Genomic DNA, 72,089 nt, shown 5'->3' on the forward strand with positions numbered 1-72,089 from the left:
AGTTATTGTAAAATCACATTCATATAAAATCAAAACCCTAAAAATAAAATTGTTAACTAAACTCATGTGAAAGATAATATGCTTTGATCAATATGCATACAACTCCAACAGTCTCTGGAGGGGGATAGAATTCCTCATCATAAGTTTTTCAGTATTATTCCAGATCATTTCATTTCTGAGAATACCCTAGTTTTCAAAGTTGATCATCATACAATATTGCTGTTATTATGTACAATGTTCTAGCTTTGCTTATTTCATTCTTATTTAGTTCATGCAGATCATTCCAGCTTTTTTCTGAAATAATTTGCCTCATCATTTCATATAGCACAGTATTCCATCACCAACATACACCACAATTTGTTCAGCCATTTCTCAGTTGATGGACATCCCCTCAATTCCTAATTATTTGCAACCACAATAAGAGCTGCTATAAATATTTTTGTATAAGTAGGTTCTTTTCCCTTTTTAGTATCTCTTTGAGATACAGACCCAATAGTGGTATAATAAAATTAAAGGATTTGTACAGTTTTATATCCTGTTGGGCATAGTTTCAAATTACCCTTCAGAAAGGTTGGATCAATTCACAACTTCACCAACAATGTATTAGTGTCCCAATTTTGCTACATCCCCTCCAACATTTATCACTTTTCTTTACTGCCATATTGGTCAGTCTGAAAGGTGTGAGTTGGTACCTCAGCATCATTTTAATTTGCATTTCTCTAATTAAGAGTGGTTTATAACATTTTATAAGATTATTGATAGCATTGATTTCTTTCTCTGAAAATTGCTTGTTCATATCCTTTGACCATTTGTCAACCTGGCGCATGCTTTGTATTCTTATAAATTTGACTTAGTTCTCTACAGATATGAGAAATTAGACCTTTATCAGAGAAATTTGTTATAAAATGTTTTTTTCCATTTTATTGTTTCCCTTACAATCTGGATTACATTGCTTTTGTTTGTATTTAAGCTTTTTAAATTTACTATAATCAAAATTATTCATTTTACATCATATGTTCTCTATCTCTATCTTATTTCATCATAAATTTTTCTCTTCTCCAAAGATCTTCCAGGTAAAATATTCTATGTTCCCCTAATTTAGTTATTGCACTCTTTATGTGTAAATCATGTCCCCATTTTTACTTTATCTTGGTAGAAGATGCAAGTCTATCCCTAGTTTCTGCCATAATGTTTTCCATTTTCCCAGAATTTTTTGTTAAACAGTGAGCTCTTATTGAAAAAGCTGTGACCTATGGGTTTAGTAAACATAAGCTTGCTAAGGTCATTTACCCCTGTATAATGTGAATCTACTCTTTTCCATTAATCTACCATTCTATTCCTTAGCCAGTACCAGATTATGCTGATAGTTTTCCTAATATTAAATAAATGCTGCGTTCCTGGTATATAAATCCAATAAATCTGATCATTGTGAATGATCCTTGTAATGTATTTCTGTATTCACTTTGCTAGTATTTAATTTAAAATGTTGGCATCTATATTCATTAGTAAAATTGGTCTAAAATTTTCTTTATTTTTACTCTTCCTGGCTTAGGTAGTTAAATCATATATATGGTAGAAATAGAATTATGTAGAATTCTTTGTCTATTGTCTAAAATAGTTTATGTAGTATTGGGATCAATTATTCTTTAAATGTTTGATAGAATTCATTTGTGAATTCACCTGGCCCTGGGGTTTTTTTTCTTATGCAGATGATCAATGGTTTGTTAACTTTCTTTTTCTGAGATGAGATTATTTAAATATTTTATTTCCTCTTTTGTTAATACACATTTCACTTAGATTGTCAGATTTATTGTCATATAATTGGGCAAAATAGCTCCTAATGATTGTTCTAATTTCCTCTTTATTAGGGATGAGTTCATCCTTTACTTTTTTGACATTAATTATTTTATTCTTTCCTTTATTTATCATATTAACAATATTTTATTTTATTATTATTTTATTTTATATTGCATTATTTTATTATATTATAATATATAAATAATATATTGTGTTATATTATTATATTAACAAAATTGTATTTTTTTCCATAGAACCAACTCCTAATCTTATTACTTAAATGGTTTTCTTATTTTCAATTTTATTAATTTCTCCTTTGATTTTTAGGATTTCCAAATTAGACTTTAATTGGAGATTTTTATTTGTTCTTTTCTAGGTTTTTTAGTTCCATGGTCAATTCAATGATCTGTTTTCTCTATTTTATTGATATAAGTATTCAGGGATATAAATTTTCCCAAGGACTATTTTGACTGTAGTCAAACTTTAGCTGTAACAACTGGTCAGAAAGAGATTAAAGGACACCCTTTGTTGGTATTCGGTACAGTTGGTGGCTATGATGTATAGTTTGACCCAATTCTTTTTTAGCATTAGATTATTTATTTCCAATTAATTTTTATTTGTCTTTCCATTAATGTTTATTGATCATAACTTTATTGTGTTATAATCTGAAAAGGATGCAATTATTATTCCTGTTTTTTTGAATTTGGTTGTGAAGTTTTTATGCCCTAATACATGGTTAAATTTTTCATGTGGGAACCATGGACTGCTGGAAAGAATGTATATTCCTTTCTATTCCCATTCAATTTTCTTCAAAGATATATTAGTTCTTAATTTTCTAAAATTTCATTCACTTCCTTTACTTCTTTCTCATTTATTTTTTGCTTGTATGCATCCAGATCTTAAAGGGGAAAATTCAGGTCCTGCACTAGTATAATTTTACAATCTATTACATCCTGAAGCTTATTCAATTTCTCCTTTAAAAATTTGGAGGCTATATCATTTGGGGAATATATGTTTATTATTGATATTACTTCATTGTCTTTAGTAGCTTTTACCAAGATGTAATTTCCTTCCTCATCTCTTTTAATCAGATGTATTTTTGCTATACCTTTGTCACAGATCATGATTGCTACTCCTGATTTTTTACATGAGATGATGCATAATAAATTCTGTTCTGTCCCCTGTTTAGGTCTTGTTTTTCATCAGGAATGCTTGGAAAAGTTCTATTTTATTAATTGACCATTTCCCTCCTAATAAAATATACTCAATTGTATGGAAGAGGTAGTTCTGGGTTCTAAACTTAGATCTATTACCTTCCAGAATATCACATTCCAATATTTCTGATCCTTTAATGTGGACTGCTAAGTCTTATATAATCCTGACTGTTGCTCCGTGGTATTTGAAATATTTTTTGGGCTGCTTTCAGTATTTTCTACTTGACTTGGGGCCTCTTGAATTTAGCAGTAGTATTTCTGGGAGTTGTATTTTGGGGGTTTATGTCCAGAGATGACCTGTGGACCCTTTCAATTTCTATTTTATTCTCTTGTTCAAGAATATCTTGTATTATTTCTTTTCTTTTTATATTATGATGTCCAGGCTTTTCTATTATGGATTTCAAATAATCCAATAAATTTTAAGAAATTATTTTCTTTCAGGAGATTTTAAAACTCATTTTTCATTTGGCCAATTCTGCTGTTAATTTCTTCTTACATTACTTTCATTTCACTTCTCCATTTTTCCTTTGCCTCACTTGGTTGATTTTTGAAAATTTTTTGAGCTCTTCCAGATGCTGAGGCCAAGTCATATTTTTCTTTGAAATTTTGTATATGTTTGCTTTGCTTTCACTGTCCCCTTCAGCATCTATGGCTTACTCCTCTTTTCTCCATAAAAATGTTCTACTGTTGGGTTTTTAATTTTCCCAGCCATTTTTTTTAATTTTCACTTTTATTTTAAAGGTGGGCTCTATTCTCAGGGTAAAGAGAGCATTCTCTTAAAATTCAATTTTTCCTTGATGCTACCTTTAGCTCTATTTCTGAGTTTCTGCAAGTTTCAGTTCCTCCAAGTTGGTATGATGATCTTTGAGCTGGTAGCTTTGAAAATCACCTCCCACTGCTGATTCATTCACTACCTGAAACTGCTGATGGCTTGCAGAGCTCCCATCACTCTGAGCTACCCTGTGCAGAGGTTCAAAGTCTAGCCTCAGGATTAAGCAGGGGCTTTTGGTATCACTCTGTGCTTAATCAGGTCAGGCACACTGTAGATTTCTTTGTTCTAGGAATTGTAACTTCTTCTTGAGTTTTGGTAGGGAATAATCTCTGGGCCCTGCTCTGGGCTTATACAGGCCAGATGGCTGCCTAGTGCCTTGCCTTGGGGCTTGGGACTTCACAGGGGGCTTACTCCTCTAGCACAGACTGCCTGGCCCTGAGATTCCAAACCTTACTGGAGTCTTGGGCTGGGGCTTCAAACATTCTGAGGTGTGTGGAGTGGTCCCACTGTTGACTAAGGTAGGGTCTCAGGATCTGGACATTGGCTTGGGCCCAGATTCAGAACTTGGAAGAATAGTGGGGAGTGAGGATTGCTTTTGGCTTGCTCTCAGTGATCCTTTCAAGTTGTTCTCTGCTGGAATGTTGCTTCACTCAGTCTCCTTGTTGGTTCTTTCATTCCACTGTTCATTTTGAGGTGTTATTTTAGGGTTGGTTGGAGAGTATTCTCACAGTGGTTTAAGCTTTCTCTGTTTCTACTCCACCACCTTGGCTCTGCCCCCAGCTCTTGATGACTAGAATTTATTTTTAAAAAAGGCTAAAAATCATTTATTTGGATAATAACTGCTTTAAAGTATGGTCATTCAACCAATTCCAAATCCACATCACTGTACTATCATTGAGACCATATCTGTCCATTTTCTCCCATAAGAATATTGAGATTTTTAAATAAATATGCTGACATCTTAACATACAATGTCTACATTCCCCTGGTAGATTAGCATAGATACCTAGTCAAAAAAATAAAATAAAATTAGTGTATCATGACTGGTTCTTGATGAAGTAACTCATTTTGGCTCTAGGTGCTATAATGGGATGTCTTTCTTGGCTTACTACACAGGTTACCATTGATTCTCTTTCTAACTGAACACAAAACATTCCAAAACTATCAACAACTAAAAATGTTGCCCATACCCTGACAAAGAAGCAATGGACTAAACTTGCAGAATGTGATTTATTTTTGGACATTGTCAGTATGGGAGATTCATTTTTCCTTACTATGCATGTCTCTTAGAATCTCTTTGGTTTTCATTTTCTCCCCAGCAGAGTTAGTCAGAAAAAAAAGGAAAAAAAATATGTTAGACAAAATATTAAATTTTAAAAGTAAATTCTAAAATTTTGCCAGGAATAAAACTCAAATTACAATACATATTTTTTTCAAAAATCTATCAAATTTACTTTTAAAAATATAGAAAATTTTGCTCCTTTCTATCTCCTGTCTTTCATTTATTCCTTCAGGTGCCAGGTAAAATCCCTCTTCTTTCTGCAAGGAACTTTCCCTATAGCCTACTGGACTATATTCCCATCTCACCTCAGTGAACCAGACCCTCTCTACCTACATTTCAAGTTGTTCTCTGTCCAAAGATTATCTCTTGTTTATCCTTTCCCTTATTGAGTCCATGTTGTCTCTCCCATTAGATTACAATCTTCTTAAGAGCAGGAACCATTTTTTAGTTTTCTTTGTATCCTCAGTGTTTACTTAACACACAGACTGATAAATAGTAGGTGCTTAATAAATCCTTGTTCACTTGACTTTACTATTGACTATAACACCACTCCCTTGTTAATTCTTTTAAAAGTCATTAGTAGTAGTTAAGTAATCATGTCTTCAGTTGAAAATAAAATAAATTCTATTTTTTTAATATTTCAATAATTCTGGCCCATTCTCTCCATATTGAACTTTTCCTTTTGTCAGAAAGAAGCAATGAAACCTAAAGTTTCCAATTCATTGATCACATCTGATAATTTGTAAAATACTACATCCTGATTCTCTTCCCACCCATCTACTGTAAAGTATTTTTATTTCATTACCTGACTTCAGGAATTTTCATTGATATTTTAGTTACTAAAAATTCAACTATACTTTTTTAAATCATCCCATGTATATTCTTATAGTTTTTATCTAAAATTTCTCCTAATTTCTGCTTATTTCACTTTATAACACTTCATACAAATCCTCACAAATTTTCTACATTCTCTATATTCATCATTTCTTACTGCACAATAATAAAATATTTATATGCCAGAGTTTCCTTAACTGTCCCTCAATTTGTGAGTAATGACATTATTTTTAATTTTGTTACTACAAAGAGTGCTTCTTGATTTCAGTGTAATTTAGACCTTAATTTCTGAGCAGCTTTCTTAAGAGGTGAATCACTGTGTACAAGAGTATGCATTGTTAATCCATTTTCTTGAATAAATCCAAAATGGAATAAAGAAAGGTGAGATGACTTCACAGTTCCACCAATTGCATAGCAGCATCCTTCCCACAGTGACTCTCACATTGATTATTCCCGATTTTTTGTCAATTTTCATACTGGAAGGTGAAATAGCACAGATGAAATGTTAAATGAAAAATTTATTTGAATTTCTGTTACAAGAAATGATTTAACACATTTTTGTGTAATCATATGTAATAAAAGAAATACCATTAAATTAATTAGAAATGTATAACTTACCCAGAAATAAACAATATTTAGTTAAATATAACTGAAACATTCAACAGAAAAAGGAGATGGATTATTTGAAAAATATTCATTGCTCATGATTAGGACATGCCAATATGCCAAAATGACTACATGTGAAAAGTTACTTTATATGTTTTATACTATATCAATTAAATCATTCAAGTTATATTTTCTTAAAATTAGACAAAATGATAAATATAATTTATTTAGAACACCAAAGATCTAAAATCATAAGACTGATGAAGAGAAGAGTATAAAGTATAAATAAAATGATAGAATTATCAGATATTTTAGTTACATGTGGTTAAAATTACCCATTTCCTTTTTTATTCTACTCTATTCCATAATTAATTAATTATCCTTGACCTTTTCTTATGAAAAGCACATAATTTTTTTATCTTTTTAACTATATTGTAGATTGACTTTTCATAATAATGTCATTTTCCTTCTGGTCATACTGTATTATATGCCTAAAATCATAAAACAAATTTCTGATGAACTATACCAACAGTTATTATCTTCACACAGGAATTTATTTTCTTGAGATTATTAAACACATAACTTTGGGGGGTTTTAATATTTTTTTATTTTCCTTTCTACTATGTTGTATTGATTTACTTTTCTCTTTTAATTTGTACAAAATGGTTTTCATTTTACTCTTTTACAACATAATTTGAAGTCTGCTATTGTAATGAATCCATTAATAATCTTCCTCATTTCCATTGATATTCTAAAATTTTTGTGGCTCAGCATGAATTTTCATCCAACTTTCTCCAGTTTTTAAAAGTAACTTAATTAGAATAATACAAAATCTTTAAATTGATTTTGATAGTATGATTTTTGGGTTTTTGTTATAGACTAATGATGAACTTTAATCTTTCACTTTTCCTTATTTCAGCAAAGAAAAAAATTGCTGTATTTCTATAAATTTCACACAATTCAACGGAGGTAAAAGAAAAAAAAGTAGCAATCATGATCTCAGACAAAACTGAAGTAAAAAGTCAATCCAATCAAAATAGATAAGGAAAGAAATTACATCATGATAAAAGGCACCACAAACTATGAAACAATATTAATACTAAGCATATATGCAGCAAATGCCATAGCATACACATTCCTAACATAGTTATATGATTACAAGAGGAAATATAAAGTAAAACATTACTAGTGGATGACTTCAACTTTCCTTGCTGAGAAGTACATAATTTTTTCAAGTAGGTTAAAGAGATAAATAGAGCTTTAGAAAAGTTTGATATGGTAGACCTCTGGAGAAAACCTAATGGAACTAGAAAGGAATACACCTTTTTCTCAGGAATACCTGGAATCTTCAAAAAATGATTATTATATTATTAGTATTATTATTTTGAAAGGATATGTTGATTATATGTTCCTCTCTACATTTGTTTATGATTCTTTTTTTCCAAAAGCACATTTTAATATTTATATTAAATTATGGAACGGTAAGAATATGTGTATTCCGTAATATTCTCATTCAGAAGTCTCCATATGTTGGTTAAATTCAAATTTTCTTCATCAATTTGTTTAGTACTATAAGTTATTTCTTATTTTTCTATGGGATAAATGGAATTATGATTTTCAACTATTAATGTATTACACTCAGTGTCTTTTTTGACATTTTCCTAGCTTTTCTTTTAAAGAACTAGCTGTTATGTCACTTGGCACATTAACATTTAGTGCTGGCATATTTTCACTTTCTATATTGTCTATATATAATGTAGTTTCCATGTTTGTCTTATTTTACTTTATCCATTTTTAATCTTGCCTGATCTAAATCATGTTTGTGACTCCTGCCTTCATAGAGCATTGCCCTAAAGCATGATATATTTTGTCTTATTCTCATTTTCATAATGTATATATATATGTGTATGTGTTTTAATGTCCTTCTTGAATGCATTAAATTGTTATGTTGCATCTTTATATATGTCTTAATATTTTCATTTTAATTTGATGAATTTTTACCTTCATATTTAGAATTCTAATGGTTAAATTGTTCCTCAGCATACAAATATATTTATTTGCACTTTTGAATCAGTATTTAATCTTTGCAATTAGTTTTGATGATGCCAAATTCAATCTGTTCTCTTTCCCTCCCAAATTTTTCTCCTTCCTATTTTCTTGGGAAATTGCAACCCTTGAGTTTCCTTTTATTATCATTCTCTGTCTTTTATTTGTTTTATATTTACCTTTATTAACTTAAACAAGAATTTACTACCTAATAATTCCTGAACCACTATGCTGACCTCACTAATTTTTCTATTCCAGTGACTTTACTTCATGACACTCCTTTCCAAGAAATATTATATTCACATTTCCTTTTCTGAATCCTTATCCCTTCAAGCATTCTCTAGAATCTATTTCTAGTATTGCTAATTCTCCAAGGTGATGGCAGTGTTGTGGGAAGATTTCTCTTAACCTGAACTAAGATAGAAACATCTCATTTGTTTTGTTTTTTGTTTTTCCTGGAATAAAATGGAATAATTTTATTTTACCACGCGTCACAACATAAGGCATGAGAAGAAAGGTCAAGTCTCTGAAAAGGGACAGTATTCCTGAATTTGATCCTTTAACATTTATAATTTGGGGGAAGTATCTAAGAAAACTTTTTGATATAGTTTTCATTAGTGTAAGGTGGATGATGAAATGGCCAGCAGAGTGAAACAAGAGATGTTAAGTATTGTATATCAAAAAAAAAAAAGTGGCAGGTAGTGTTAGAAACTAGGTGCTACTAATATTCTTAAACAATAGCTACAGGGAGATTTTTACAAGAATTATGCTGCAAGAGCTGGCAAGGATAGTAGAAAGGAAGGTTGATAGAGTATAGCAGCATGCCATAAAATGGATTTTATAAAAATAGCTGCCCAGATAAGAAATTTAAGAGAAATGAGATAATATGCCAAAAGTGGGAAAGAAGAAAGAAAGGCATTAATGTCCATGTTGATGAACCTTATGACATCCCAGATTCATAGTTACTTAACCCCTTCAACTAATCATTACCAATTCTATATGCATAGCTTAGACATCTTTAACACATAATACCTTTATACCTTCAAGATCTTGAATTAAAAAATTCTCTTCTGACTAAAACCTTTGAATCTCCTAATACTTTCATTTCTATTGACATTGATCTTTATTTATTCCACTTTCAAAATATACCAGGTATCAAAACTCCCTGTTTCATAGAAAAATAAATCCAACCAACCAACAAAATGGCCACATATAACAACATATGCAACTTTCTCCTTGCAGGGTATCTCACCTCTCTACTGAGAGTAAGGAAATAGATTTCAACTCTACTAGTCTAATAAGGTGAAATTAAAGAGGAATATATATGAAATCTTATACATGTGTTCAAAAAATCAATAAGATAGGTTAAACACTATCATTAAAGTAGTCTGTATGTAAAAAGATATAGTGGCCTTAGTGAACTACAAGCTAAATCTGAGTCAATATTATGACCGTGAAGTCAAAAATGCTAATGTAATCTTAGGTTGCAAAGCTTCCAGACAAAAGATGATTTTCCCACTGAACTTTGTCTTGTTCAGACTTCATCTGACGTATCCAGGTCTGGATCCCACAGTTTCAAAAATATATTGATAAATTAAAATACTCCTAGAAGAGGATAGCAGGGTTGGGGAAAGATCTTTCATATAAGGATTTCTTAAAAGAACCTAGGGAAGCTTGGTTTGAAGAAGATAAGACACGAGGAAATTATGACAGATGTATTCAATACTGAAAGGTGTCATGTGGAAGAAGAATCAGTCTTACTCTGTTTGGACTCCCAGGAAAGAACCAGGAGCAAGGGAAAGAGTTTGAAAAGAGCAAACTGAGGAAAAACTTAATAACATTAGAGCAACCCCCAAAGAAGAATACCTTGAAAGAGACCGGGTTTCCCCATTTGAAAGTTTTCAGTCAGATACTGGAAAAATACTTCTTGGGAATGAAGTAATGTTGATTCCTTTTCACAAGTAAATTTTTCAATATGCAGCCAAAGTGCCTTCCATTTTTACATTTCTGTGACTGATTCTCTGGGGTTGATATCAGTCTGTTATTAATCTACCTTTGATCATTTTTATTTTTAGAGACATTGTAAATTTTTTGTTTCTGTTTACTTTTTTCTGTGCCAGTTCATATTTCTTCACTTGCTTCTCCAATTTCTCATATCCCTCATTCATGTTCACATATTAGTTTTCTGAATTGTGACTCTTCATTTTCTTCATGAGTAACTAAAGCTCTCCCTATTGTATCAATCCATGATCTCCCTTCTGGTCTCACTTGCTATCTTCTCCAGCCTAGATGTACTAGATAATCATTTCAATTATATGCCACCATAGCCCTGGGATCCCAAATCCATTACTCTTCTCCTTTTTCTATATTGCTAATTCCCAACCCTAATGACCTCTGTCATTCATTGTCTCTGGTCCTAGTCTGTATAGTATTGTTGGAAAAAATTACAAAACCCTATTGATCAATTTCACTCAAAATTACCATGAATATTCACTGTTACTCATTACTTCTTCTTGACTTAATATTACATTTACTATGCACACACAGCTACAGATTATCACAAGAGAAGTTGAAATATGTTAAGGCATTATGTTCAGATATTGATAATATTACTATAAGAAATGAAGAAAAAGAAATCAAAATTGGCAAATAGTAATTTTTTCATGTAAAATTCTTACTGTAGTTGATGTTTATTATGTGGACTCTCATATATTATATTTTAGAGAGCTGGAAGGAAATATAGACATGATCTAGGCCAGATGTGTCAAAATTTGAGCCTAGCTACTTTAAGCACTCCCAAGTGAATACTGAACCACATTAAAATACAATCAGGTAATATTTAACAAAATGAATAAAAATCAAATAGAACATAGATAATGCTAATATGTAGTTTTCTAAGTCAATGTGTGGTCAGCAGAGATCATTATGTAAAGTTTAGTGTCCTCTGTTGCTATTTGAGTTTGACACCATTGTTTACTCATTTATAAATAAGGAAACTAAAGTCCAGAAAGAGATTAAATAATTTAAGAAAAGCAATACATTTAGTAAGTGACAGGGTGATTGCCTGGTATCTAATCTAGCATTCTTTCTAAAAACACATGGCTTAAAAATCCATTAATCTAATAATTAAATTAATCCAAAAATCTATTAAAAATCCACTATATTCATAATACTGTGCTGGCTCCAAACAGTTTTTGTTGAATTGGTATCATTCACTGGTATAAGAAGAGTGCTGATGAGTAGAAGTCCTTTATCAATGGAGAAAAGCAACTTCTCTACAACTTAGAATCTTATGGAGTTTTTATTTGGAAACATAAAATCAAAAATGGACAAAGTCCTTATCTCTGAGAATCTTGAAAAGCAGGGGAAAATATGAATATGCTAAATAATGGGGTTTTTTTTGGCATTTGACTTCTCTGATGAGGAAATGACCTTAACTCTGGAAATGCCAAAACACAAATGAGTAACAAGCAATTAATAGTTAGATAATTAAGGAGATAATAAGAAGGCATGATGAACTAGATCACCAGATTCAGAAAGTATGGGCAAATGTGATGATGGAGCCACTGTCAGTGATATGTGAAAGACAAGGGGAAACTGGTAGTGTTGCCAGAAAATGGGGGAGGGGAGAATGTCATCCTAATTATCAAAAATGGGATGAGAATAGTTGGCAAAGTGTAAGTCTAAGGGCTTGACTTCAGTTCCTGGGAAAATTCTGGTGTGGTTCATTAAAGAAATGGCTGAGAAACATCTTTAATGGGAAATGGTTCATATAAAGAAGAAACATGGCTTCCCCCAGGAAAGATCATGCCAAACTAACCTTGTTGCCCTTGTTGACAGACTCTTTCTACTGGCAGATGAGGGAAATGTTAAGGATGTAGTTTGCCTTGATTTTAACAAATTTTGGTAAGCATCTTATGCTATTCTTGTAGAAATAGAGGGATAATGATTAGATGACAAACCAATTAGGTAGATTCAGAACTGAGTCAAAAAGTAGTTATTATTAGTTAATTGTCAACATGTCAAGAAGGTCTCTAGTGGTGTTCTCCAGGCACCCTTACATGATCCTATGCATTGAATGCAATGCATATATAATAAGAATATTCAATATAACATACCTAAAATGATCATTCATTTTGATCAGTAATATAGATTATTTTAACATTTTGACCAATTGTAAGGAAAACTGGACTGATGAAGTGACTATCAAGTATGCTCATTACATAATAGCTAAGCAGAATTGCTAACACTTTTAGATGAGGAGGTCGAGATTTGAAAAGGATTTTGACAGACAAGAGAACTGGATTTATTTAAATAAGAAGAAATTCAGTAGGAATAAATGTAATGTCTTCAAATAGATAAAGATCAAATTCACAAGTACAAGATCAAGGAATCAACTCTGGTTCTAAGAATAAACTGAGGGTCATAGTGGGTTAAAAGCTCACTGAATCAACAATATGACATAGAAGTAAAAAAAAAGCTAATATGATACAGGATTGCATTAAGACAGACATAGTGTCATTATGATAATCCCACATAATACAATCTTTTGCTAACTGATCTGGTGTATTATGTTCATTTATGCCTGCCACATATTAAAGGATAATTGATAAGCTAGAGAGTTTCACAATAGGATGGTTCATCAGATGAGGATGGGTTGAAAGACCTGGGTACATGCAAACTGGAGAAGAGACTCTGTCAATTGAAGGGACATGATAAGTTTGTTTTTGTATTTCAAAGACTTTCATTTGGAAGAGAAAATGCTTCTGTAATATTTGATGCCAGAGTGTGAATTAGAAGCAGGGAATTGAAATTACAAAGCGACTGATCTAACCTTCATGTCAAAAGAAGCATCCTAAAATTTAGAACTTCTAAAAATGGATTTTTGTTGTTGTTCAGTTATTTTCAGTTGTGTCCAACTCTTTGTGATCCCAATAGGAACTTTTTTTTGGCAAATATACTAAGGTGGTTTGGCATTTCCTTCTCTAGCTCATTTTACAGATAAGGAAACTGAAGCAAGCAGGGTTAAGTGATCCACCCAGGATCACACTGCTAGTAAGTGTCTGAGGTCAGATTTGAAACCAGGAAGATGATTCTTCCTGATTTCAGGCCCATCCTTATATTCACTTCACCATTATACTGCCTAAAAATGGAATAGATTGTCTCAAGTAGTAGCAACTTCCCTATTCTTGGAGGCATCTATTAGGTATGTGTGGTAAAGATTCCTTTCACACATAAATTAGACTCAATGGCTTCTAGGATTCTTTATAATTCAAGTTCTGTAACTAGTACAATATGACAATAAGTATGGGCTGATACAGTAGACATTGAATTTACACATTTTGATTATATAATGCTGAGTGGATGTTCTTAATTTTTCCTGTCTCATGGACCCTTTTAGCAATGAAATAAAACCTACATACTTCTATGAATGTCTCTAAATGCATAAAATAAAATATATAGGAGAATAAAAGAAACCAAAAATTGGTAAAAACAAATTATTTTTCCCATTCAAGTTCATGGATTCCTGAAATCTATTCATGGTCTCCTTCTCATTCATAGACTCTAGATGTAGAACCTCTAATGTTAAAAAAAATGATGCTAAAAAAAGCTATAAATTAACAGTGTTGAAAGAGACCTTTGAAATCATTCAGTTCAGCCCCTTCAGAAAAGTGAAGTGACTAGTCCATAGTCCATAGAGGATTCTCAGCAGATCCAGGATTAAACAAAGAAAATATGTTCTCTTTGGAAGCAAGAATGAATGGGCCATCAGGATTATAATCAAACTCTGATATATCCCCGGACAAGATCAGTTAAAAGTCAATGACACTTTAAATATGAAGATGTTTGAGTGCAGCCATTCTCTAAAGAAAGGAAGATTCAAAGCTTCTGATCCTCCACCCTTTGTATCTTCTGTGGAACTGAATGACCACTGATTTCCCTAGTGACAGTTTCAGGGCACAGTCATGAAAATCTAATCCTATAATTATTTTTATCATGAGCATGAGAGCATTAGAGGAAGAGAATCATATAAATATTAAAAGATATCAAAGAAAGAAGAGCAAGTGAGATCATTTTCTATTTGGTTCTTACCTTCATCTTTACTTCCTTGAGTCTCCTTTAATTTCAACTCTTGTCTACTTGGATTGGATTATTGGTGGTATCTGAATCTATTCCATTCTAGATTAAGAAGAAAAATGGGGGGAAATCATTTTTTCTAGTTAAACCTGAGAAGACCAACATCTAAAAGACAGGGGAGCACAGTTAATATATAGTTCAAAGCTACTTCTGTACCTCAGTGTCAGTATGTCTTGGTTATATGTCAAAGATGTAAGAACATGAAACTTTCAAGGTCCTTGAGTTTACACTGAAATTATAAATGCAAACATTCAACTATGTCCATGAGTATGTATGCACTTTTAAGATACTTGCAATTTTGTTTCTTTACTACATAGCATAATAGATGGTACATAGTAGGCACTTGACAAATACTTGTCAGTTTATTAATTGATGCAACTTATTGCATTGTGAAGTGTCATATCACACTGTTCTATGCATTTTGAATTATATCTCCCTGAGAACAAAAATTGTCAACAGCCTCTATAATGTGTATAATTTGATTTTTTTAAGAAAGGCCACAAACTTTGTTAGAATAAAATGCAAGTGAATTAAGAATAGCAATGAGGATCCAAATCCCCATTCAGATTTTACCTAACTATATCTTGGGTTCAGTCCTAGGTAATTAAATCATAATTTTGTCTTTATCAAAATAAAAAATCTATTTTCAAACTTAGTGATTCATAGATCAATTTGTTTTGTTGTTATTGTTTTCTGGTGGCTCTTTCTATGCTTCAGTTTTTGTTTAGGTTCAGAGTCTGTGTAGATTGGTGGAAAACCATAAAGAATTACATTTTCTTCAACATTACTGATATCTTGATCAAACTTATAAAAGAAAACTATAAATCAAGAGTGCTGAAAGAGACCTTTGAGATCATTCAGTTCAGCCCTTCAGAAAAGTGAAGTGACTTGTCCATAGTGGCATAGAGGATTCTCAGCAGATCCAGGATTAAAGCCCAAGCCTCCAGCTTTTTCGTTCAATCCTCTTCTTACTATCCCATGCTGCCCCTTTAATCTTTCACTTGAGAATTGTGTATCTCTACTGTAAACCTCGTGCTATCACTTCATTACATTTGTAAACTCTATTGCAACTTGATTTTCATCTCACAGTAATGCTTCTATCTAATACAATTGTTGGGTAAACCTAATTGATTTTTTTTCTGTTTGAAGAGAGGGCTATTTCATGTCCAAGAAATTCACTATACTTAGAAATATCTAACTGAAACAAGGATATTTTCTCCCAAATCTTAAAATACTTTCAATTAAAAAACATTTCATTTCCAGAGAGAGGAAAATTGGAAATACAGAGATTTATTTGGTAATTTTATCCACTTTAAAATGTGATAGATATTAGGTATCATGGCAGGCTGTGAGATAATATTTTTCTCTTGTAAAGCAGGCATTCCCATGAGGTATATATAAAACATTAAATGCTAGAATAAGACTATAAGAAACAAACAACACTTTATTAAGTGCCTACTGTGTATAGAATACTATTCTTGGTGCTGAAAGAGATAGAAAGTTGAGATAAGGTTTGGCTCCAGGCTTCATTGAGCTTTCAATCAAGGAGGTAGAAATAAGACCAACATAGACAGTGTGTCCCAAAAGTCTTGATGCAATTTTAAGCTTTAATAGCTTATAAATGTACAAAGACCTTGGGTATCCTGTTTATAATATGCAACATTACATTCCAAGTGTATTTATTTTTAAAGTTATTCTTAGTGTCAGAGGTCTATGGGAAAGATCATTATGGGATGTGGGAATTAAGGGAAGTTTTACCAGAAGTGGTGACACTTGAATAGTAACTTGAAGGGAATACACCTGCTTAGAGATGGTGTAATAATGAAGACAAAAAAGATCTGGTTAGAAGTAACAGAATCAAGAGAATGCTGTGTCTCTGAAATATAGAGGAGAAAGTGAGTGTCAAAAGCAGCAAAAATATATTTAAAGGGTAAGGACTAAAAGAACATGGGATGTGGAGATTAGGTAGACATTGGAAACCTTAACAAATGATGTGAACATTAGCCTGATTGCAATCATTGAGGTAAGAGCCACATAAGATGGAGACAAGTTTTTTGAGCAGTTTAACTGTAAAAGAATCTAAGAAGGAAAGAAAAGAATTGAATAGGAGAGGAGATTGATGAATACAGTAGGAAAGTAAAGAGAATGTTTGCATTTTCAGATTTACATGGGAAGGACTCAGTGGCAAGAGAGATTAAAGATACACAAAATATAATGGAGATATTAGAGGAAGCTTTGGGAAGAAGTATGAACCCAGAGTGCTAAATTTGGAGTCATGAAATGTAAGTTCAAATCCTTCTGTGTTCTGCTACTGAATGACTTTGGGCAAACTGCCTCTTTAGACCTCTATTTCCTCAAATCTAAAATAAGATTGGACTGAATGGCTTCTAAGGTCCCTACCAGCTATAGAAGTATTTTATGATCCTATGTTTCTATGGTGCCAAAGTGTCAAGTAGAGCTATTTGCCTTCACAAATATTAGGAGTAATGGGCGGAGGAAATCTTCTGGGTCCAAAAAGAAAGAAGACAAAGAATGCTGATTCTAAGAAGTTTTGAAGGATGGAGGCAGCTACTTGAAGTATCCATCACGTTGGATAGCTTCAGGCTTCTCATTGATGTATGAGGTTAGGTTATCTTCTATAAGCATTAAGGATTAGGTGCAGAATGTTGAAACATTCATGAAAAAGGAAGAGAAGTTTTAAGAAGGTAGCTAAGGGAGATTTAACAAATAATTGATGAAGAGAGTAGAATCATCTTATCCACTTAATAGCCTTCGGGACCACTCCATCTAGGTAGTACCAGCCATGCCTCAATTTACTCTTCACTATCTTCTCAATGGCCTTCTAGCTGCTACATGTGTACCTTCCCCCTCCCCACCTCTCCCCTGCTCCTTTTTCCTTCCCCCCTTAAACAGAATGTGTCAAATTGTTCCCTATGGCACCACTTAGTACCTTCCTGATTTTTTGAGTCAGAGTAAATTTCCTGAATCTTGCTCACATGCATAAATATTTCCCCCTTAGAGTATAAGATCCTTGAGGGAAGGGACCATTTCTACTTTTGTACTGAAGTCTCCAGTACTTAGGCAATGTTTAGTATATACTATGTAACTTAATAAATTCTTTTTTTTCATTCATTGACAGCAGCAATGGTTTTCATTGAAATGAAATACCAAACAATTTTAGCATATGAAATCAGTTCAAGTCCATGATTTTCTCCTTTGTCTTTCAGAAGTCCCAGAAAAAAAAAAAAGAATAGATGGTGGAGTTACACAGGTATGATTATTTCAGGTCAGGATAGTCTTAAAATCAGAGTCAAAAGAGCTTCTGGGGGAGTGGTGGGGGGCAGCTGGATAGCTCAGTGGATTGAGAGTCAGACCTAGAGATGGGAGGTCCTAGGTTCAAATCTGGCCTCAGACACTTCCCAGCTGTGTGACCCTGGGCAAGTCACTTAACCCCCATTTCCTAGCCCTTACCACTCTTCTACCTTGGAGTCAATTGACTCCAAGACAGACGGTAAGGGTTTAAAGAAAGAGAGATCTTCTGGGAGAGTAGCTAATAAAATGGAATAAAAGTTATACTGCATTATTCGTGGAATATTCTGATGAATGCTTTAGAGGAGGGAGGACTTGAAAAATAAGTATGTATTTCCTTTTTTCTAAACTTCTCTTTTGATATGAATCTCACATTTGATGACTCTGTGCAACTCAGACTATTTTATATCCCCAACATAGTCTGGGAAAATTACCATGACATCCAGCCCCGTGACAGAATTTCTATGGGTAGCAGACTTTTAGAGAAGCTGTTAACTTGTTCTCCTAAAAATAGTGGGGGTAGGGAATGCAAGAATATCCTATTTGTCCTCTGTTTGCAATGGGGAGCATTTATCTTGCCATTATGTAAATCAATTAACTTTCTAGGAAGAGAGATAAACCTCTTATTTTATCCTCAGACATCTATTTACCTTGTCTAAATACACAGATGTCTAAATCCCCAAAGCTTCCCAGTTCAACAGCTCCTATGATTTGCACCTGCACTCCACCTAAGGCACATACAATAGTCATAGCCTTGATCTCATCCTCACCCACATATGTTCCGCCTCCACAACCCAGAATTCTGAAATTTCTCCTATCTGACCATATCTCTCTGTCCTTCCAAGTGCTCCCGCCCCCCTCAAACTCTTTATGCCCTCCTCACTACAACCTCCAGGCTTTCTACATCTTCCTACCCTCAGTTTCCCATCTCTTCACTCCTACTCTAACATCACTATTCTCCTTTCAAAATCTTAAACCCTTAGTTAACTATTCAACTACTGAATCTCTTTCCATATAAACCTTTTTCTGGTCACCCTTCTCTAGTCCCTAATCCTAAAATATTTCAACCATCTGCCTTTGAAGCAATTGTGACTATGCTGCTGAACTATGGGGGAGGAAGTGAAAAATCTATGTTGATTTTATCTATTACAAATTTGTGATATCCAAACTTAGTTGCCCCTTCATTACTGCTAATCCTTTTACTCTTCTCTAGTCAATTTTCTCTCACTGTCCCCGTAGAGGCAGCTGTTAAAATCTATTCTCTTCTGAGGCCACTTTACCACCAATTTTCTATTCCTCTCAACAGAGGATATCATCTCATACCTCACTTAAAAACTCAAGTCCATTCATTACAATCTCGTTTTTGATCTCCCAGTTCCAAACATCAAATCACCACCCATAGTACAGTCCCTATAATTGCCTCCAATCATATTCTGAGCCAGATCTGCTCAGCCCTGTTACTCTGCTCTCTACAATGCCTGTTCCATGAAAAGCAAAACTCCTTTCATATTAAACAATTTTCTTTTCCATTTCCTCCCCCTCTGGGACTCACTGTGACTTGGTTTCCCTCTGTTAACAATGAATTGTTAGCCACTCTTTCTAGTCCTATCTGTTCTCATACAACACATTTCATTAGTCATAGCTCCTCAATACAACTTCCAATTCTCTTACCACTGTTTTTAAGCAACCTCTCCTCCACTATGTTCCATTCTATACAAATTAATCACCCAATGACCATTATCTATCAATTCTCAGGGTATTTTGGCTTCCATTTTCAATGAATTCAAACCTTAGAATAGATTTTTTTAAATTTTATTTGCCCTAACTTCTTGCTTCATAATAAGGGATGTCAATATACTTTTTGATGACCCTTATATTCCTCCATTTCAGCTACACAGACATGGACATAACTTTGATCCTCCCATTATCCACATTATCCATAGATATTCCATATCCATGTTTATAAATTCTGAAATTCCTTTGAAAAAGGAAATTATCTTATCTAATCATAATATTTTTATTTCTATATCCCTACCTATGCTCCAAAATTGTTAATCTTCTTCATTCTTATGATGAATTCCATTCCTTCCATTAATTCTTTCTTTAGCCGTCGCCCCTGCATTCTCGATGCCTTGGTGAATCAGTTCAACTCTACAACATCCTCTACATATATATCCTGTATTCCTTTTGCATTATTGCCAGTTGTGCCTTGCCAAAACCCAACCCTGAATTACTCCCACCATCTGCTTCCTTCACTTTTATTCATATGCTGCTGAATAGAGCTGTAGATAATCACAAAATCGTGATTATTGCATTCACCACAAATTTATCTTGCATAATCTTAACTGGGCCTTCAATGAAGTTATGTCTGTTCTTCAACACTTTTCTACTCTTCTCATTATCACCATTAGAATGTTGACTCCTGGAGGGCAAGAAGTCACTATTTTTGCCTTTCTTGTATCCCAAGTGCTTAACATATTGCCTAGCACATAAAATGTATTTAATAAATGCTTGTTGACTTGACACATTCATCACAGTAACAATTCTAAAGTTTTTCAACCTTCCCTGAGTCATCCATGGTACTCCCTCTCCTGCCTTCATGTCCTCAACCTTGTTCTATTTATTTATTTTTTTATTTAGACCATAGAACTAGTTCTTCTCCTCTTCTCATTTTACATCACTCAAAGAATTTCCACCCCCTTTATTCCTATTTACTTGTCTTGAATGAAGAGGTGGTCCTTCTCATGACAAATTATTCTTCAATTCCATCCTTGTCTATATTATCTAGCACATCTTTCCTTCTAATATCACTATTCCCTCTCTAATCTTCAGTTTCTTCCTATCTATTGATTCTTCCTTGCTTCGTATAAATATGCTCACACTTGATCCAATCATCTCCACTGTCTATCATTCTATATCTCCTTTCCCCTTCTAAACTAAACTGCTTAAGAAAATCAATTATACCAGAGTAACAACTTAATCTTTTCTCACTTTTCTAAGCCTTTCAATATGTGTCTTTTTTACCTCTTTATGAAACTGAAACTATCTCTTCAGAGTTGCCAGTGATATACCAATTGCCATCTTATTGTCTTTTCTCAATTCTTATTCTTTTTTCAATCCTCTGCAGCCTTTAATACTGTCAATTATTATACTCCTCCATACTCTAGCCTCTTGAAATTTTCATGAAAATGTCATCTCTTGGTTCTTCCCCTATCTGTCTAATGACTTCTTAGTCTTCTTTGCAATATCTTCATCTAGGTGATGCCCTTTTGCTTTGGATGTTCCTGAAGTACCTCTGTTCCAGGATCTCTTGTCTCATCTTTATTCTATCTACTTTGGTGATGTCACCAACTCATAAGCATTCAACTATCCTCTCTCTGCAGACGATTTGCAAATGTATATATTCTCTCCTACCCTCTTTCGTGAACTCTAGTTTCCCATCACAAGCTATCTTTTGTAATCATGACATGGATGTAGGTATCTCAAACTCAACAAGCCCAGTACTCTATCCACTGTCCCATGAAACTTCCCTTCTCTCACTAGACCCCACATAATGTATGTATAACATAATATTTTGCTCACTGAATTTCTTTTCTGTGTTTGTGTCTCATCTCCTAATTAAACTTCAATTTCCCTATATCTTATCAACATTTTATCATTTCCATACTTTGCATAGTACACAAGACACACAAGGCACTTAAATTGCGATTGAGTGAGCCTCTCCGTGTTTCATTTCTATGATTTTATACTAGCAGTTTTTATTCTTGGAATTCCCCCTCATTTCCATCTACAGAAAGTCCTTATTTCCTTCAAATTTTAGTTCAAGAAGTAGCCACCTAGGGACTTCCAGGCTAAGATGGCCACAGAGTAGAAGCAAGGGTATTCTTCTCCTCACTACCAACCAATATAAAATGCCCCAAAAACACAAAAACCAAAATCAGATGAGCAAAGGGGCTCAAATGGGGTAAAATTACTCATACCAAAGCACAAGCTGATCACCTCTCTCCCACTCCATCTATAGTGCCAGATTCAGAGCAAGTATAGGACAAACTCTAGGTTCTCAAAGGCTGACTTAGGGAACCACAGACTTATCCCTGAGAGCAGTAGGACTTGGGAGCCCAGAAGGCTGAGGAATGTGGAGCATGAGCTGAGATAGAGCAGAGAGGGTCTACTCACAGCAGTTACAGCAGAGACTGAAAAAAATAGCCTTAAGGCAAAAACTGCTCTATAGCTCCATACACAGAGACCTACCTACCCTCCTCACTCATATTTCTAACTGGGAAGGGAAGAAAAAACTAACATAGAAATGATTAGCAACTCCTAAGAACTACAATATACATCCACAAAAAAAGAAGAAAATCATTGACCCCGGATAAATTCTACAGAGAAAACCAACAATCTACAGAGGAGACAGCAGAGGGTGACAAACAAAAAAAAACACATCCAAACATTCCTCCCAAAACAAAAATTGGTCAAAAGCCCTCCAGGAAATCTGAATGGAGGTAGAGAACCAGGTAAGAAAGATAGAACAAACTTGGCAAGAAAAGTGGGAAATAGTTCAAAAAGAAAATAGCCATTTAAAAGGCAGAATCTCCCACTTGGAAAAAGAAGCCGAGAAATCAAATGAAATGATGAACAAATTGGAGAACTGAATTGACCTGCTGGAAGCCATGAAATGCAGGATAGAATAAACCAAAAAGGAAAATCCAAAGATCATAGCTGAAAAACAGTCTTTAAAGACTATAATTGGGCAAGTAGAAGCTAATTATCTCAGAAGAGAGCAAGAACTAATAAAGTAAAGTCAAAAGAATGATAAATTAGAAGGAAACATAAAATATCTCATTGAGAAGATAATTGACTTGAAAAACAGGTCCAGGATAGACAATTTGAGAATCATGGGCCTACCTGAAAATATAGAAATAAACAAAAACCTTGACATCCTACTACAAGATATTATCCACGAAAACTGCTCTCATATTCTTAAACAAGGGCAAAGTGGACATTGAAAGAGTCCATAGATCACTCTCAACATTAAATCTTCAAAAGACAATCTCCAGGATTGTAATTGCCAAATTCAAGAGTTTCCAAGCTAAGAAGAAAACTGCAAGAAGCCAGAAAGAGACAATTCACATATCAAAGAACACCAATCAGGATTACATAGGATCTTACAAACCACACAAGGACCACAAGTTTTGGAATATGATATTCAGAAAGGCAAGAGAATTGGGTCTACAACCAAGGATCACCTATCCATCAAAACTGACTATATACTTCCAAATGAAAGTATGGACACTTAACAAATTAAAAGATTTGCAAGTATTTGTAAAGAAAAGGCCAGAACTAAACAGGAAATTTAATGTCCAAATGAAAAACTCAAAAAACATGAAAAGGTAAACAAGAAAGAGATGGAAAAGAAAAATTTCTTTTAAGGTTTTCAGTAAGGTTAAATTATTTATATTCCTATATGGAAAATGATATTTGTAACTCTCAAAAACTGTATTCACTATCATAGTAGTTAGAGTAATTATTCAAAAGTAGTAGTGGGGCTACTAAATAGTTTAAGATGGTATGTTAACAAAGAAAGGGTGGGAATACAAAATGGCACCAAAAGAAACTCAAAGGAATAAGAAAAATAGTATAAATTATACCAAATAAAGAGACTCATGGTAGGGGGAAGGGAAGAATAATATTATAAGAAGGAGAGGAAGAGAGTGCTAATAGGTAATACTTAAACCTTTTTCTCAGGGGAATCAATTCTCAGAGGAAAGAGCATCTAGATCCACTGGGTTATTGAATTCTATCTTACGCTAAATGGAGGTTGAGAGGAAAAAACCAAGGAGGGGAATGGGGGCAGGGAGTACCAAAGGGAGGGAAATAGAGAGGTGAGGGAATTTAATAAACCCTAAAGAAAATTAAGAGAGGAATAAGGAGAGAGGTGATGAGAAGTGAAATAATATAATGATGGATATTAGGGGGACTGAATAAAAGCAAAACACTGGTATAGAAGGAAATAGAGAAAGAAGAAAGAGGAAAGGAAATCAAAATGATGGGGAATACACAGGTGATAATCATAACTCTGAATGTGAATGGGATGAAATCACCCATAAAATGATAGCAAATAGCAAAATGGATCAGAACCCAAAATGTTAAAATATGTTGTCTACAAGAAACACATATGAGGCAGGTAGACACACACAGGGTAAAGGTAAAAGACTGGAGCAAAATCCATTAGGCATCAAACAAGAAAAAGAAGGCAGGAGTCTCAATCATGATATCTGACAAAGCCAAAGTAAAACTAGATCTAATTAAAAGAGATACAGAAGGTAATTATATCCTGATAAAAGGCAATGAGGAAATATCAGTACTCAACATGTATGCTCCAAATAGTATAGCATCCAAATTTTTAAACAAGAAACTATTGGAGCTTAAGGAAGAAGTAAATAGTAAAACTACAATAGTGGGAGATCTGAACCTTCCTCTATCAGATCTAGATAAATCAAATAAAAAAATAATAAAGAGGAAAGAGATGTGAATAAATCCTAGAATTGGAGTTAATAGATATATGGAGAAAAATAAATAGGGACAGAAAGGTATACACCTTCTTTTCAGCAGCACATGGTACATTTACAAAGACTGACCATATACTAATATATAAAAACATGGCAAACATGCAAAAGAGCAAAAATAATAAATGCAACATTTTCAGATCACAATGCAATAAAAATAATCATTAGTAAGGGTACATGGAGAGGCAAATAAAAATTAATTGGAAATTAAATAATAAGATTCTACAAAATTGGTTAAAGAACAAATCATAGAAACAATTAACAATTTCATTGAAGAAAATGACAGTGAGGAGACATCCTTTCAAAATCTATGGGATGAAGCCAAAGAAGTACTCAAGGGGATATTTATATCCCTGAGTGCTTATATTAACAAATCAGAAAGGGAAGAGGTCAATGAATTGGACATACATATTAAAAAAAACTAGAAAGAGAAGAAATTTAAAATTCCTATATAAAAAGTAAATTAGAAATCATAAAAATCAAAGGAGAAGTTAATAAAATTGAAAGCAAAGAATTATTGAACTAATAAATAAAACTAGGAGCTGTTACTTTGAAAAAAACACAATAGATAAAATACTGGTTAATCTAATTTAAAAAAAAAAAGAAAAAAGAAAACCAAATGAACAGTATCAAAGATGAAAAGGGAGAGGTCACCTCTGATTAAGAAGAAATTAAGACAATCATTAAAAACTATTTTTGCCCAATTATATTGCAATCTGTGATATGGATGAATATTTACAAAAAATTAATTACCTAGATTATCAGAAGAAGAAATAGAATGCTTAAATGATCCCATATCATAAAAAGAAATTGAAGAAGCCATCAGAGAATTCCCTAACAAAGAATCCCCAAGACCAGATGGATTAACAAGTGAATCCTATCAAAGATTTAAAGAACAACCAATCCCAATACTATACAAACTATTTGACAATATAAGCGAAGAAGGAGTTCTACCAAATTCCTTTTGTGACACAAATATGGTTCTGATTACAAAGCCAGGCAAACCAAAAACAGAGAAAGAAAACTACAGACCAATTTCCTTAATGAATGCAAAAATCTTAAATAGAATACTATAAAGGCCTCCAGCAAGTGATCATGAGGATTATTCACTATGATCAGGTGGGATTTATACCAGGAATGCAAGGATGGTTTAATATTAGGAAAATCATCCACATAATTGATCATATCAACAACCAAACCAACAGAAATCACATGATTATCTCAATAGTTTGAGAAAAAGCCTTTGACAAAATATAACACCCATACCTATTTAAAACACTAGAAAGTATAGGAATAGAACAGCCTTTCTTAAAAAATAATAAACAGAATATGATTTAAAACCATCAGCCACCATCAACTGCAATGGGGATTAATTAGAAGCCTTCCCAATAAGATCAGGAGTGAAGCAAAGATGCCCATTATCACCTCTCTTATTTAATATTGTACTAGAAACATTAGAGCTAGCAATAAGAAAAAAAAAGAAATTGAGGATATTAAAATAAGCAATGAGGAGACTAAACTTTCACTCTTTGCAGATGATATGATGGTCTACTTAAAGAATTATAGAGAATCAACTAAAAAGCTATTGGAAATGATCAACAACTTTAGCAAAGTTGCAGGATACAAAATAAGCAACGTAAATCATCAGCATTTCTATATATTTCTAATACATTTCAGCAGCAAGATTTAGAAAGAGAAATTCCTTTTAAAATAACCCTACATAATATAAAACATTTAGGAATCCATTTACCAAGAAAAACACAGAAATTATATGAACACAAGTGCAAAACATTTCCCATACAATTAAAACTAGATCTAAACAATTGGGAAAACCATTAATTGTCATGAATAAGATGAGCTAATATAATAAAAATGACAATCCTACCAAAATTAATATACTTATTCAGTGCTATACCTACCAAACTACTAAGTCATTTTTACTGAATTAGAAAAAAAATTATAATAAATTTCATTTGGAAGAACAAAAGATCAAAAATATCATGGGAACTAATGAAAAAAATGTGAAGGATGGGGGCCTATGACTACCAGATCTTAAACTGTACTATAAAATAGTGGTAATCAAAACAATATGGTACTGGCTAAGAGACAGAAGGTAGGATCACTGAAATAGACTTGGACAAATGACCTCAGTAAGACTCTATGATAAACCCAAAGATCCCAGATTTGGGTACAAAAACCCACTATTTGACAAAAACTGCTGGGGAAAATGGAAAACAGTATGGGAGAGATTAAGTTTAGATCAATATCTCACTCTACACTAAGACAAATTCAGAATAGGTGAACAACTTAAATATGAAGAAGGAAACTATGAGTAAATTAGGTGACCATAGAATAGTTTACCTGTCAAATCTATGGAAAAGGAAAGATTTTAAGGCCAAGCAAGACATAGATAATATTACAAAATATAAAATAAATAATTTTGATTACATTAAATTAAAAAGGTTTTGTACAAACCAAACCAATGCAAACAAAATTAGAAGGGAAGCAACAAATTGGGGGAAAATCATCATAACAAAAACCTCTGACAAGGGTCTAATTTCTCAAATTTATTAGTAGTTCTAATTGTACAAAAAAATCAAGCCATTCTCAAATTGACAAATGGACAAGAGACCTGAATAGGCAGTTTTCAGATAAAGAAATCAAAACTATCAATAAGCACATGAAATAGTGTCCTAAATCTCTTATAATTGGAGAAATGCAAATCAAAACAACTCTGAGGTGTAAATCTTGAAATCTCTCAGACTTGTGAATGTTAAAAATTTCCCCATTGGGGAATTCTTAATTGGAACAAATTCCCTACTGAGAAACATTCCCCATTTTGATGTGAGAACTCGCCAGGATCAGAAATGGGAGGACCTCTACTCCAACCGTACTTAAAACTGCTTTAGGGGAGAAAACTCCTTGCTATGGGAGGACCCCTACTCTACCCGTACTTAAGACTGCTTTAGGAGAGAAAACTCCTTGCTAAACAATGAAAATACTTGGACCCATACTTATAATAAGGCAAGGAGTTCTTTGAGCCAGGCCTGTTTTTAGAATTGATACAATGGGATGCTAGGTACCTAAAAGGGTCGGGCAAGTTTTCTCTTGATGAGATTAGCTGACTCAGCTGTGTTTTCTCTCGTTCAGACTTACTGAGGAGATTGGTCGACACAGTAGCATTTTTTTCTGATTCAGACTTACTGAGGAGATTGGTCGACTTAGCAGGAATTTAGATGGGCAGTCCTTTGGAAAGAGTCTACAGTGATTGGTAGATGTAGGGACTTAGGGGAGGTGACATGGGAGAAAAACCCCTATATAAGAAAAAGCAGAATCTCTTGAGGATATATCCTTTCGGATATATCCTTTAGGAGGAATTCCTTTTGGAGGATCTCTGATGAGGACCACTTGGGAAGAATCTCTTGAGAGAGGCTCTGGAGAAGGGAAGCTCTTGGAGAACAATCTCTAAGGAGGTCTCTCTGGAGCTCCTCTAAGGGGACTCTGTCCCTCTGGAGGCTCTGGAGAGAGGCCTTTTGGAACAGTCTCTGGCTGGAAGGCTCTCTGGTGAAGTCAGCTGAGATGGAGCTGGCCTGGTGTCACTAGAATCCTTGTTTAGGCAGACCTTGTGGTGAGTGTTAAAAGACTGACTGACTGATTCTCTCTCTTAAGACTCAGGTCTAGGCCATATTGGCTTGAGGCCCTTCATAATTATTCCTTTCCTACTCTTTCTCTCTTTCTCTAATTCCTCATTATATTATTAATTAAAAATCTCTATAAAACCCAGTTGACTTGGGTATTTGAATAATTGGGAATATTTCCCTGGCGACCACCTTATATTTGATTTAAAAACCAAGACACTGTAGTGAAACATATTTTCTGCGGTCAAATTTACTCCCCCTCTCTTATATCTATCACAATTTATAACCTCAACCATTTTAACTCACTACAGTTTATGGGCTTCACTATTTTAAATCTCACAGAGGTAACATGTCATACCTTGCAGATTGACTAATATGACAGCACAGGAAAATAATAAGTTTTGGAAGAGATGTGGCAAAATTGGGACATTCATTAATGCATTGCTGATGGAGTTGTAAATTGATCCAACCATTCTGGAAGAAAATTTGGAACTATACCCAAAGGGCACTAAAAGCCTACCAACCCTTTAATCCAGCCATACCACTGCTGGGTTTATACCCCAGAGATCATATACCCAGAGATCAGAAGGAAAAAGACATGTACAAAAATATTTATAATTGCGCTCTCTGTGGTAGCAAAAAATTGGAAAATGAAGGGATACCTTTTGGTTGGGGAATGGCTGAACAAATTATGATATCCATTGGTGATGGAATACTATTGTGCTAAAAGGAATAATGAACTGGAAGAATTCCATGTTAACTGGAACAAACTCCAGGAACTGGTGTAGAGTGGAAGGAGCAGAACCAGGAGAATGTTGTTCACAGAGAAGGATACATTGTGGCACAATTGAATATAATGGACTTCTTTACTAGCAGCAATGCAATGATCCAGGACAATTCTGAGGGACTTATAAGAAAGAACACTATCCATATCCCAGAGAAAGAACTATGGGAGTAGAAACACAGAATGGTTTTCACATGGTTCAGTGGGTATTTGATTGGGGATATAGACTCTAAATGATCACCCTAGTGCAAATAATAATATGGAAATAGGTTTTGATCAATGACACATGTAAAACCCAGTGGAACTGGTCATTGGCTACAGGAGCGGGGTGGGTGGAGGCCAAGGGAAGTACATGAATCATGTAACCATGAAAAAAAATCATTCTTAATTAATTAAATACATAAACTTCAAGAAAAAAAGAGCCACCTTTATATGATGATTTTCTTTATCCCTTGAAATTCTAGTTGGTCTCTTCATCCCCATAATTTAATTTGTACTGATGGTATATGTAATTATATGTGTGTGTATTATCACTCTTGAGAGAATGAGAAAATCCTCTTCCTGAGGATGGAGAATATTTTATTTTTATGTATTTATTTCTGGTACCTAGCAGATATCTTGGCATATTTTAAAAAATAATAATTCTTGTTGTTAATTGATTGATTGGATAAAAATTATTGAATTGAATTTGAAATGGCTGTCTCTAACTTAAATGGGAAGAGGAAAAGTCAGGGGTAACATTTTTTATTTGGGAGTTTTGCTATAATCTTATTCTGGACTCATAGTTCATCCTATACCTATCAGTATGTCCTCTTCACCTACGCAGTCATAAATCCCACATGGCTCTTTAAATAAAAATATGTCACTGGAAGGCAATTTGGAATTAAGTCCAAAGGGCTTTAAAAGAATGCATACCCTTTGATCCAGTAATACCACTACCAGGTTTGGATCCCAAGGAGATAATAATAAAAAATACTTGTACAAAAATATTCATAGCTGTGCTCTTTGTGGTGGCAAAAATTGGAAAATGAAGGTGTGTGCATCAATTGGGGAATGGCTGAACAAATTGTGGCATATGATGGTAATGGAATACTACTATGCAATAAAGAATGATGAACTCCTGGATTTCCATACAAACTAGAAAGACTTCTATGAACTGATGCAGAGTAAAATGAGCAGAACCAGGAAAACATTGTACACAGAGACTGAAGCATCTGGGGATGATTGTATGTATTTGACTTTGCTGCTGATAACAATGCAATGATTCAAGACAATCCCAAGAGACTTATAAGAAAGAATGCTATCCACATTCAGAGAAAGACCTGTGGGAGCAGAATTGTCCATTAAAGGAAAATGTACACAGAAGGAAAAGATTTGATTTTTCACTTTATATGGGAATTGGATGTGGGGTTTTGTTTTTTAAAAGATTATTACAAAAATGATTAATATGGAAATAGGAATTGAGTGATAATACATGTATAATCCAGTGGAATTACTTGTCACTACTGGGAGGTGGAAGGGGAAATGGAGAGGGAAAGAACATGAATCATCTAATCATGGAAAAATACTTAAATAATATTTTTTAAAATGTGAGATCATTTTGGTCAAACTCAACAAATGCTACTACACTGCAGTGTTGATTCATCTCTTTAATGGACAATTGCTTTCTACTATAAACTGAGCTTTCTACTATTTAGGCAGACTATTCACTTTTCACAGGCGACAATCAAATTTAAGGTTAGACATCCATTCTCCAACATCTCCTGCCTTCCTCAAATTCTCTCCAACTGTGTTAAATAAAAACTGATTAGGCTTATGCAAGACTATGGCATTAGATTAGAAACAATATAAAAAATAAATCACTGGCTTTGTGAGTAATAATGTCAGTCTAATCATTATTACTTGATCTTTCTATTGTATTACATTATACACTCCTGAACAAGAAGGATCTGTATACATTAGAAGGATCTGTCATTTTATCAGTTTAGGAAATTCCCAGATTGAAAATTCCCTGCTTCAGTCTGATTTAATGACTTAATACACAGGTTATAAAGAAATGTGTTTTGTTTTTTTGGTTTTTTTTGCCCATGGTCAGGAAGCTAGTAGGTGTCAGAGGTTGTGTTTAAATCCACTCCCTCCTGATCCTAAACCAAGGGCTCTGTTTTCTCTGGCAAACTCCCTTCTAACTTATATATATTGAATAACATACCAATAATAATAACCCAATTAAAATGGACTAATACATGAAAGGATGAATAAAAAATTGCAGGATATGCAAAATGGATGCAAAAGTTGCATTATAAAACTATTATCAAAAATGAATTGGATTTTCTCCCTTAAAAAGCTACTGACCTGTAATCTAGTTCATAGGTGTTATGTCATATCATGACAGCTGCCAGACCATGTGCCAATCCTAAACGAATTATTAGCATCTCTAAAGTAGTTAGAGGCTAGAGTACTATGACAACTGCTTAGCTCAGCTGTGAAAATAGTATCCCATGATATGGGATGTTGCATTTAATTCCTTTCTACTATTCAGGCAGACTATTTACTTTTTATAGAGAAAAAAAAAAACTAAGATGAGGCATCCAATTCCACAACTCCTTTCCTCAAGATGTCTTAATGTATTAAAAAGAAAATGATTCTATTATACAAGATTATGAGGTTAGATCAGAAATTTGAAGGAACTGAACATAACCACACCTCCTTTAAGGTGTTAGTCTGAATAAAGGGATTATTAATTTCAAAATGATGTGGATGTAAACACTCCTATTAAAATGGGTAGAAAATCTGTAGACCACCACCTCACTGCCAACCTGAGTCCCTGCTTTGTCTTGATGACAGAAAGGAAAAGTATAGGAAAGATTAGCTGAATTTTAGGAACAGGCTCAATTGAGTCCACCAAACAATTCTGGTTGACCCAATGATCTTGGAAGCTCTGGAATTTTATTCCAATGTAAACAATTACTTACTATCATGTAGGGTATAATTTAGCTGCTTTCAAACCATGCAAAGGTCAACTAAGCCAAAAACGGAGTTCAAAATAATTTTTTTGAAGTCGAGGTATATTTCTCTATACTCATCAATCTCTATGTCTCTATTTGCATATCTCTCCCTTCTCCTAAAAGAGAAGAGGTCTATCTAGCCAACTTGCATAAATCACTAAAGCCAGCTGAGAGAAATGCCTAGGTTTTCAGAAAATAGAAAGACAACTACTCTCCATAGCTTACTTTCAGGTTATGTATATAATCACAAATTTCTATGACTTATGTGAGGACCTTGACTGCTAAAAGCTAACATTCACCATTTTCCTGACTTGACTACTCTTGTAATGGCTTGATCCATGCATATTACATAGATGTAATTATTTTTTTTTATTTAATTTATTTTTTTTTATTTTATTTAATTTAGAACATTATTCCTTGGTTACAAGAATCATATTCTTTCCCTCCCCTCCCCTCCCCCTTCCCATAGCCAACATGCTATTCCAATGGGTTTTACATGTGTCCTTGATCAAAACCTATTTTAATGTTGATGTTTGCACTAGGATGATCATTTGGAGTCTCCATCCCCAATCATATCCCCATCGACCCACATAATCAAGCAGTTGTTTTTCTTCTATGTTTCTATTCCCACAGTTTTTTCTCTGGATGTGGATAGCTTTCTTTCTTATAAGTCCCTCAGAATTGTCTTGGATCACTGCATTGCTGCTAGTAGAGAAGTTCATTATATTTAATTGTGCCACAGTGTATCCTTCTCTGTGTACAACATTCTCCTGGTTCTGCTCCTTCCACTCTGCATCAGTTCTTGGAGTTTGTTCCAGTTCATATGGAATTCCTCCAGTTCATTATTCCTTTGAGCACAATAGTATTCCATCACCAACATATACCACAATTTGTTCAGCCATTCCCCAATTGAAGGGCATCCCCTCATTTTCCAATTTTTTGCCACCACAAAGAGCGCAGCTAAAAATATTCTTGTACACGTCTTTTTCCTTATTATCTCTTTGGGGTACAAAACCAGCAGTGCTATGGCTGTATCAAAGGGTAGACAGTCTTTTAGCACCATTTGGCCATAGATAGAAATTGCCCTCCAGAATGGTTGGATTAATTCACAACTCTACCAGCAATATGTTAATGTCCCGACTTTGCCACATCCCCTCCAGCATTCATTATTTTCCTTTGCTGTCATGTTAGCCAATCTGCTAGGTTTGAGGTTATACCTCAGAGTTTTTTTGATTTGCATCTCTCTGATTATAAGAGATTTAGAACACTTTTTCATGTGCTAATTAATAGTTTTGATTTCTTTATCTGAAAATTGCCTATCAATGTCCCTTGCCCATTTATCAATTGGGGAATGGCCTGATTTTTTGTACAATTGATTTAGCTCTTCATAAATTTGAGTAATTAGAGCTTTGTCAAAGATTTTCCCTTTTTGTTGCTTCCCTTCTTATTTTGGTTGCATTGGTTTTGTTTGTATGAAAACTTTTTAATATAATGTAATCAAAATTATTTATTTTACATTTTGTGATTTTTTCTAACTCTTCCTTGGTCTTAAAATCTTTCCTTTCCCAAAGATCTGGCATGTATACTATTCTGTGTTCACCTAATTTATTTATGGCTTCCTTCTTTATATTCAAGTCATTCACCTATTCTTAGTTTATCATGGTGTAGGGTGTGAGATGTTGATCCAAACCCAATCTCTCCCATACTATCTTCCAATTTTCCCAGCAGTTTTTATAAAATAGTGGAGTTTTATTCCCAAAGCTGGGATCTTTGGGCTTAACATAGACTGTTGTGCTGAGGTCATTTACCCCAAGTCTATTCCACTGATCCACCTTTCTGTCTCTTAGCCAGTACCATATTGTTTTGATAACTACTGCTTTATAGTATATTTTGAGATCTGGTACTGCAAGTCCTCCTTCCTTTGCATTTTTTTCATTATTTCCCTGGATATCCTTGATCTTTTGTTCTTCCAAATAAATTTTGTTATGATTTTTTTTCCTAATTCAGTAAAAAAGCGTTTTGGCAGTTCAATGGGTATGGCACTAAATAAGTAAATTAGTTTGGGTAGGATTGTCATTTTTATTATGTTAGCTCATCCTACCCATGAGCAATCAATGTTTTTCCAATTATTTACAACTAGTTTTAATTGTGTGGAAAGTGTTTTGTAGTTGTATTCAAATAATTCCTGTGTTTGTCTTGGCAGATAGATTCCTAAGTATTTTATATTGTCTAGGGTGATTGTAAATGGAATTTCTCTTTCTAATTCTTACTGCTGAGATGTGTTGTAGATATATAGAAATGCTGATGACTTATGTGGGCTTATTTTGTATTCTGCAACTTTGCTAAAGTTGTTGATTATTTCCACTAGCTTTTTGGTTGATCCTATAGGATTCTTTAAGTAGACCATCATATCATCTGCAAAGAGTGGTAGTTTGGTCTCCTCATTGCCTATTTTAATCCCTCTAATTTCTTTTTCTTTTCTAATTACAGATTCATTTGGACAACCTCATTATCTATAGGGAATACTGGGGGAAGGTGGATGTTATCTCCCATAATGCTGGCAAGTATCTTTGACAAAAATATATCTTTTACTTAATCCTTCCATTGAAATTCATATTCAAGACATTGTTCAGTAATGTAGGCCATTGCTAATAGCCTTTTATGATTTAAATATGTATTTGGGTGATACCTTTGTCTAAAGAGAATCTTTAAAGCTGAATTTTATCCCACCAAATCAAACGTTTGCTCAAAATCAATACAGAATAAACACAAAGGGATTTATTTTTTTCTACATCTTTCAGTGAACTGGATGAATATAAAGATGTTGTTGTCTTGAGAAATCTGCCTGTTTCTCTGTTATGTTTTCATCAAAGATAGTCTTGATATAGGCATATACCAATCTATGAAGAATTTAGAGAAGTGAGACTTGTGAATAACTAATGTTTTCTCTACTTGCTTTAGTTTTGTTGGGGTGGGGGGGTGAAATTTAAACAGATTTTTAATGCTGTGCCCAATTCTTTGCAATTAGTCAGAATCTCCCCTTTTAACTACCTTAAGAATAAATCACTGAGTGCCTTTGAAAGGAGAAATATATAGAGTGAAATATATACATTTTTAAAAATTATTCATCCTATGTTAATACTAAATATTTGCCCAGAGGCATTGAATTCCTCGAATTAAAGGTACTGTGTAAGTAAAGAGTCCTACCATTATAAATGAATAGAGGTAGAAATTTGTCATTTTCCTACAGAGAGTGAAAACTTTACCAAGAAAAAGAGAAAACTGCTCCTGATTGGGCCACAATAGCAGACTAACCTGGATGGAAAATGGAAGATGTGATTAGGGAAAACAACTAATTCCACAACTATAAAGAAAGTCTCAAAGCTAAAATATTCATGGTCAGTATTTCTTCCAGGCTATTCCTGAAAGAGAAAAGGAAAGTCTCTGCTTCTCCCATTCTAAACTTATAAGGTCAACATTTCATATGCAAAAGCACCTCAGAAATCATGTAATCTAACCATGAAGAAAGTGGGAACAATAGAGGTTAAGTGACATGTTCAAGGTCACACTACCTGTAAGTATTTGAGACAAGATTTCAGCCTTGGACTCCTGACTATAAATGCCTGTGCTCGTTCCATTACACCAGAGTGAGTGGCTGAATGCCTTGTTAAAAGGCCTTGGGTACCTTTTAAGCCCATCAATCATGTTCTGTCACTGGGATCATCATTTGGAATGAGGTCAAAGAAGATAGATGCTGTAGGGGAATGGCTGCCTAAACTTTGATTTGGGTCACCTTCACTGGAAAAAATAGACACTGGTGCCAGACCACACATTGTGCTCCTCACTCTAAGGAAAGATGAGAAAAAAATCAAGGATGTAATTACCGTCTATCCATCCATTCATTCATTCAATCAGCTTTTTATTCAATAAACATTGATTAAGAACCTATTATGACCAAGGCCCTAGTAATATAATGCCAAAAACAGAACAGTCCCTGACCTTAAGTAGTCTGAATTCTCTTGCAGCAATACAAGTCAATAGAAAGATACTTATTTTGAGGTGGGTTGTTTTTTAATTCATTTGGTTTGAGCATGGTGAATTCCTAACAACTGAAAGTGGGGGGGGGGTATGCTGGTAAAGGAGGTAGCTTCAGGGATTGAGGAACAGTGATAAGGAAGGCACAGGGTACAAAGGGTACAGGGTACAAAGGACAACCTGTGCAAATCCAAGAAGGTACACTATTGAATGCAATATACATTTTTTTTACCACCTAATACTCTCAATAAGAATATTGTTCTAAAAGATTGATTTTTGTAGCAGCAAACAGTTTGAGATCATTGGAAGCTTTATTTTCTTCTGTGAAAACCCATTTTTTTTTCAAAATAGTATCAAATGGCTTTTTTTAGCAAAGAAAGCAATTTATCCAAGTCAATAGCAAAAAAAACAGAAACCAGAGAAAGTATACAGAGGTGAATAGATCTCGGACACTACAGTGTGAAGATGTTCTACAATTGGGAATATGGTAACCCAACCCAACCAAGACAGAGTCCCAGCTCTTATGCAAGGGTAAATTCCCCAACTCTCTAGTGTAACTAGTTGGGGACAGGGACATGATAGAAACTGACAGCACCTCTCATATGGACTTCTTCCTAAAGACTTATTCTCCCTTCAGCAACCTAAAGTAGAATTGGCCTCATTCATCTTCTCTCCTGCAGCTGAAGCCAATTCTCTCCCTCAATTTTCTCAAAGAAAATTGTCTGAAACTGAAACCAAGGTGACTACTTTCTCTTCTGCCTAAAATCTTTATTAACGGTTTATGTAAATGTAAAAAGTATTCTTGATATGAAACAAAAGAACAGGAACACTTTCCCATACAATCTCTCGGAGAAAACCATATGTTCCAGTTATACCAATGACTGAGATACATGGAGAACATAAAAACATAATACTGATTTAACCAATCATGTCAATTTCTTTTAAAAAAAAAAGGATATGTCTTGGTATAAAAAAGACTTAGAGGATTACCACAGCAATACTCCCTCTTTCAAGTAATGAAAGAGCATATGAAAAATGGAATCATGGAGATAACTGTTCTGTCATTTGAATATCAACATCAAGTGAGACAGAATAGGATGATACAGGCCTAACTAGTGTAATTCCCAGTGTTTTTGAAGATTTCCTGGGAAGACCTGAAGTAAATAAGAAAGGATTTATTATGGACAGTAAGGATCATCAAATACTCCTTTTCACAGACATGATGACAAATGCACCAAACTCCAAAATTCTTTGAGGTTTCTCAATGAAGTTCATAGTCACTCAAGTGAGATCAGTCTAATCAATCACACTTTTAAAAAAATAGGTGAAAAATACATATTGATCAAATGACAAGAAGCAGTTAGATAGATAACTTAATTAATTAATTCTTCAGAATGTGTACTTTATCCATCTACTAGAGTGCTATGCTTCAAATATGGAATAATATATAATACATATAACACACTACTATATACTTGCCTACATATAAGCATGCACATGCTATTAATTAAGTTACATGATCTAGTGACTACAAACATACATATATATGTTTTATGTATGTTGTGAGCATATATGTACATATTTGCATACCTCTTTTGCCTTTATGTTTATTCAGAACATCCTCCATGACAAAAGAGAATACCTTAGTAGGCATATATTATTTTTATTTTATGCATCACTTTATGCTGAAATTCATATTACTGAACAGTTATCTGCATAATCCCATCAGTCATAGACTCGTGTATGACTTTGAAGGGAAAGACTTGCTAGAATAGAGACTCTAATAGTTATTCTGTACCAATTTACATACACACAAACATACATGTATATATGAATACACAAATATGCATTTATGCCCAGGATGACCATTACTGTAGATGAACAATAAGTTCAGTTTTAGAATTTAACAGAAGGAGGGAGGGCATTGGGCTAGATCTCATTTTGAAAAATTCATAGCAGTTTCAAAAATTCCATGCTAATCACCAGCATAAAAACTCCCCCAATAGTCTCACTTTAGTGAATAGCAATGGGACATGAGTGAATGGACACAAAAACCAACAGAGGCCCAAAAGACAAGAAAAAGCTCAATAGTGGGCTTGAGTAGACTGCACAATATTACTAACAGTAACTCACAAGGGAAAAGCATAATAAAACACTTGACAGGAACAAGGGTTGGGACAATAATGAAGCAAGAGTCAAGGATAATACCAATGTACAGTCCATGTTCTACACTGGTACCCAGAAAATATTAAGAGACCATAAGGAATGTCTCCATTGCAATAAGAAGATCCTCTAAAGAAGCTTTCTGAAAGATAAAGTCTCCTCAGGTGGGAAACTATCTTATAGTGGACAAGTCTAGGAAAACATGCCCGGTCTATGTGAAGAAAATTAATCATGTCATGGAGCATCAATAGTTCTGCTCCTTTGGAAGACTTAAATTACCTTCAAACACAAAAATTATATATCTTTAAGGATATAATTTAAATTCATCATAGTTTGCCGCATCTAGGCTAACCATCAGTTTAGGTCTACATTTATTTTTAAATTAAGACCAATAATGAGTACTTCAATAATAGTTTCATATTGAGCAAACTGAAAAATTATTCTATTCAGCTTATATATAGCATGATATATATAAACACATCAGTTTTTCCTTAGTTTTAATGTAGTAGAGGAAAGGTTAACCCATCTATTAAATTACAAAGAGACATCACTTCCACCCAGTTTCAAAATAGGAAAACTATCAGAACTTCTATAACTAAATAATATACAAAATGATGCTCACTGTCTGTTAAAAAGAAAAAAAAAATCTTTCCCCATAAGGGATACTTCGAATTCTCCATAAATCTATACCATCTTTTACACTTCAAATTTCAAACCTCCAAAAATAAAATTGTCTCTTTGATCTGAGATTCATACATAGGGATCAGGAATGACAAGGTAATATCACTGAAATAAGCTCAGTGTATCCATTACCATCACATATGTGTCTAGGTCATTTTATCTCTAATTCACTCAGTATATTGGCACCAGCTACATCATACGAGCCCAATGTACTACAGGTTCTGGTCATATTTTCTGCAACCTGGCACATGGGAATAGTATCAAGCCCATGAATGGGAGGACACTGAATCATAGATAAATTTTTCTCATAGAAACTATTACTGGTTTAGACTTGAAGCATGAGACCCTCCGAGTAGAAATATTTTGACCAAAATAAATAAAAAAGAAAAAGTGGAAAGGAGTCAAACAGGCAATTATTTGTAATAGAAAAAACTATTGATTTTCCTTTTTGATACATAGTCTAAATTATCCCTCAAGAAAAGTAGTAATGCATCTTTAAACAGATTTATTGGTACTGGGGAGGGGGGGGAATGTGTTATTTAACTCCAATGCTATTGGATTTTTTCTTTTGTGTTAGCTATAGAGATAGAACACATAGACATATAGAAAGGGGGGTTCATTCAAGGATCAAAACTATTTTCGGTTTTGAAGTATAGTACTATAGTATTTTTCCAAAAGCAGTCAGAGTTTATGAATAAAAGATGGGTTTTTTCTGACTAAATAAATTATATCACAGATTTACAATAAATACATTTTTCACAAGATTTAATGTTCCAGTGGGGGAAATGAATGTAGCACATTGACTCTCCCAGTGTTACTTTTACCTTTAACTTCTTTGTAATAAAGTATTTTTTGCTGTCTCTAGAGTTCCACAGTTTCTCTGAATCTGGGAATCATAATCTCCCTCCCTTCAGTCTAAATTTCTTCTCTTCATTTTCTTTAATTTTTTCCCATTTCTTCTATGTCTAGGCATATATACATATATGCAGTGTTCAGGGAGAACTACTACTCGACCATCTTTGGTGTCTACCTTTTACCCAACTCTTAGCTGTGACTCCCAAAAGCTACAACATGCTTAGCAGCCACATCCCAGTAAAACTGTCTCAGCAGGCAGGCTAAACCAAATTGAGAGGAACTGACATTGGTGGATGAGAACATTTTTGTTTCAATGACCCTGAAGGCAGCTGAATCCAGTGTCGTGGAGCACTTAGAACTTGGTCAGGCATCAAAGATGCCAGGGTTGCCCATTGCATCCCAGGATATCACCATTATCCAGGCTTTTGTCTCACCACTGGTCTTAGATGACTCTGGAAGAGAAAGTGAGGCTAACAGCTTTGTGCAGCTCTGCCTTATTTAAAACTTAATTCATTTGCAAGCCAAGGCATCACCCCATGATGTCATTGATCCTCTTCAAAATGAAGGATGAACTATAATGCACATATACATATATATATATATATATACACATACATATCCCTATAATTGAATAATGAGGAAAGGAAAGAATAAGCACTTCCTGAGCATCTACCAGAGGTCAGGTCCTATTTAAGCACTTTACAAATATTTCATCTGATCCTCATGACAATACCATGGTATAGTTGTTATCTACCTATACATATGTATGTCAACATGCACAAATGTATAAACATATGGACATGTATAAACATATGTATATATTTGTGTTTCATGTACACATCTGTATATACCTATGTGTATATACATATAATGTTCATACATATGAATATATGCCTACACTATATGCATTTTGCTGTTGTCCTGTTATTCAGGCTAGCCATCTTTTTCATGATCTTATGGACCAGAGCATGCTAGGTCCTTCTGTCTTCCATTGTCTCCTAAAGTCCATCCAAACTCATGTTCATTGCTTCCAAAAACACTATCTATTCATCTCACCTTCCTCTTTCCTTTTACCTTCAATCTCTCAACATCAGGGTTTTTTCCAATGAGTCCTATTTTCTCATTATAAGGCCAAAGCATTTGAGCTCCAGTACTTGACCTTCCAGCAAATAGAATGAATTAATTTCTTTAAAGACTGACTGATTCGATCTCTTTGCTTTCCAATGTGCTTCCAAAAGTCTTTCTCTAGCACTACAGTTTGAAAGAGTCAATTCTATGGCATTCAGCTTTCCCAATAGTCAAAATCTCATAGTCATGCCTTGCTACCAGAAAAAAACCTCTAGCTTTAAATAGATGAATCTTTGTTGGCAAAATGACGTTTCTGACTTTTTGTATACTGTATAGATTTACCATAGCTTTCCTTGCATAGAGCAATCATCTTTGAATTTCATGACTGCAATTACTGTCTACAGTGATCTTTGATCCCAAAAATATAAAATCTGGTGCTGCTCACATTTCTTCTCTCTCTATTTGATGAAAAGTGATTGAACCATTTGCCAAAATTTGGGGAGGTATTTTTGTGTTAAGTTTCAATTCAGCTTTCATTGCCATCAGGAGGCTTTTTAATTTTAATTTTCTTCCATCAAAGTGAGTATTGTCTACAAATCTAAGATTATTGATATTTCTCTTGGCAGCCTTAATTCTGGCTTTTGATTCTCCCAGTTTGATATTTTGCATGATATACTCTGCATATAAGTTAAATGAATAAGATTACCATATGCAGCCTTGTCCTGCTCTTTTCCCAATCTTAAATGAATCAATAGTTCCATATTTCATTCTAACTGTTATTTCTTGGTCCATATAGGTTTCTCAGGAGTGAAATAAGATGATCTGGTACTCCTATCTTTTTGAAGACTTGTCACATTTTGTTGTGATACATACAGTCAAATGATCTGGTGTAGTCACTAAAGCAGAAGTAGTTTGTTTTTTTTTTTTTCAGAAATTCCCTTGATTTCTCCAAAATCCAAGAATATTGACAATTTGGTCTCTAGTTCCTCTGCCTCTTCAAAATCCAGCCTGTTCTTCTGGTAATACTTGGTTTCATATTGCTCAAACCTGACTTGCTGAATCTTCAGCATTGTCTTGCTGGTGTTTGTAGTGACTTCAATTTTTCTAGTGATTTAAATATTCTTTAGCATTATTTTTCTTTAAAATTGGGAGGTAAGCTGACCTTTTTCTAATCTAGTGGCCACTAATGAATTTTCCAAATTTGCTGCCATACTAAGAACAGTTTAACAACACTGTCTTTCAGATTTTAAAATTGTTCAGTTTGGATTCCATCATTTCCACTAACCTTATTATTAGCAATGATTCTTTAAAAAAAAAAAACCCTTACCTTTCATCTTGGAGTCAGTACTGTGTATTGGCTCCAAGGCAGAAGAGTGGTAAGGGCTAGGCAATGGGGGCCAAGTGACTTGCCCAGGGTCACACAGCTTGGAAGTGTCTGAGTCCGGAATTGAACCTAGAACCTCCCGTCTCTAGGCTTGGCTCTCAATACACTGAGCTACCCAGCTGCCCATATTAGCAAAGATTCTGAAGGCCAATTTGACTTCATTCTGCAGAATGTCTGGCTCTAGATCAGTAACCACATCATCATGGTTATCAGCAAGGTTAAGGTATTCTCATATAGTACTTCCATGTATTCTTGCCACCTCTTCTTAATCTCATTTGCTCCTGCTGAGTCCCCGCCATATATATATATATATATATATATGTATATATGTATATATGTATATATATGTATATATAGATAGATAGATTAAGATGACATAGTCATCTTAATATATATTTAGATGACTAGATAACACAGTAGATAGGGTTCTGGACCTGGAAACAAAAAGATTCATATTCCAGAGTTCAAATCTGGCTCAGATACTTATTATCTGTGGGTCCCTTAACTTTGGCTCAGTTTATTCATCTGTAAAATAACATAGAGGAGGAAATTGAAAAACACTGCAGTAGCTTTGCCAAGAAAACCCCAAATGGGGTCACACAGAGCCAATGACTAAACAACTCGCTCACAGAGAGCCAATCCAAAAGGGCATATTTTGTGTCTATCAAATGCTCATCTTCCACATAACCTGAAGAGGGTCAGCAGAACCACACACACACACACACACACACTAAAGCAAACTGCATATTAGGGCTCAAGAGATAGATTCTAGACATAGATTTAGATAATGCTTAGTGACCTTGGCTATGTCATCTCCTCCAGGTTTCATCATCTCTCAGTCAGAAGTAATCCCAGACATCCTTGCTAGATTGTCATAATGAAAAAATACTCAAAATTATTAGGCAGTATTTTTCAAGTAAAGTATTCTAAAATAAAATAAATAAAACTTAGCTACTATCCACTATCAGCAATAAGGTTTTTGTTTTTTTAGTAAGCACCATACTACAATTAACTAAGAATTCTCTCACCATAATTCAGGAACAATTAATCTAGTCTTAATTCTGAAGAAGAAAATGTTAAGATGGTTTTCATTCCCCTCTTTACCTCATTTTCTTTGACATTAAATGACTATCCTGAGGGAGAAGGCTTATGACCCCATTCAATGATTCAGGCTGTCCCTTTTCTCAGTGCTACTAATTCTATTGCTTCTTGATTGGATTATTCTGTTTATTTTTTAAATGCTCTGATTTTGAAATTTAGTATATTGTAGCCTGGGAATCATCATTAACAAATCCAACTGTGCAGTGGGCAAACATCTGTCTCAGTGATACACTCTGGCTTAGTGTCTATAGAATTAAAAAGTCACCTACCCTGCCAGAAAATTAAGATAAGAATTACTTTGGCTACACTATCCCAAAAAAACTGAAATCATAGGAGATTTATTAGAAAAAGTAATGGACATGGAATCAGAGGATCTGGTTTATAGTGTTGGCTGTTATTACCATGAATAAGTGACTTAATTCATCTGGGCTTCTCTTTCTTATTTTATAAATGAAAATGACAAAAAATAGTAATAATAAATAATATTGATATGGTCCAACTACCAGTGTTTTGATGAGCAAAATATTTCTTTAATCTAAATAACTATGTAAATGTGAGCTTATTATTATTATCATATTTTTCTTTCATTTTCCCCAGGAAGTTAAAATAGAAGTAATTTTCAGATAAGTCACTTTGTTACTAAGATCCTCTCATATTGATTGTCTATGAACTATTGGACAGGTAGAAAAAAATAATTTCTTATAGCTGAATTGAGGCATTAGCATATAAGCTCATCTAGAAAATCACTAAAAGCATCCTCAGTACAACTCCCAATATAGGCAGGATGATGATGATGATGATGATGATGAATCATGCTATTCCCATTGGATTTTTATTTCTTCCAGGAGGTCTTTGCTTTGAAAACTTTTCTATTCCACAGAACTTATGGTTTATGGATATTTGGAACAGTGACATCTATCTTAAGATCTTATGTGTCAATGCTATGTCCTGGCAATTATGGGCTACAATTCGATCAGCTGTAATGTTACGGTTTTAATATACCTTAATGGTTTAGTTTTCCAGGACATTTTGAGGCCTGTATTTGTAGTGTTATGATTTGTTGTCTATCAACCCATAAAAGATACTAAGCTTCTGATGTATAGCTCTTATCATCTGTGTCTACTTTGATAAATATTCACAAATAAGAAAATCAGAGAATCAGAGAAATTGAGAGTTTGAATAAAATTCAACTAGCACCTATTCAGCCTATCCACAAATTAAGTCCTGCCTGTCAAGTAACTGTCCAAAGGAAAGCCAAGTGGCACATGGTATAGACCCAGAATCAGGAACTCAGGAGTTCAAATCCAGCCTCAGCTACTTACTAGCTATGTAACTTTGAGTAATCACTTATTCTCAATCTTCTTCACCTTTATTAAATGAAAAATGGAGATAATAAAATAGTACTTCCTCCCAAGGCTGTTTTAAAGATTGGAAGATAATATTTGTATTAAAAGGCAACTCTTTTGTGATGGAAAAGAATTTGACTTTGAAGAGATGTCCGTCAACTGGGGAAAGGCTAAATAAGTTGTGCAATGTCATTGTGATTGAATATTATTGTACTATAAGGAAGGATCAAAGAGGTAGTTTCAGAAAAACCCGGGAAGACTTATATGAACTGATGTGTAGTGAGCAGAACCAAAACACTGTACATATTAATAGCAATATTGACATAATAATCAACTGTGAAATACTTGACTACTATGATCAATACAATGATCCATGACAATTGAAAAGACATGATGAAAAATGCTACTAATACCCAGAGAAAGAGAACTGATGACTTGAAGGGCAGATTGAAGCATATTTTGTTTCACTTTTTTCATTTTTCTTCCTTTTTTTGCAAGATGGATAATATGTAAATATGTTTTCTTTCACATTTTTATAATAGCCTCATATTGCTTGCCTTCCCAATGGGTAGGGGAGGAACTAGGAGAGGGGGAGAAAATGGAACTCAAATTTTTAAGTGAATATGAAAAATAAACATTTTTAATTTATATTTATGAAAAACTTAAAACATATTTGATGCTTAATAAATGTTTATTTTTTTCCTTTGCCTGAAAACATTTAAGAAAAGGAAAACCATTACTATTATATGGTATATTATCTAAATTAGATAGAAAGATAGATAGATAGATAGATAGATAGATAGATAGATAGATAGATAGATATCAATAGAGATATGGGAAGAACATAGTATATAGAGGGCTATTACTTTTTTTTCAACTTTTAGTGATATATTTCATCTTGTGGTCACTTTACCATTTCTTTATATAATCTACATTGATTACAAATGCTAAGGTCTTTAAGGTTAACCCTTTTGCTATTTTATCAATCCATTCTAATGCTACCCATAAAAGGTCTTTTGATTATCTTTTTGGACCTTAACTGTTTCATGATTTCTATCTAGAGATAAGCCATTTTTTATTGTATTAAAAACATACAATAGAGTATATATGTTATCAGCCTTTACAACTGTTTACTGAAGTCATGCCTATATGCCTGTTTGTTTCAAAAGTATTTCTGTGCATATTTTAACTTATTTATTATATACTCTGAGAATGTCTACAAATCCTCTTCCTCTTTTTTGGCAATTAAGTATTAATATTTACATTGTTTCCCTAGGATGAAAAGCTCTGTATTTCATTAACTGCTGCTTAAAATGAGTTATGATGGAACTTCTATGTCATGTCAGGAGGACTAGATATTTTCTGTGATCTCCACAACATCCCCAAAAGAGAAATTATTTGTCAAAGATAAAACAGTTTCAATAGACTCAATAGTCTAAGATATACAGAAGCCAAAAAGTTAAAAGAAAAAACCCAAACATCCATAAATTTGTGCTCATTGACCTTATGCTCTCTCAACTCTCCTCTTACCAACCATGCTACTGAAAGCAAAGTTCTGTGAACACATCCATAGACATTACACAAGTTCAGAATAAATATATCCTAATACTCCAGTCCCTCTTTCCTCTTTCCAGTGCCATGGATGCCATGACCAGTGCCAGACCCAGGATACAATATGTGAAAATTGATCAAAGTTGCAATAGACAACTAGCTCTGCCACAGTCCTTCAAAAGCAAAAGCCTGTCAGGACTACAATCTTATAATACCAGTGTTGTAAATCTTTGATCTGTCAGGGTCAGACCAAAACTTTAAAGACAAAAGTAAAAGGACATTGCATTAAACAGAACACAACAGAATGTTTTGGGGGCAGGTGAAAAATAAAAGGGGAAAACACAATCCACTCAGCCCAAGGGAAAGAGTACAGTATCCAACAGAGGTTGGTATGGACTACCCAAAAGTCACTGGGACAGAGATATAGGTTGGTGAACCATCAATTGTCCAGTGTGGGTAGAGGCTGATGTGCTTTATATGTAGCGCTAAAGGAAATCAGTATCAAAAAGGAAGTAGTGAAAAGGTGAACAATAGACAAAAAAAGGAGAGAGGGTGAACTACAATTTCTGGAAGATTTCTAGAAGAAGAAAATTCAAAGACATTTAATATGAACAGATAAATCAATGGGGTAGTAATAACAGAAGGAATTCTGGCATAGTAAATGATCTAGCAAATGAGTTCAAACATCTATCATTAAATAATAGAAAGCTCCACTAAGCCTGGGGGAAAGAACACAGCATCCATTTTGGCCCAATTCTGGCCTTGAGATAGTTGGGGTAGGGTGATGAACTGTCAATTTTCTGACGAAGGAAGTTGAGGTGCTTTGAGTTCTAGCCCCCAAGAAAATACCATCTGAGAGGAAGGTGTCAGAAAGTGTGGTAAGGGATATAAAATGAAGTTGGAGGAATCAAAGTACTAAAGATTTCAGAAAGAATAAATCTCAAGGACCTTTAACATAAATTAAGAAAGCAACAGGAAAAACTGATAACAGAAGTAAATATGGCCTCTAGAAATGTAAATAAGTTCAGACATCTATAAATAATTACCACAAAATGGAGGGAAATGATTTAAGACTTAAAGAGACAGAGGACCCCATGGAATTTGAGGAAAATATGCTCTTCCTTAGTGGTTCAAAAGAGAAATGATAATTATAAAAATAAAATTGATAGCCTACACAGAAAAAAAACTAAAGGCAGAATAGAAAAACTAGAATCTTTGATGGCAAGCCTTAACAAAGAAACAAAGGAGAGAACAATAGATTAGGAATTAAAATACTCAGAAATGACTGGCAATCTAGAAGAAGAGAAGCAAAAACAATTAAAAAAAAGTAAAATATGTAATAATAAATTGTATGAGCAAAACATATTGATCTTGAAGACAAGACTAAAATCATAGATATTTCAGAAGTAAACAGGACAAAATGATTAAAATCATGATTCCGGAAATAATACAGGTGAATTAACCAGAACTTCTGAACATAGAAAATGGAATACCAATTAAAAGAATTCAAAAATCTCCTTCAGAAAAATTAAAACCAAAAAAATTAAGGCTGCAAATTCCCAAACATATAGTGGTTAAATTAAACAATTCAATTCACAAATAATTGGCACCTCAAACAATCAAGAGAAAAATCTTCATACACACACACACACAAAAAGGAAATCTGAATGAAGCAAGACTATTCTGTACCTACTAAGAATGTAGGAGGGAATGGAATAATGTGTTCCAAAGAATAATGGAGCTCAGCAAACTCAAGAGATGTGTGATCTATTCTTTAAATCTGAATTTGATCTTAAATGAAAAAGATTGATATTTAAAATAAGGAGGCTTTTGAAATATTATTAAAATGGAAAAACTTCTAAAAAACAACCTGAATGTATCTAAGAAGTGATTGAATGGGGGAAAATCTTTGTATCAAAGCTCTCTGTTGTGTTTTGCACATAACATAAAAATATGAAATATTTAAGACTAAAAGACATTCCTCAAAGGATAGAAATTGTCACAGGATATGGAAAAAATAATTCTTAAATGAACTGAAAAGTATCCATTTAAGGAATGCTCAAAACACTAATGATAAGAGAAGTTATAATCAAAACAAGGCTCAAGTTTCAACTCACACTCTGCAATGAGAAAGATGACAAAAACTTCAACAGTCCATGTTTTGGGATTATGGAATGATAGACACATTGATCCATTGTTCATGGAATTGTGAAATGGTACCACAATTTTAGAAAGCAATTTGGAATTGATCAAATGGAGTAACTAAAATGATCATACCCTTTGAATCAGACATTCCATTTAAGGCTTATTTCCTAAGGAAGCCATCAATAACAAGGAAGTCCTCAGACACTCCAAAATTTCAATAGCTTCACTTTCTTTGATATATAAGAATTGGAAATAAAGTAGATGATCATGAATTCAGAAATGACTAAACAAGTGATGGTACATGCCTGTGATGGAAGATTACTGTGCTATATGGTGAAAACAGAAAAATATGAAAAGATTTACAAGAACCTAATGCAAAGTGAAGAAGGCAGAATCAAGAAAGTATCATATATAATAATCAAAATATATGTAAATGGGAAAAAACAGCTACACATCCCCAAAAATTCAATAGTGAATGTAACAAAATTTTAAATATTAAGCATACTTGAATAAAGTGATATAAAAATATTAAAAATTTAGTCCTTTGTGGAGGTGGGAAGTCTATAGTTTTTTACACATCACACATATTATTCAATGTATTAATCAGATGTGATGATTTTTTTCCCTCTCTAAAAATACTATTTTTATATGAAATGGCTATCTTAGTGGAAGAAAGAGAAGGATACTTGGGATAATTATGGTGATGTAAGAAAAATAAAATAGAAATAAAAAAATTAAAAAAGATATCACATAAAAAGTAAAAGAGGAATTTATCTCTCACATATAGTCTCTGAAAATAGAAAAAAAATACCACAAAGTACCAAAATCCAAAATAAACATTAACAACTATTTTTATCATGATCATTATTATACACAAACACACACACACACACACACACACACACACACACAAACACACATTAAAAACCATGTAGAAACCACAGGAAATGGAAGCCAGGTCCTGCTAAACAAGTGATCAGAATTTTAGATGAATAGGCAGGAAGCCCAGAGAAATATTCTGACCAAAGATGGCTGATCACAAAAATCTCACCTAAGGCACTGAAGCCAGACAACATTCTCAGTAAAACCACACCAAGGAAGATAAAAGCCACTGTTAGGATCTCAGAAAATAGAAGTCAAATCAAACAAGACCTAATCATGCCATCTAAGATTCAAAAAGAGTCTAGACTTATCACGAAGTCACAAATAAAGAACTAAGGCTAGAGATAAGACTAAACCTAAGACACCAAATATTATAAAGGAATAAATATCAAGAGTCATAAGATGCCAAAGAGATAATGCAAGAAGAAGAAAGTAACTCCAGGAGTACAAAAACAGTCTTGGGGTGGGGTAGAGAGATTGACAACAAGGCTACAAAAGAATTTAGAATAAAAGAGAATATGTAAAGTAAGAATTTTATTGAAATGAATTGAAAATATAAGGAATTGCTCAGGAAAGGAGAATATAACCCAAATAGCAGCCTTTCTGTATATCAGAATAGATAAAACAAAAATCATCGATATCATCAGACAGCAAGAAATCTTAAGACAAAATCAAAAGATTGAAAAGAAGAATATATTGGTACCAGTGATAAAAAACTATATACCTGGAAAACCAGTCAAAAGAGATATTTTAAGATGTCATACTCCCTCAAAACCCTGACCAAAAAAATTTAAAACCTTTATGCCACATTTCAATAAATTATTCATGAAAATCATTTAGATTTACAAGAACCAGAAGGCAAAATTAAAGTCAATAGAATCCACCAATCACTTACTGAAAGAAATCCCAAAATGAATGCTTCCACAATAATATTCAAAATTTAACCTTAAATACTTAATTTAATCTACTTGAAAAAAATGAACTTTTAATAGAATAAAAACTTTAAGCATTTCTGATGAAAACATCAGAGCTGAGTATAACTTTGAAGTGAAAAGGAAAAAAGTTAAATAAACTTGAGCAGTTAGAATGAAATGCCTATACTCCAATTGGAAGTAGAGACAAATATTCCTTCAGAAGATTAATGCCTTCAAGGGCTAGATGAGGCAATCAAATTACTAATATAAGTCACATCCAGACAACAATCATTTATTAAGTACTACTTTATATCAGATGCCTTTTCAGTAAGGTCATGAGTAAAGCAAAGATACATATTATCACTATTGCTTATTTGATATAGTACAAGAAATGCTATCATAATTGTCAAATTTAGTTGGTGATATATTACAGATTATTTTTTCTATAGATGATAATATTTATATATTTATATTTACATATATATATATATATTATTCTACTTAGATTATCCTAGAGATTAAATTCAAAACTAATTGGAACAATTAGTAATTTCAACAAAGTGGCAGAAAATAAAATAAACTCACAAATCATCATTCTTTCAGTATATTAAACAATATCTCCAACATTTTCTACCAGGTTTCATTCCTCTGGTTATCTCCATCATGCTCCAGAAATCTTTTCATTCTAGAAGATTACTTGAGCCCTGGAACTCAGACCTTGCAAGTACTTACCACCTTTGGTGTTTTCCCCTTTGATTGGAGGATTTTCACCAAAATTCCCTGTTATAGAGGTTACCCAGACTAGTTATCTATTTCCCACTAGGCTTAACTCCTCTGGACACTACCAGTCCTCCACACCCTTTTAGACAATATCTTTCCCATTAGAATTTTTATCTTTGAGGACAGGAACTTTCTTTTGCTGTGTATTTGTATTCCTAATACTCAATACAGTGCTTGGTACAGAGTAAATGAGTCCATATAATTTTTTCTTGATTGACTGACAGGGAAAGATAGACGACTGAGTCCATTTGATGTTATTACATAGTGTATAAAAATATTTTAAAGTCCCTCTACCAAGATACAATCAGCAATTATATAAATACTCCAAAAAAACTCTACAGAAAGAAATCTAAATAATTGAAAATATAATAAGGTGTATTTAATTTTACCTTGTAATGTAAGGGACAATGCTACTTTAACTAATTTACATATTCAGTGCCATATTACTCAAAGTATTAACTATAGAACTAGAAAAATAATAATTCATATAGATAAAAAAGGGAGAAAAGTGGAAACAAAAGCACCTTACAAGGATCAAATCTCAAACTAGAGGACAAAATTACAATCATCTACACTGATACAGATTTTTAAAAAGTAGAAGTTGATCTGTTGAACAATGAACACAAGATCCTGAAACAAATGAACATAGTATGACAGCTTTGACCAAACAAGAGTCATATAACTTGCATAAAGATTCTCTATTTGATTCTTTTAAATTGTTAGACAAATTATAAAATATTCTTATAGAAATTAAATTTTGTCAAACATCTGACCCCAGATACTGTACTAAACTTCAGAGAAACCAGACTTAAGGAGTTCACAACATAAACAAATTAGTGGAACATGGAAGTAGATGCCTTTTGGAACTATGGTTAGATAAAGATGTCTTCTCCAAAAATGGCTACAAAAAATCAGGTGAGATAAAGTACAAATTTTTGATTATATATAAACAAATTAAAATCTTTAATATAAATAAAATCAAAGCTAAAATTAGAAAAGTTAACTGGAAAATAAAATTTGCAGCACATTTCTCTACTGATATGATAATCTAAGACATACAAAAAATGACCAAATATATAAAAACAAAAACAATTCTCCCAATAGATAATTGGTCAAAAATATTAATAAATAATTTTCAAAGGGGAAATACATGTTAATAATCAAAATATTACATATCATTAGTAATATAAGAAATGTAAAAGAAAAGCTTAAAGTTCTCTAATACACCCATCATATTGCTAAAGATTATAAAATAAACAAGTAAACAAACAAACAAAATTATCATTGTTGGAGGGGATGGGAAAGGCCAAGCTCACAAATGCACTACTTGAGCTATGTTGATTCTGTCATTTTAGAAAGTAATTAGGAATTATTATCCCAATGTCACTAAACTGTGCATATAAGTTTTTACTCAAAAATGTCATTATTAAATATACTCTTTAAAAATATAAAAAAAAGATGGAACTAGAAATGTTCCTTCTTCTCTACTATTTCACTTGGTGTTCTCATCAGTTTCCATTAATTTTATTATTATTTCTATACTGTTGATCCTCAAATCTATTCTTTTGCCTCAACCAGTCTCTTATCCCAAATTGATTTTCAGATATTTCAAATTTGAAACTCAACATGTCTAAAACAGAACTCATCATCTCTCTCCCAAAACCCAACTCACTCTTCCAAATGTCCTTATTGTCTAGGGCACCAACATTCTCTCAGATCCTTTGGCTCACAATCCTAGTGTCATGCTTGACTTCTCACTGTCTCTCACACCCATATCCAAACTGTCACCAAGATCTGTTGATTTCACCTTTCAACATCTTTCCTCTAATACTGCCAACCTTCTGATTCAGGTTCTCATCACTTCCTGCCTGAACTATTTATTGCATGTGGAAGGGAATCGAACCAGCCATCTAATGCAATAGTTCATTAGTGATGAGAAAGCACTAGAGAGAATTTCTTGAAAACAGAGATGACAGTTAGACATTTGCTTAGGAAAATTACTGTGGCATCTGAATAGAGGACAGACAAGAACAATCACTTTCAAGATTAAATACAAAATCCTCTGGTGTTCATAATTTAATCTTTGACCTTTAACCTAATTCCACTAGTTTTCCAGTCTCCTTAAACCTTACCCCCACCACCAACCACCCAACCACATGTTCTTTGATGCCATAAAACTGGCCTCAATGGCATAGAGTCTATGATATTCCTTGAAAAAGAAACTATCTCTCAGCTACAAACATTTTCTCTTACTGTTCCTCATGCTTCTCCCTGCTCATCAATACTTCAGCTTTCCTTGGAGTCCTTCAAATTCCAATATAAATCCTATCTCCTATAGGAAGCCTTTTCAAATCCCTTATAATTCTACTGCATTACCTTTGTTAATCATGTCCTATTTATTTTATATATAGCTTGTCCATATAAAATAGTTTACTTTTTCAATCTCTCACTAGATTCTGTGCTCCTTTGAGAGCAGGGGTTGTCTTTTGCCTTTCTTTGTATTCTCAGAACTTAGCTTAATACTTGGCACATAATAGACACTTATTAAATGCTTATTGGCTGCCTGAAACTAAAGGGATTCCCATCAAATGGAGAACAGTTAAATAAATTATGATATGTGAATGAAGACTTTAATACTAGCAAGGAGATTATAACAATGTATCACAAAGATAATACACTATGCCAGATGGGATTTATACCATAAATGCAAAACTGTAAGTGCAATTGTTCATATCAATAACAAAAGCAACAAAAATTATATTATAATCTCAATATATTCAGAAAAAGTCTTTGACAAAATACAACACTAATTCCCGTTAAAACCCTGGGAAGTGTAGGAATATATGAAGCTTTCCTAAAATAAGTAATTATCTAAAACCATTAGAAGCATTATCTGAAAGGATAAACTAGAAGAATTCCCAGTAAGATCAGGGGTGAAGCAAAGATGTCCATTATCACCACTATTATTAGCATTTTAGTACAAATAGTAGCTATAACAATGAGAAGGAAAAATATTTGTAGAATTAAATTGGGCAGTAAAGAAACAAAACTAGTATAATTTTAGCTAATATGATAGTATACCTGGAGAATTCTAAAGAATAAACTAAAAAAATAGTTTTAATAATTAACAACTTTATCAAAGTTGCAAGACACAAAATAAGCCCACAAAAGTCATTAGCATTTCTATATATTACCAGGGAAGTCCAGCAGCAAGACATAAAAAGAGAAGTTCCATTTAAAATAACTAGAGACAATATAAAATACTTGAGAGTCAACCCACCAAAAGAAATTCAGAAATCACATGAACACAATTACAAAACATTTTTCCCACAAATAAGGTCAAATCTAAACAATTAGAGAAATATTAATCACTCCTGGGTAGGATGAGTCAATAAAACAGAAACTATATTATCTAAATTAACTTATTCAGTGCCATATCAATCAAACTACCAAATAATTATTTCATAGAACTTAAAAATAATTACAAGATAATTTGGAAGAACAAAAGGCTAAAAATATCAAGGGAATCATTGAAAAAAATAATGAAGGAATATTACCTATTCATACCAGATCTCAAACTTTTAAAAATATGTAATCATTAAAACAATACTGTATAGACTATGAAACAGAATAGTGGATCAGTGGAATATATTAGGTACATAATAAACAATCTTAATGTATAATCATTTTATATGCAATTTAATGTTTAATAAATTCAAAGATTTAAGCTTTTGGAATAAGAATTCAGTATATGGTGAAAACTACTGGGAAAACTGGAAAGTGGTTTGGCAGAAACTATGTATTAGTCAACATCTCATATAAAACAATATCAGGTAGAATGGATATATGAGATAGACATAAAGGGTGTATGATAACATAAGTAAATTAGGGGAGCATGGAATACCTCCTATTAGATCTATGGATAAGAAAGAATTTAATGCCAAACAAGTAATAGAGAGCATTATGGGATATGAAATGGATTGTTCTGATTACATTCAATTAAAAAGAGTTTGCACAAAAGTACACAAACAAAACCAATGCAGCCAAAATTAGAAAGGAAGCAGAAAACTAGGGAAATTTTTCAGCAAATCTCTCTGATAAAGGTTTCATTCCTCAAATAGAGAACTGAGGAAAATTTATGAAAATACAAGTCACTCCCCAATTGATAAATGTCAAAGAAAATGAAAAAACAATTTTCAAATGGAGAAATCAAAGTTATCTATAAAGTTCTAAACCACTACTGATTAGAGAAATACAAATTAAGACAATTCCAAGGTACCAGCTCACCTATCAGATTGGTTAATATAACAGAAAAGGGAAATGACAAATTTTAGAGAAAATGGGAAAATTTGGGGCTCTAGTGTATTTTTTTTTGCATTGTTAATTAATACAACCATTCTGGAGAGCTATTTGGAACTATGCCCAAAGGGCCATAAAACTGTACATGCCCTTTGACCCAGGTCTATATTCCAAAGGGATCATAAAAAGGCAGAAGGATCTATGTTAAAGAGTGTTAAAGAGTGTTTGTAGCAGTTGTGTGTGTGTGTGTGTGTGTGTGTGTGTGTGTGGTGTCAAAGAAATGCAACTGAAGGTATTCTCAGTTGGGGAAAGGCAGAACCAGTTGTGGTGTATGATTGTGCTGGAACACTATTACTATATTGTACTTTAAGAAGTGATGAGCAGGATGCTTTCAGAAAAACCTAGAAAGACCTACATGAACTCAAATAAAGTAAAGTAGGAAGAACCAGGAGAATGTTGTACACACTAATAGCCAGCCATACAGTATGATGATCAATTGTGAATGACTTGACTATTTGCAGGAACACAATAATCCAAGATAATTTCAAAGGAGATTGTATGAAAAATGTTATATGCCAGTGATGGTGAACCTTTTAGAGATGGAGTGCTGGGCTACATCTCCCCAGACCACGTACCATGCCCCCCCATTACCTCACACCCAGGAGGGAGAAAGCGCTCCCATTGGGCTGCTGGGCAGAAGATTAGGGATAAGAAAAAAAATGTCATCAGGCATGATGGAGAATGGAAGGGGAGCAGCACCACCCCAATCTCTCTGCCTTTCTAGTACCAACCTCTGTGGGACAGGGGGAGAGGCTGAGTGCTCATGTACATGCTCTGTGTGCCATCTTTGGCTCTTATGGCATAGGTTTGCCATCTCTACTATATACCTTTAGAATTGATGAAGTCTGAATGCAGATTGCAGATCAAAACATACTCTTTAAACATTATTTTCTTGTATTTTTATTCTCTTTTCTTTTATAATATGACTAATATGGAAATATATCATGCATAACTTCACATGTTTAATCTATGTCAAATTCCTTGCCTGCTCATTGGAGGAGGAGGGTAGGGAGGAAGGAAAATAATTTAGAATTCAAAGTTTAAAACAAATAAATGTTAAAAATTGTTTTACATGTAATTGAGGAAAGAATAAAAATATTTGAAAATAGAAAAGTAATCATAATTAACATTTATAGGAAACTTTAAAGTTTGTGACTTAGTTCCTTACAAGGACTCTTAAGAGAAAGAAGTGCAAGTTTTTTGTCATTCCCATTTTACAGATAAAAACCATTGCATGCCACAGAAATCAAGAATCACTCTTCAATCAGGTACAAAGAGCATTAGCTTTGGAAAATCTTAATTCTAACCCTGAGTTTGCTAATTCCTCCCTGTTTGACCTTGGGAAAAGAGGGTGTAGAGAAGAGCAAGAGAAAGGAGCAAACTTTTATTAAGCAATTAGTATGTGTCAGCCACTGTGTAAAATACTTTATAAATACCATTTCATTTGGTCCTCACAATAATATTGAAAAATAGGTGCTGCAATTATCCCTATTTTATAGTTGAGGAAACTGAGGCAAATGTAGATGAATAAACTTGTCTAGAGTCACATATGTATCCTAGGCTAGATTTAATCTTAAATCATTCTGAGTCCTGATCCTGCATTTGATCCACTTCACCAGCTAACTGCCACCAGCTATTTCCCACCTCTCTAATTCCCCAGCTTCTCTCTCACCTGTAAAATAAGGAGTTGGACTAGAAGAGTTTTAAGGTAGCTTTTAAATCTCTAATCCTTGTCACCCATGCCTTCTGTTCCAATGTTCCTTCCACTGGACTACACTGCCTTTCCATGCATGTCTGCTTCCCTGGCACAGGGAACTGCAAGGAGAGATGTAGGTTTGTATAACTATATGTCACTTGGCAGCTTAATGGTATAACAAAGGGCACGAATCCCAAGCAAGTACAAAAGGAGAATGAAAAGGAGAGTGAGGAGGGCTGATGCCCTATTGCCATCTGTGATTTTGGTTTTTAACCTTGCAATTGATCACTGACAGTAGCATGGCCCTTAATTATTTTTCCCCATGGTAATTCCCCACTGTACCACGGCCCATGCTTCCTTCGAGTTAAACTCAGTTTACTTTTTAAACAAACAACATGTCAGTAAGAGGAATGGACTAATGCTTGCTTCTATTACCATAGACAGGCCTGGGTATGAAGAGCATTTGATCTATTGCTTCTTCTTCAGGGCACTTTCCCCTCCAAGAAGGTCTTGTATCACTGTGTTCACTGTGTCCTCTGCCTCCTTTCTATCAATGTTCCTTTTGCTTTAGAGTCTCTTCAGTTAAATTAATATAGTGATCAGAAACAGAGAACTGAGTGCAGGCCGGCTATGGATAATTAATCTCAGGTTGCTTTAGGTGAGAAATAACTGAACTAAAAGCCCAGCCTTTGAGGTGACATTTCACAACAGGTAGGAAAACCAGAAACATACTCTTTCAGCCATAACAGATACTGTGAAAATGAATTTTAATATAAAGGAAGAAAACTGTGTCCTAAGAACAGATGATTAGCTAGTAATTGGTATTTAATTATCATGTTCTGGAACATCAAATGAACTCAAGTTATGATATACTCTCTCAGGGTCACTCAGTCATGGTTTTAGAAAAAAAGACAGATGTTACTCTTCTCAGATGCCTTTGTGACCTTTGTCAAGAAGAAAGCATTTTACTTATCCTGAATAAGGCACTAACTTGCAGCTTGGGCTATCTTTTTTTACATTCATGGTTCTTATCCCTAACTAGTTTTTAAATTCCTTGGAGACCAGGATTTTAACTTAATTTAACACATATTTATTAAACGTTTGCTAGGAATATTAAGCACCCACCCCTCAGAAAAGTCCTTACCCTCAAGGAGATTGCATTTTCCTTGGAGCTCAAGAAACATGCCATTTTTATTACACCAGATAAGTAAATTCAAGGTATATACAAAATAATATAATGTCATTTCAAGAGGATGAATGTCAGCAACTGGAGATATCGAAAAGGATCTCAGGCCAGAGGTGATGTGTGATCTAGGGATTAAAATAGAGATTTTGTTTTAATCCCTAGCCCTCGGCAGTGTCTTGTACATTATAGGCACTCAATAAATTCTTGATTGGCTCTAGGTGGCATGAAGGAGCCATCTTATCCAATGATAAAGTCAACCATTGCCTATGTAAGGCAACTGAAAGGGTTTTGAGAAAATTAGACCTGTGTATTAAAAAAAAAAAAAACTGCCTCCCAAACCCCATTGCCTCAGGCAGGCATTGCTACTTTCTATCAGGCAGAAGAAATACTTCTGTCCATAAAACTCTCTTGTTACCTATAAAGAAGGTGACTCCAGACATATTGGGGGAAGAGGGGGGAAATCATCTGTGTAGAGATAGTGTTTAAAATGGCCAAATAAATCTCTCTTTTAGACTTTTCTAAAAGTCAACTTATCTTTGAGAACTGCCTCTCAAAGTCTTGCTGAAACAGGAGGCTTTCACTGCTTTATGGCCAAGTGGTAAACTCCTAAAGGCAGAAGCCCCTAAAGGAGATAGTAACACCACATTTGCAGAAATTGCATCATGAAAATAATATGTGACAATGAAATGACTATAAATCCACAGATGGACACAATTCACATAGTCCCTTTTTACAGTTTCCTCTTTGAGAAGACCCATAAAAGCCCAGACACAATCCTCACTTCCTCCCCCTCTCACCAGGCTCCACAAATGTCCATCTGACAGAGGCACCCAAGCAGCCTAGGTAGTAGCTAAAAAAATGTTTTTACTCCTGCACCACTGGGCTGTTTGCAAGATAACAGGAGAAGCAAGAATATTTCACCAGTGTCATTGCCTAACAATGTAATATGACAGCATCTATGGGACTGATTAGCATAAATCAACATAATACCCACTTTGCAGCATTAGTATTGAAAACTTTCAACTTGAAATAGTATGGAGAAAAAGACGATCTGTGATGAATTGTGATGATTTTGCTGGAAAGTTACCAGATGACTACATATAGTGTATATGTATACACACTAACATATATATGTCAACATAATAAGCTCAAACAGGGTTCCACTCTCACGCTATATCATCTCATAAGAATATATGTATTTTGCTGTAAATTTGATAAACAGAAAAATAACAAGGATCACATTTAAAGGTTAGGTAGCATTCTTTCATTTCTAGCCTCTGTACAATGTATTTGTCTGTCCCCTAAGGTCCAAAGAATTTTTTATATGACATCCATAAACAATACCTGAAGTTCAAATTGTACTCAATTATGGGTTCCTTTAGGAGTGAGACTATTATTTTTCATTGTATTTTTCCCAGTACATTGTACACTTTCTAAGAACATATTTGTGATTTCATCAGAGATAGGAGTTACATATAAGTGCTTAATAAATGTATATTAGATGAATGTTCTAGAAATTCAATATTTCCTGTTCTTTTTTCTGTGCCTTTATATTTCCTGGAATTAATTCCCTCTTATACTTCACATTTTAGCATCCTTAGATTACTTCCAAATTTTATTCAGTTGTTACCTCTCCCATTTAAACTTTCCTACTTTCCCAATGTTGACTATACTCTCAAGTTATCTTTTATTTACATATTGATTTCTATATAATGATAATATGACATTTGTATAATTTTAGGTTTTACAAATATTATCTCATTTTATCCTCACAACTCTGGAGGTAGGTATTAATGTTATCTCCATTTTACATATTGTATACATCCAGTGGAATATAAATTCCTTGAGGGTAGGAACTGTTTTGCTTTTTGTCTGGGTTCCCAAAACTTGGCATAGTGCCTTGATCATGGTAGCTGCTTAATAAATACTAGTTGAATTGAATTACTGAAAGTTTCCATTTTTGCAATAAAAACAGAGCAGGACCAATCAGGGAGTTCATTTTTAGTACCAAGAAATGAATTTCTGTGATGAAATATCAGGTGCTCCTCTGTCAGTAGTGAGGATATTTTCTTTCCATAGTCACTTATTCTTCTATTTTTCCTGCTCTTTTCTCAATTTTGCCTTGTATTAACCAATTCTTTTCTTATATTCTCATTCCCTATACTATACACACACACACACACACACACACACATACACACACACACACACACACACACACACACATATATATATACATTTTCCTCAAACTATGATGATTAAAAGATGGGAAATTAAAGAATTTGAGGATTTACTAAACTGGTTTCCTTTAAAATTCTAATAATGAAACTATGTAAACTCAAGATGAATTCTTATGTAGCATTTGGGTAATACAGTGATCACTCACCTGACATGGGAGTTACATTCCAGAGATCCCAACAATAGGTGAAAATCTGTGAAGTACAGTCACTGAGTCAATGAGCACCCAGGATACAGAACATAGCACTGGGGTTGGTAACTTTTCATTGCATCAGACAATAGTGTGTACAATGTACAATCTCACAATGGCAAACTTGCACAAGCAGTAGTGTTGTATTGCATTTCCATACAGTAGTCATTCACAAAATCCTGTGATATAGTGAAAACTCCATGATACAGAATTAGATTTTTTTTAAACCCACAATACAGTGAAGCCATGAAAAGTGAACTGCCATATAGCAAGGGACAACTGTACACTGAAATTTTATCAGAACATTAATTACAATAAATTGGAATTGAGTATTTGGTTGAACCTTCTTGAACCCCATCCAAAGGATATGAGCTATTAAAATACCCAAAATGCATAGTAATGGAATCCAGTGGCTTGGATCCTGAAACTCTTTTGGATTTAAATATAATCCTACCTGATTTCAGCAAATCCACCAAAGCTATGGATAAACATACATGGGAACATTATAAAATAGTTCCAAAGTATTTACAATTACTGATGATAAAGTATACAAACATTTTTTTACAAATTAAAATATATAGAGATTAAATATGTGTGGAGGCACTTGGGCAAGGTGTTAGGGTATTTGTTAACTCACAATACCTGTTCCCAAAAAGATTGCCATCCAGGATTATATATTATAGATAGTTAGCATACTAACCAATCATAGAATATAAAATACTACATTATAAATTCATTTGAATTGCAAAACAAAGTTCTGTGTGACATCTAGGGAAGGACACAGGATAGAAAGGTACCAGTACCAAGGGAGCAAACAAGGAAAGTCATTCTGGAGAAGATGGCATTTGAATTCAATTTTAAAGGATATATTGGAGTTTAAAAAATGGGAAATTGGGAAGAAGGGGACACTTCAGGCAAAGGGAACAGCCTTAAAAAAGACATGGAGGCATGAGAATGCAATTCATGTTTGGAAACTATCAACTCTGGATATAACACAGGAGGAGTAAAGACAATAAGCCTTTTATAACACCCACTATGGGTGAAGCACTATATACTAAGCACTTTATGAATATAATGTCATATAATCCTAACAACAACCTCAAGAGATGGGTGCTATTATTATCATCCTCACTTTACAGCTACAGAAACTGAAGCAGATAGCTATGTTAAGTGACTTGTGTTACATTTTTTTGTGGTTGGACTGTGAATATATTATTATATAGTTGGTTGCCAGGGATTTAATTTCTAAATCCCAAAATAAATTACTACAGTAAATGGAATTTATGGTAGTTTATTTACAATATTTACAATAGAAGAAAGATATTAAGGAATGAGAGAGAGAGAAAACTCTGGCTTCTTCTGATACCAGTTAGAATTTCTAAGCCCCAGCCAGGGGAAAAGAGTCTCAAGAAGTTGGGCCTTTCCTGGAGGTTTCACACCTACAGAAAGGCTAGGTCACTAAGTCAACTTTTCACTCACCAACAGACAGTCTTAAAGAAGTCTGGGTGTTTGCCTTCCAGTCGCTCCTCAGAGTCAATGCCCAAATCTCTGAATGAATGTCTGCCTTCCCTTCAGTTCCAAGTGACTGATCCTTCAGTCCAAGCCTGGGTGACTGACTGTCCTCTTCAGTCTTTTTTCCCCTCTATTTAAAGACCTTTTTCTCTTGTGTCACCTCTAAATTTTCATGTTTACCAATCACAGCATATGCTGTTCTCCAGGGCTGCCCATTCTTTAGTTCTCACCTTTTGGGTTAGATTTTCTCCAGGGCTGTCCATTCTTTAGTTCTCACCCTTCTCTGGTTAGATTATATTTTTTGGGGTTACTTAACACCTCTTTTGGTAAGTTCACCTTTTGTAGTTACTTAACACCTTTTGTAATTAAAATCTAAAAATAGATTGTAGCTTACAATTTTAGCTTCACTATAACAGAAGAGCTATGTATCTTCATTGTTACAATCAGGAGATAGCTAAATCCAATCTTCACACTTGCTCAGACTGGAGTTGAAATCAGGGTTTCCTGACTCCAGGCCCAGTACTTTATCTTTTTCCTCACCTAGCTGCCTCTAATCTAGAGAAATGGAATGAGCTATAACAGCATCATTTTGGATTTGAAAAGTAACACAACATAATGCATAAAATCATTAGACTTGAAAATAGAGTTCTACATTCAAATCGTACCTCAGAAAATTACTAATCATGTGACTGTGCAAAACATTTAACCTCTCCAAGTCCTAGTTTCCCCATCTGTAAGATGAAGGTGTTGTATTTCAAGTCCTCTATAACCTATAACCTAGCTCTAAATCTATGATCCTATGGCTTCAGAGATCATCCAGTCCTCAGAAATCAAGGCCTTGAGAGATAAAGAGGTGCCTGATGCCACATAGATACTAAATAGCAGAATTGAATTTAAAATTAGTTCCTCTACACCCAAATTCAGAAAGGTATCATGGTGCCAAACTGTAGAGGATTTTAATTTGAGGATTTTTTCATAGAAGGCAATATGGAACCAATGAAGAAGGATAACATCTTCAAAACTCTGCCTAAGGTTGGTTAGTTTGGAAGAAATGACAAAAAGGGAAGGGGGCATGAGTGCTAGAAGAAAGACAGGAAGATATTCAAGTAAGCTATTACTCTGGCTATTACTGATGGCAAAGGTTTCTTCAAACCAAAAGAAAAATTCTGAAACCCTAAAGAGAAGTCACCTAATGAGGAAAGAAGAAAAGCCATCTAAATAAACCAGTCAATGAAAACATCTAAAAAGCACCTACTATGTGACAGGCTCTGTATTAAGCAGTTAGGGTAAAAAGATGAAACCAAAGCATTCTCTGTGGTCAAGAATCTTAAAATTTCTATCAAGAGAAAAAAGCACTTAAATAAACATAGGTAAATGTTAGACACATGTATAGATGTGGTAAAAATAAAGTAACTTTGGAAGTTAGCAGGGGGAGGATATCAAGAAAGACATAACATAGACAGTATCAGGTGAACTGAAAGAAACTATGGATTCTTAGAGGCAGATATTATGAGTATTTGCATTCAAGACTTAGAATAATCAGTGAAAAGGCAGAAAAATGGAGCAGCAAATGGGCCAATTTTACTTGAAGGCACAGGTGGGTTGGAGTCAGATATAAAATGCTTTGGTAGCCAGACAGAAAATTTGGTATTTTATTCTAGAGGAATCAGGAGCCACTAACACTTTTTGAGTAGGGATTGTGGTTTGAACTGTGTTCTAGGAATATTACTTTGGCAGCTTGGTAGAGGATGGACTAGAAAGGGGAGAGATGAAGTAAGGAGACTAATTAGAAAGTGAACACAGTAATCTAAGCAAGAGGTGATAGAAGCCTGAACTAGACTTGGCATTGTATTGAAGGAAAAGGGCATATATGTGACAGATGATTTCATCTTTTAGAGAAATAGGAAAGGTAGTCAAAGTGGTGAGTTTGAGGGCAAAGATAATGAATGAATTTTGCTTTAAACATGATTAATTGGAGATACCTATAGGAAATTCAGTAGAAAGTGACCAGAGATCTGAGAGTCATCTACATAGATACAAAAATTAAACTTATGGAAACTGTTAAGATTATAGTGAAAGGATATGGAGAGTATACTGAAGGCAAGGAAGCATTGCATTAGGATAGAACATAAGGATACACCCAGAGTTAGGAAGGGAAATAGAGATATTGATGCTGCAATCAAGACTGGAGAACCAAGAGAGAACAAAATAACAAAAACTCAGAGATGATAAAAAATACAGAGTTCTTAGTTTTTGATGTCATGAACCCCTCCAGCAGTCAGACAAAGTGGAGGACATTTTCTTGGAATGCTTTAAATGCATAAAATAAATTGGATCACAAAAGAAGCAAGTTATATTGAAATATTGTTAGCATTTTTTAATGTTCACCAGCCCCAGTTTAAGAACTTCTCTGATCTAGGAAAATGTGGTCAACAATGTGAAATTCTACTTTGAGGCTAAGAAGGAAAAAAAAACCATTGGATTTGACAATTAAGGGACTGTTGGTAACTTAGGAGAGAGCAGATTCTGTTGCCCAATAAGTTCAAAAGCCATATTTTAAAGGGTTGAGTAGTAAGAAGAGAGGAAATGAAGATAACTTTTATAGATGACTTTTTCTAGAAATTTGGCCATGAAAGAAAGGAAAAATATAAAACAGTAGCTTTGAGGAGATTGTAGGGTCAGTGAAAGATGTGTAAGGAATGGGGGAGGAAGGAACCTAGACCAGCTTGTGATTATCCCATACACATGACCAAATAATAATCCTATATAAAATATTAATGATTTATTTGATTCAACTAAAATTATGAGAGATTTTCCCATGATCCAAATAGACCATATCATTTGTTCAATGGTATCAATGCTATTCATCATTCATTGACACCATCAATGTACAATACTTTTATACTAATTACCCATGCAATTAATGAATTGCATTAGAAGCAAACTGCCCCTAATCTTGTCTGGGCTTATATGACCTAAATACTACTGTAGCACAGACAAACCAAGCAGTTCAATCACTGTTATGATCAATGTAGATCACCATATGAAATCACCATGGAAATTGGTATTGATTATAAAGATGAAATGATCAGATTAGTTGTGCCATAGTCTGATCCAAAGGCTGTGTGTAGACACTACCATTCTCATGATTTGTTTACTAATTATGGGTTAAAGCACAGCAGTTTCAATCCCAGGGCCACAGCCAAAATTAATCACTCTGTGCTCAAGGGGTTATCATTTCAGTCTTCTAAAAAAAAAAATTCCATTATGTTGACTTTCAGGATTTGCTAAGCTTGTGATGACTGTATTGATAATTTAAGTGTTATTGGCCATCAGGCAAGGATAATGAAAATAAATGCATTGATTTGAGAATACATGTGCCAGTCCTATGCAAGTAAATACATTAAAAAATTCCTAGTGTGTTTTATGGCCCACATAAATATTAAAATAACCTCTAAACTTAGAAAGTAGCATATATATCCACAATGCAGTGATCATAGGATATGAGTTTTCTCCAGCTAAATCTTTCCATTAATGTCAATCTATAGACTAATACAGTTCACAAATATAAGTGATACAAGAGATGAGTCATAGCCTCCACAAAAAGCATCTTTGGGAAAACATCATGCACAGGTGCATCTTTTTCTGTTGTTCATTTAATTTTGAAATCCTATTTCAGGGAGGATTTCTCCTACCCACCACTATATACCAAACTCGTGACACCTGAGTTATATTCACCTGTGAATTTTTCCCAATTCTAGATGAGAAGACAGTTGAGAATAAAGTTATTTTTGTCACCTCCAACTGACTAGACTAACATAATATCTGCATCACTGGACATTGGATTTTATAGACCATTCAAAAAGGGCTTTTTAAAAAATGTCTTCATCAAGTAGGGAGTGTTCTTTGATCAATATTCCTGATAACATTCTTTTCTAGAAGCAACAGTATGTAAATTGAAGAGGGTTATTAGAAGACTGAAGTAAATATGTTGAGTAACTGAGCAGTTTGGTGTCTTATAAATGGAAGAGAACAAATACAAAAGTAACATCATCATCCTCTTGAAGACTGTACAAGAATCTGATTGATTCCTACATCTCCTGTGGAATGTAATAATAATAATGAAAACAACAGTAATAACTAACATTTATATAGCACTTTGTGCCAAGCATTGTGCTAAGTGCCTTGCAATTATTGTCCCATTTGGTCCTCACAACAACCCTTGGAGGTAGGTGTCATTATCATTTGCATTTTATAGATGAGGAAACCAAGGAAAACCTTTTTAAATGACTTGCCTAGGATCACACAGTAAGTGTCTGAGTCCAGATTTGAACTCAAGTTTTCCTAAATCTGATCCCAGCAATCTATCCACTGCTCTACCTAGCTACTGTATATGTAAAAGATGATCTGGAAAATCTGGAGGAAGAATAGTGAGACAAAATGGGAAGAATACTAGATTTATAATAAGAAAACTTGTTTGAATCCCAGGCTTACTACTTAAAACAATGCAGTAATTGAGTACTGGATGTGGAATTGGGAGACACTGGGTTCAAATCTTGGGTCAGTCATACCATTGTATAACAATGAACTCATCAATCTAAGATACCATCCATCTCCAAATATGGGATGCTATCTATGTGATTTTTGACAGTCATTTACTTTAATTTCCTCCTCTCCAAAATGAGAATGTCCATCTATATGATGCCTAAGTTTCCTAAATTCATTTTCTGGATATTCCTCTCAGAAATTTGCTCTAAAATGTGTCCTGGGAAGAAAACAGAGGATTCATTTCTCTTAAATCAGTGGCTCTGTATTAAGCCAATTTTAAAAAATAATTTGTGCATTTTATACACTGTTCTTTTTAATCCTAATGAAAATCCTGTGAAGCAAAATATCAAAGTATCATCATCCTCATTTTATAGATTAAGAAACTGAGACATAGAAGAGTTAAAAGTTTTGACTAGAGTCAATTATTGATACCAGACTTCAATTTCATGATACATATCTATAAGTCCAACACTCTTCCCATTACTCCATACTGACCCTTCAGAGAACAGAATTATATGCATTAGAGGTAGAAGTTTCCTCAGAGACCACCTACATCAGTGGTGTCAAACCCAAATAGAAATAAGGGTCAGCAATCGTTAGATAAGGATCCCTGAGAGATGCATCCTGACTTGTTTTTAAAATATATTTTTAATTTTTATTTAAATATAATTGTATTCATATTAATATAATTTTATTATATAATTACAAGTAATTATATAATACATTTATATTACATATTTATTATAAATGATATATAATGTAGAACTGTTATATAATATAAGTATTAATGTATATATGTATATAATATAAGTAATAATGAAGTCCAAAAAGCCATTGAAGTCCAAAAAGCCATTAAACAAATGAGTGCAGGCAAGGCACCCAGTAAAGACGGGATCCCAACCGAGGTGTACAAGACCTTAAATGGAAAGGCACTCCAGGCATTCCACATAGTGCTGACCAGCATATGGGAAGAGGAAGACATGCCCTCAGAACTTAGAGATGCCTCCATCGTAGTCCTATACAAGAACAAAAGCTCACAAGCAGCCTGTGACAACTACAGAGGCATCTCACTATTCTCCACTGCCAGAAAGATCCTCGCCCGTGTTATACTCAACAGACTCCTGTCATCTGTTTCAGATGAATCACAATGTGGCTTCCGACCAGATCGCAGCACCATCGACATGGTCTTCACGGTGAGGCAAATGCAGGAAAAATGCCTTGAGCAGAACCTGAGTCTCTACATTGTCTTCATAGACCTGATAAAGGCGTTCAACACAGTGAACAGGGACACATTGTGGGTGATCCTCAGCAAGCTCGGTTGCCCAGCAAAATTCGTCAAACTGATCCAGCTCTTTCATGTCGACATGACAGGGGAAGTCCTATCTGGTGGAGAGACTTCCAATGGCTTCAACATCTCTAATGGTGTGAAACAAGGCTGTGTCCTCGCTCCGGTGCTATTCAACCTATAATTCACCCAGGTATTACGACATGCTGTGATGGATCTAGACCTGGGCGTCTACATCAAATACCGACTGGATGGCTCACTATTTGACCTTCGCCTCCTGACTGCAAAAACAAAGACAACAGAGAGACTCATCCTGGAAGCTCTCTTCGCAGATGACTGTGCTCTCATGGCCCACCAAGAAAATCATCTCCAAACCATTGTGGACAGGTTCTCCACCGCAACAAAACTGTTTGGCCTGACTATCAGCCTCAGCAAAACAGAGGTGCTGTTCCAACCTGCATCAGGCAGGCCAACGAACCAGCTGTGCATTACAATTGATGGCACGCAGCTTTCTTACGTCAACACTTTCAAGTACCTGGGCAGCACCATCGCCAACGACGGGTCCCTAGACCACAAGATCAATGCCAGGATCCAAAAGGCCAGCCAGGCACTTGGGCTACTGCGCTCCAAAGTCCTCCAACACAGAGGTGTAAGCATTGCGACGAAGCTCAAAGTGTACAACTCAGTGGTCCTCAGCTCACTCCTGTACGGCTGTGAGACATGGACACTGTACAGGAAGCACATGAAGCAGCTGGAGCAATTCCACCAACGCTCCCTCCGGTCAATCATGAGGATCCGATGGCAGGACCGAATCACCAACCAGGAAGTCCTCGACAGAGCCAACTCCACCAGCATCGAAGTCCTGGTCCTCCAAACCCAGCTACGATGGACTGGACACGTCATCCGCATGGACCCACAGCGAATACCAAGACAGGTATTCTATGGTGAACTGCAGCTGGACTCAGGAAACAAGGCCGACCAAAGAAAAGATTCAAGGATCAGCTAAAGTCCAACTTGAAGTGGGCTGGCATGACACCAAAGCAACTAGAACTCGCTGCCTCTGACAGAAGCAGCTGGCGAACCCACATTAACCATACCGCAACCACCTTTGAAGATGAGCGACGTCGACGTCTTGCCGCTGCGTGTGAACGCCGACACCAGGCCACACCGCACCTCCCGTAACAACTGGCGTCCCATGCCCCATGTGCCACAAACTGTGCGCCTCAGCCTTTGGACTCCAAAACCACATGAGGGTACATCAATAGATAATAATGCACAAAGACAATCGTCATTCTCGGTCACCGAGAGACTACCACAAAAAATAAAATAAAATAAAATAAAATTTTAATTTAAAACATAAAAAACAAAAAATTAAAATAAAATATTTAATTTAAAATATTTTTAAAATGCAACATAATATTATCTATATTTAATTTATTTGGATTTTATTTTTTATTAAATATTTCTTAATTACATTTAAATCTGGTTCAGACTTTGGTCAGCTTATACTTCGTGAAAATTTATTTTGAGGGACATTCACATCTCATTTTCTGTATTGTTTGCCCTGTAAATTTGCTGAAATCTTAAAAAGGAACAAAATACATGTGGGTATGTTCATGTATATGTAAATATGGGCATGTGGTTTTCATACATATATGCATACATAGTGAAGAGGTCATCAGAATTGTAGGTGCCATTGTAATCATTTGTAAAGTTGATGGTATTTGCATATATTTCAGTCAATATTTATAAGATCCAAAGGGTTAAAGAACATCATGCTATATGTTTTTAATCTTGCCACAACAAAAGGGGGTAGGGAAATGAGCACTGAAATGGGAGTGCTAGGCATAGGTTTGCCAATAATTTACTGCATGACCTCAAGCAAATCATTTAAATTCCCTGAGCCTTTATTTCCTTGTCCATAAAATGAGGAGATTGGACTAGAAATTTCAGGGGATCGTAACCTGGTTTTCATGAACTTATTTTAAAATATTTTGATAACTATATTTCAATATGATTAATTTTCTTTCTCTTATGCATTTAAAAGCATTATTCTGAGAGGGAGTATATGGTATCAGACTTTCAAAAGGGTCTATGATGCAGAAAAGGTTAATAATCCCTGGACTACATGATCTCAAAGGTACATTCCGGCCTGGAAAATTATATGAACCTATTATAAGAACAAACTTTTTTTCTTTTTTCTAACCATTTAGATGGGTTTGTTATTTCTTTAATATCCTCAAATACATTTATTTCATAAAACTTTCATCTATGAAACTCTTTTCTCCTTTTTTCCCCCTTTTCATTTTGAAGTGCACAGACACCAGGAATGGCCAGTTTTATTTCAGTATTAACTTCTATTTGGATGAATATGCTTCTCTTTCTTCCCTCTTTTATTTGTACAGAGGCCACATGGTATTTTAATATTGTTTCCTTTTCCTTTTGATTAAAATGTTTTATTTGATTTACTTATTCCTATAAAGTAGCGTAGAGACAAAAAGAAAAACTTTTGCACCTGAAGAACAACAAAACTGACCAAACTTGAGATACAAAAGCCCTCTAAATTAGCACAAGCAATAAATCATCAAATGTCACTCAAATTAACATTTACAATTGGATCTTTTAGTGGAATAACAACTCTTCTATATCTGGCCTTCTTTAATAGGTCAGAAAACAGAGGGAGAAGAGAAATACTTATATTTAACAATTCAGATGCCTTACAATAACGACATAGTTTTATAGACAGGTTAATCAAACTGTATCAAGCAACGTCTTTAAATGCCTCCTGAACAGCACTCCAGTGTCCTGAAAGAGTTAAACATGAGAGGAAGGGGGACAATTACCCCCAGAGAGTAATTCCCGCATGGGGGGCACCTGAAATACTGCATAATGTTTCTGTGTTATAACCCTCCTAGAATTGAGTTGGGAAGGCTAATAATGTACTAGTCATTTTGATTCTCGTTAGCAATTAAGTCATTTGTTCATTTTTCTGGGAGCCACACCTCCAAACCAATTCCATTACCCTTTATCCCCCCAGGGTTGCCTGGTGAAGCTTATCTAAGATGGAGACAGTCCCAGAAAAGTCATGAAGTTTCTCTTTCCTACTGATTTTTTAACACCAGGATAGAAAAGCATCAATCTGGAAGGATTTGACTAAAGCCTGCCTAGAGGCAGAGGAATAGTCTCAATGACCTCCAGGGGTCCCCTTTAGCTGTACTATAAACTCAGTTTGTATTTCCTGTGAGCTGTCTTATGCAAAGTACTAAAGAAGGAATAGATTCAAAGTAAGGCATTATGGTACAGGGATATTTTGTTTTCTTTTCTAAATGAAGTAGCAGGACCACACTTTATTCTCTCAAATGACATGATAAAAGGATGCTTCCTGAGTTAAAGCAAACACATTGAAGTTGATCGGCAGGTAGTGTCAGTGATAACTCTAGCTCTCAGCTTTGTTAGAGTTTTAAATGGAATACTCCCTAATGCAAATCACTCTGGGGCATAATTCATTATCAAACTGATGATAGGAAAGGGGGAACTTCCCAATATTAAGAGAACAAGGGACAATATTGGAAAGATGGAAGGTTGTAGCAAGGATTACAGGCAGCAAATCAAGACAAGGTCCTATTTTAGGTCCCCAAATCTCTTAATGCTAAATCACATGTAAGAGATTCATTGTCTGGGGTAGGTGTGACTAATGTCATATAGTGAATGCACAGCATGGACCAAATTCTTAGTTAGAATTAAAGGAGACAGCTAATGAAAATTCACTGTATGGGGAGATTAGGCAACCTACTGACCGCTTCCAAGTAGATGTATCTACTAATCGAATAGGGTGATTCTCTTTTCACTTTTTTACGTAGTTTACAAAAACAAGAGCAGATTAGAAACGCAGTGATAGATGTTTGATATAAGTGGTTAGAAAGGATTTTACCTCTAGATCATAGTGTATTGTTGTTTTATTTTCAAGACAGATATGAAACAGCGTGCCAAGTAGCATCAACAAAAGTTGTCTACTCTTCTCTGCTCAGGATCATAACTTCATGGTGTGAATCTACTAATCATTTGTAATTTCTTTAAGGCTCATAGATGGCTCTACTTACTCTTATTTTGAATGAATGAAATAATATGTGAAAAGACTTGTATTAAGAATTCACATTTATATAGTACTTTAGGATTCTG

Source organism: Monodelphis domestica, chromosome 3, assembly GCF_027887165.1.
Source record: "Monodelphis domestica isolate mMonDom1 chromosome 3, mMonDom1.pri, whole genome shotgun sequence".
Lineage (NCBI taxonomy): Eukaryota > Metazoa > Chordata > Mammalia > Didelphimorphia > Didelphidae > Monodelphis > Monodelphis domestica.